We start from the raw sequence: 72,089 nt of genomic DNA, 5'->3' as shown, positions 1-72,089 counted from the left end.
GATTCTTCAGTTAAATTAACAGACTCGACCCTATCAAGTTTCCGCTTCTTGTTTAAAAGCTGTTTCATGAATTTCATATAAGCGGGAACTTCATTTACCAACTCAAGAAAAGGTACTTGCACATTAAGACTATGAATGACATTTTTAAATTTTTCAAAATATACCTCATCCTTCGTTGGCACCAGCCTCTCTGGATATGGGGCTTGCAAAAGTAACTTAGCCCTCTCCTCTAGGTCTCTCATACCGGCATCGGTGGACTTAGGCTGAAAATCCACTACTTTATCCTTGTTGTAACTCGAACCCTCTGCAGACCGTCTCAGGAATGAACCATTGACCGTCGTAGGGTCATACTTTGGAATCGGAACGGACCCATCAGCATCTGGATCTTGCCTCGATGATTTCGGAGCTGTAGTACCCCGAAATAAGTAGTCCCTCAAATTATCTGGCATTGGAGGACGAAATGGCTCATCATCAACTGCGTTTTCAGTCGATCGACCAGTGAGTTCGGTCGATCGACTGGCTTCCTCAGGACCAGAAACTGCACTGTTGCGCGGACTGGTCGATCGACTGGGTGATGTGGTCGATCGACCGTGATTACTGTTGATCGTCTTTTTCTCGCCCTTTTTCTTCTTCCCTTTTCAGCAGCTTTCTCAGGTCCATCAAGAGTAGACCCGCTCCTCAGCGTCATTGCATGTACGGTCTCAATACGCTGATTCAGAGAGTGAAATTGACTCGGTATCTGAGCTGCATTCTTATCTAATGTAGCAAATTGAGATTTCAGCTCCGCAATTGAGACCTCATTCGCCGCATTACTTTTCTGTACCTCTACCATAAGCAGCTGCACTAGACTTATCAACTCTGCAACTTCATTATTTGACTCTTGCTGTGACGGAGTGGATGGTGGTGGGGCTTCATAAGGAGGCACATATGGTTGATGCGGTGAAGTAGGAGCGTAATTATACGAATTGTCGAGCTGAAGTTGATGAAAAGCAAACATCTTCTCATTAGGGCTCCTGCATGCCTCGGATGTGTGTCCCGCTCCGCCGCATCTCCCACAAAATGGCACATGGTTCTCCTGAGAATGGAACATGGGTGCACCCTTCCGAAGTACTGTAGATAGGACCTGTAGGACCTAACAAAACAACACTAGAGGAAATGGTAAGAACTGCCTCAAGGTACTCAGTCTTCCCTTGAGGCGAAACACAGACTAAAATAAAAAACAACTAAAACTAGCGCTGCCTCCCCGGCAACGGCGCCAAAATTTGATGTCTGTCGTTGTGTGCACCAAAAATAATATTTATAAAACCAAACTACTACTAGCAAGCGGTAGTAAGGGTCGATCCGCAGGGAGGTAGGGATATAATAGTTGTTTCTAATTTTAGTCTAAGGGTAACAGTTGTGGGGGTTTGGATTGATTAATAACTAAACTAAATGCAAATAAAAATAAATAAGACAATAAAAATAAGCAATAAAAATAAGAGTTATTTCACAACAATAATCCATCCTATGTCCTCTCTTCTCATATTAATCTATCCTAACGTTTAACTGAGAATAATCTCATCTTTGACATTATTTAACTTGTATTAGACCAACCCCATTTTTGACCTGTTATTACAGGTTACTAAACAGGTGACCATGTAGGTCCTGTTGTTTCTTCTATTTTTTCTGTTTAATCTTCATAATGTCCATTAACATTTCTTCATCTTCATTTCTGCCATTTTTGTTTCTTCTTCTTCATTTCTTCAACTAATCAAATTTATCAACAACCTAGACACAACCACTAATCAAATAACCAAAACCTAAAATCGTTTAAAAGGAGTCTCATGACTTCCCCCAAATCAAGAACAAAACCCATAAATTACACTTACTAAAAACCCAGAAAAATCAAACCAAATAAACCCAGAAAGATGAAATAAGAATATCGTGGAAGGGCTTAAAAGCTAGGACTCCAGTTTCTTCATGGGATTTGACAAGAATCCTAGCCTAAAAAAACACGAGTTTCATCAACAATATTTAGAGTAAGAAAAGAGCCTTAAAAGGACTCCCATGACGCCGGAAAAAAAGAGTGCTCCCATGTCGACAAAACCAGGAACGAAAAAGACGATTCCCATGTCCTCCCAAACTTAGAGGGCTCCCAAATCTGTTTCCACAAGCCCACCGAAATTGGTCAGGCGTTTGGGTCGTCCGCCCCCTTACCCCTCCAAGATCTCGAGCAATCATCCCCCGTGTATGTGCGGTGGCATCCCCCGTTACGAATAAAACGATTAATTTTCTAATTTTTGGTTGATTTTGTCTTCATTTTGGTTGATTGATTCGATGCACAGTTGAATGAGAAAATCAATTTAGGGGAATTAATCTAGGATTTTTATTGATTAAGAAATTGAAAAGATTTGGGGATATAAAAGTTAGGTGTTAGTTTTGTTAATAAGTAAGGAATTCAATGGTTACAGGTTAAATATGAGAAAGGAGTTTAATGGTTAATCGGTTTTCTAGGTAGCATTTCCACTAGTTTAGTGTAAGTTAAATGACGTTAAAGATGGGATTATTATCAGTTAAACGTTAAGATAGATTAATATGAGAAGAGGGGGCATAGGATGGATTATTATTGTGAAATAACCCTAAAAATAAAGATGTGAACAAATAATGAAAAGGAGCTAGGATGATCGGGTCACTATAGCTACGATGGCACATAAGTCTAGGTAGGTCTCGAAATACAGTCGTGGGTGATGGGTATGACAAATCCTCTCGGTCCAAGTCAACTAATAGCCCCTCTCGGTCTATGCTATTAGTCCCTAGATGTCACTAATACTAACTTTCGTTCTTGACAAGTGATTCTAATGCCTAAATTACATTATCTTTCGATCTAGCAATTTAGCCGTCTTAATTCGTTAATTTAAGTCCTTCCCTATCTTTCGATCGACGGGTTGGTCAAAACTAAGCATCTAACAAGTCTCCGCTGGGTCTCATTGATAGATATTGCACTTAACGATTCAACGAAGCAAATCAGACACGAAGTCAGTCGATCGACCAACTACCCCAGTCGACCGACCAACCGACTCAGTCGACCGACCAGATAAGCCAGTCGGTCGACCAAGCCCTAATCCGAGGGTAGTTATTCTAATGTCATCTACGCTATAGATCCCCTACATCCTAGCAATGGTGATTTAGCTACTCATACTTGTGATAAAAACAGCAATAATATTATCAAATAAAGCTAACGGATTCATGCTTAGATTAAATGAACAATTAACATAAAACGATAATTGGCTTTGGGAATTCTAACCTAACAATTCTATACTACGAATGAATTAAAACAGCGAGTATTAAACGAAGGAACAGAAAATACCGTAGGGAGAATTGAAGAGGAAAGATCGAAACCAAATGTAAAGAAAGCTTTATTGACGGAAAATAATCTAAACTAATGACTATCGAATTATATATTAAGAACTTGATGATAAAAACTGGATGATTATTCTGAAAACTAAGGTTACGTTATATAGGAATAATCCTGCGTAACCTTTATTCTTAAACCTAATCACAATGGGCTTTGGAATTCTCGATCTTTTAACTTGCGCATCAGCTCGTGGGATGGTCGATCGACCACTTGGACCAGTTGATCGACCAAGAACGCTGTACAGAATTGCATTCTGATGATTCCTGCAGCGCGCACCGATCTTACAACAGCTGCCATTTCTTCATTACTTGGTCAAATCAGGCGTTCTACGCGGCGTTGGAAAGCTAAAAGGATAAGCTTTCACCTCCAATTAGAATAACTCAATTATCAGGTCTAGAACTATAGATATAGCCATATGAAGCAGGCTGCAATATCGTGAAGTGCTTCTTTGCTTGTTAAACTCGTACGCACCCATGCTTTTGTTATCTTTAGGCCTTGAAATGCGCACCAAGCTCATTCCTCGAGTCAATACTTCATGTCAAATCCTATGCTAAACACTCCGGGACAGATTTGGTCCATTTTCCGCCATATTCTTCACATTCCTACAAAATCACACGAAAAGGAAGAAATACACGAAACAAGGGAAATAGTAGCATAAACTACTCAATTGAGCTCTGAAATGCGTGTAAAATAAGGTGTAAAACATCATATTTAGGGCACGCATCAACTACCACCAAATCTCTCACATGAGACGGTCTCTTGTCTAGTCAACAAGTGAACAGTCTGTTGATCTCCCGCGCCCTGCAACTCTAACTTATCAAATCTGGCATTCATGGCTTCTAGTTGAGCCACAAGTGCACTACTCTCTCCAGGTACCGTTCTAATGCCACTCCTTGGGTTCCCATACTCAGCAATATGGGTGGCCATCGCCTCTATAATACTCCAACCTTTATCATCATCAATGTTCTTTTGGAATCTCCCATTGGCTGTAGCATCTAAAATAGCACGGTGGTTATCATACAACCCATTGTAAAACTGGGTACATAAAAACCACTGGCCAAACCCGTGATGTGGAACAGATCTAACCAATTTCTTGAACCTACCCCATGCTTCATACAGGTTCTCATCTGGAGTTTGTTTAAAATTCGTAATCTCCCTCTCAATGCATTAGTTCTTTGTGGAGGGTAGTACCTTTTGTGAAAGGCAAGAGCCAAGGTTTCCCAGTCGGTAATTCTGTTGCAGCTCTATCCAAATCAGTTAGCCACTCTCGGGCTCCATCAGTCAGAGAAAAAGGAAATAGGACTTCCTTAATCTTTTCTTGTGTTACTCCCTTAGTAGCGGAAATAGTAGAGCAATAATCTGTAAAGACCTCCATGTGCTTCCTCGGATCTTCACCGGCTGACCCCCTAAACATGTTTCTCTCCACCAGATTTATATAAGAAGGACGAATATCAAACCCCTCCTCATCCGTTGCAAGCTCGAAACCTTTGGGAATGGCATCAGCTGTCGGCTCAGAATGACTCGCGATATTAGGTATCTTCACATATTTAGCAAGTGTTGCAGAAATAGAAGTGTCTTCCTCTAAAGACTGATCTTCCGCAAATGTGAAATTTTCTAGAACAGGCTCAAGAGTACTCAAGGCTTCCTCTTGACGATTCTTTCTCAACAAGTTCTGCCTACGGCGAAAAGTCCGCTCCGGTTCAGGATCAGCTGATACTAATTCTGACCTGTTAGACCTGGGCATAAACAAAACTAGAGAAAATAAATAAGAACTATCTCAAGGAATTAGAAATCCTTTGAGACTGAGACAAACGAAAAATAGACAAGTAAACAGGCTAATTACCTCTCCGGCAACGGCGCCAAAATTTGACACGGTTGTCGCAACCCTATCAAAAATAAACCAACCGGCTCAACTAATATAGTAGAGGTAAGTCGGGTATCGTACTACACAGGGAGGCTATTATATCTACTTGTTCTTCTAGTCTGTCACGATAACAAATTGGGGTGTTTTGATTTGTTTTCTAAACTATTAAATGAGATTAAGACAGGGAGATAAGGAGCAATAAAAATAGTAAAATGAAACAAGTTGTGATCAAATAAAGAGAGAGATGCTAGGAAGTCAGTTCACCATGGTATCACACAATCCTGCAAATGGTAAGGTCAGTCGGTCTGATGTGAGAAGGGTAAAGGAAAGGTCCTCGGTCCGCTATCCGCCCTAAAATACTAATAACTTACCTCTCGCCCTCATTAGTATAGTTTACTGCTCATAATAGGTCTGTTCATTCCAATATCTCGATCTAGGTCTAAATTTAACCGAATTAACTAGTTTAGAAGCGTGCACTCAACCAAACGATTACAATTAAATTGCTATGAATCAGTTCTCACAATCAAAACCGTCTAAACTAATTATAACATTATTGCTTCACTACCATGGCTCCCCTAATCCTAGCATAAAAGGAATTAGGTACGCATATTTATAACGAAACTAACAATAATAATTGATGAAATAATAAGAGACATTATATAGATATGAAAAGGAAGAAATGACATAAACTGATAACAAGACTAATGAAGACAGAAATTAATAACAAAGATTAAAGATATGCAAAGAGAGAATTGAATTAAATAAAGAGAGTAAAGAGAGATTACAAGGTTTGATATCCGGAAATTGAGAACGAAGTAACGTCGAAAGAGAAAAATTGTCTACTAAGTAATTAAGAGTAAAGTATGCTGAATGAAAGCTAATTAAACTTAATCTCGTCTTCTCTTTATATATAGAAGATATTCTTATTAACCTAAAACAACTTAAGATAATAAATAAGTTCTCGCGAAATAAACTCTCGCGTATTAATAGAGAACCTCTGGATCAAGTAACTTCAATCTCCTCGATCGAGCAAATCCTTAGCATAACCTCTCGATCGAGTAAAGCATCTACTCGATCGAGGAACCTCAAAGTAGGACCTCTCGATCGAGCACAACAGGCTCTCGATCGAGGTCTTCTCACCACCCATGTCTACTCGATCGAACAGAAAGGCTAACAAAAGTCTTCGATCGAGTACACAGCCACTGAAACGGCTCCTTACTTCGTTAGTTTGGCTTCCAAGACCACTTCACGCTTCCCGAGGCAAAGGCAATTCCGCTTCAATTCTTCCATCTCCATAAATGCATGCTAAGGGACAGAAAAAGGCACGATTCTGCCACTTTCGGGTCCGTTCTTGCAAATAAAGCAAAGCGAACCAAGGTAGACTATTCAGAGCATTTTGTAGCTTAACACTACGTAAATTACTTAGAAATACATGCAATAAAGGCTCAAAAAGACTACATGAAATGCACGTATCAAGAAACATGATGAACAATAATAAAAGATGAATAACGATTGAATAATAATAATAACTGAGGAAAGATTAAAGAGTACCGTAATAATAAAACTAGGGTACGATTTTGGTATTTATAATAAAACATAACCGACTTAAGGAAAATTGCCGAAAATATAGAAATAGGGAGTTCCTCGATTGAGCCCCATTGTACTCGATCGAGTACATGCTTCCTTGATAGAGCCTACACAAAATTGATCGAGGCATCACTTGTTTCCGCTCTTTTCATCGAGTTTTCTTCTTAACTTCTCTTCCTTCATTCTTATGGATTCTCGTGCCATACTCCGTGTATTCCTCCATGTCTACTCCGTGATGCCCATTTCATTCTTTTGCTCCTCAAACGCATCATTCCTTCATTAAACATCAAATAGCGGAAGTATCGGCATTCTAACATAAAAGGCATATACATGATATAATCTGGCACGAAAAACGTATCAAAAGCAGCTAAGGGGAGGCATAAATATGTATATAATTACGACTCATCAAACTCCCCCAAACCATCTTTTTGCTTGTCCTCAAGCAAAACATCACACATTTACAAAAGGCATTCATACAAATGGCGAATAAACAACTCAGAGCTAATGTTGATGCACATACAAATCTCAAGCTATCCATATATGTAACAAAGCAATGACCAAAGTGTCCAATAAAACAAATTCAAAGGTACGGGAAATAGAAAACGTAGCTCAAGTCTCAAGTCACCATACTATAGACAAATGTCAAATACCTTCCGATCTTGCAAGACAAATTAGTCGGATTCTCACGGATTTCACTCATGCACTCATAAGTGGGTGAGTTATATATGAAGATAAAAAGAAGCATAAACACTCGCTCAACTTATGAAACATGCATGCGATCTAATGTGATAGAGATTTCCCAAACTAATATGCAATCACCAAATGTAGACAAAAGTACATGTATCAAGGACAATAAGGGTGTCAAATGGGTTAAAGGGATAGAAATGGTTTGTGCCAAAGCACGTTATGGATATGTGGTGCTAAGACGGTAGTTGCAGCGCTAAACCAAAACCAAATCTTATAATAATAAATGAACCCAACTTAGAGAAATAATCTCAACTTTACAACACATGAGAGCAAATGAAGTACTCTCCAAATATGCATTAGACTATATGGTTCATCGTTCTGATCCTTGACAAAACCAAATGAAGCAATCAATTTCTCTCTCTTTTTTTTTTCTTTTCAATTCTTTTTTTTTCGATTTTTTCTTTTTTTTTTTCTTTTTCTTTTTGCTTCATATATGTTTTTTTTTTCTTTTTCCAACACATGGATATAACACAATTGCTAAATAATTCTACTACACCCACAATTGACAATAATAGTCCCAATTCCAACCATAGTAGTAAAATAGAAATGTTAAAAAAGCAACTGCGACTGTCTCGATAAGGTAGGCAAATTCTTGGATTGTAGCTCAGAGGATGTAATTAAGATTGGTTATAAGGGTTCAAACGGGCTAACAAAAAGGAATGTATGACTTATTTGAACGGTAAGAACTGCCTATCCACATGTACTTAGTCAAATGAAAGCAATAAAAGTATTAAGAAATCAATGTCACACTTATGCAATTTGATATTACATATTCCACAAGGAGAAACCACACTCTAGCCTAATTGACAAATGAGACTAGTTTATTGATGTTCCTGGCCTAAGAAGCTCTATAGACCTCAGAATTTAAGTAGTTTACCAACATAATTTTGTCAAATCTAATTAGCATGAGGCATGTCAAATACGGTCAAGACTTGAATTATGAGCTTTGTTTCCATGAATAACGGGTCAAAACAATGTACATGAACAACTAAATGAGATTCAAATGCAAAAACAATGCAATTTAACATCATTGTTAACTAATTCACCAAGACTCGACCTAAAACAAAGGAAAAACATGTTTTTGTATTTTATAAACTTTTTAGTTTTTATGGAATTTTTTATTTAAATGCACACAACATAAATAAACTCCTCCCCCAAACCTACATGTCACAATGTCCTTATTGTGGCGCCTACAGCATAACAATCACACAAAAATTTCCAGCAACCTAAAGGACACATCTAACAAAAAGAATGGAAAAGAAATAGAGATAATACAATAAAAGTAGATACAAGGGAAGAAAATATCGGGTAAGAGCGTATGAGTTCCCCCAAACCAGCTGCAAAAATAGGGGTGAAATAATCAACCGCGCAATTCCTATCAACGTCGGGTTATGTTTCTGACCCAAAAAGCTTGGGTACTCGATCGAGCCTGCCAGTACTCGATCGAGTACTCATCTGGCGAGCACAAATTCTGCATTTAAAACAAATGCAAACACAAACCACAATCAATACAACCTAAAGCTCGTAACAATAAATCAAAAAGTAGTGCATGTGCTACACACGAGCATAAGTAGCACCAATAAATAGTCCAAGCAAAGAAAATAAATGACGAATTAAGTTCTTGCTCATCAAACTCAAAGTCTAATATAAAATATGAGCAATGTTCATCATTTTGCAAGTCATCATCACTTGGAAGGAGATGGGGAACTTCATCCGTCATAGGAGCTTCATCAAAAACTTTGATTGGCTCCTCTCTGAAAATCTTAGCTTCCAAAACATCCAACTCGGCTTCCAAGTCGACACTCTCATCATAGCTATAAACCATCTCAGGAGGAGGCTCATCTCCATATATCTTCTCTATTTCATCCACCTCTTTTCTCCATGGATATGACGCAACAGCAAGGGCGTCAGATGGATTCATGTCAAAACAATAAGCAAAGGAATCATGAATAGTAGGATAAAGAGAATTAATCATATGACAAGAAGCTTTTGAATCAGGAAGACGTGATGCTTTGTCAAGACCAAAAGTGATAGTATCATCTCCAATGTTGAACGTAAGACTCCCATGCCTAATATCTATAACTGCCCCTGCTTTATGCAAGAATGGTCGTCCTAGAATAATAGGAATAAGAGAATCTTCAGCTATATCTATCACTACAAAGTCGACTGGAATGAAAAATTTCCCCATTCGAACTGGCACATCTTCTAAGATACCCATAAGGTGCTTAATAGACCTGTCAGCCAATTGAATAGTCATGTTAGTACATTAAGCTTAGTCATGTTTAATTGATTGCAAATTTTATACGGCATGACACTGACGCTCGCTCATAAATCACATAGATCGGTCTTATTGTCAACCATAGATCGGGTCCTAGAGAACTCTTGTTATGACTAGGTCGTCCTACTAACACATGTTTAGTCTAATTCAATTCCGTGCCTCTCGACTTATAGAATGAATCAACAAACTTAATCAATGATTATGGCCAAAGATTAATCAAAATGATGCAAACATGTGATAGAAACAATTTATTGATATTATAGTATCCTAATTCTAACAATTACAAGAACTATTTATGCATGGCTTCCCTAATCCCTAGACATATGAAACTACTCACTCATGATGGAAATAAAACTAATAACAATGAATGAAATGATAAACATGATTATATTGGAAATATAACTAAACGAAATATTATAAATTATGATTAAACTAAATATTGATAATAAATGAAATAAGTAAAAATGTTAAAGATGAGTAATGTAATATATAAATGCTATGAAATAAACTAATATTGATAGTACTTGATAATAAAATGTAAAACAAACTAATAATGCTAATGCTAATGCTAATAATATAATGTATGTTATAAAATAACGATAATGAAGATTAAAATAACGAAATAAACAAGAAATATAAATACCGTAACAAGAGAACTTGGAGCTTGAATAATAATATCACAATATGAAACCCAAATTACTTGAATAAGAACTTGTATTATAAAGAACCAAATGTTTAATGTAAATTGTTTAACAAAAGGGAATGCTTAACAATATGTAAACTAATATGAAACTTAAGAGAATTTTGTGTTGCTAAGAGTATAATAGAGTGTAAAAAGATGGTAAAAAGATATCCCCTAATGACGGACTAAGGCCCCTATTTATAGTAAAATAGGGGCATAACGTAAAATTCATAGGGCAAGGCAGCCCCGATCGGGGACAGACTACCACGATCGGGGTCGTGAGTTTTCCAGTTTATCTCCTTAAACTCTTGATTAAATGCAAAGAGGATCCAAAATTTATGATTAATGCCCCTTAATTCACCCGGTTAATTGCATATTTGGGCATTCTAAGAGCATCACTAAGCTTGACTTTTCTATTTGCTTGGCTTGGACTTTTGCTTGGGCCAAATTCATTTCTTCATTTGTTCATCAACCCAAGCTCCATAATTTTTACTCGGGCTTGGAAATCACCAAAATACCCTTCTGAGGTCATGCTTAGTCTTTTCAGCCTCGTGAACTCGTGTGCTAGCTACTTTGACGGGACGAAGCTACTAAAAGCTTAATTTCCTACAAAACACAATGAAAACAAGCAAACACAACTAGAACACGGAATTAGTTCATTAAATCATTAACATTAGTGTAAATGACATGTAAAACAGAGCTAAAATAGGGGGTAAAATTATATATAAAATGGACATATCAATTCGAGTTTTATCTAAGTATAGGAAATTGCATCCTAAGAATAAGCCTTCCTATATCATCTTCGTTCTGTATGCATGCATGTAAATACAAGAAAGAATTTAGGGTTATTTCATAACAATAATCCATCTTATCGGTGGTCTGCAATAATCACTCTATCCTAATAATAATCTCAATTAAATCCAACCTAAACACCATACCTTCTAATAACGAACTAGCTAATATTTTGTGATGTTTATGTGTATCAAATAAACCAAGTTCTTGACTCATCACTTGAAAATATTACACATAAACTTCACATATACCAGCTAGGTTGTCCAAAAACTATCAAATATTCCAACATAAACTTCAAAAAATAATCAACTGGTTTGTTATTAGAAGGTATGGTGCTTAGGTTGGATGTAATAGGGATTATTGATAGGATAGAGTGATTATTGCAAACCACCAATATGATGGATTATTGTTATGAAATAATCCAAGAATGAAATGGCAATGACATGTATACTTATCTTCGATTGGTGAATGGGCGCTTTGCTAGTTCATTATTCTTCCTAGATTTCGAAGAACCCTGTAAGTGTAAATATTGGTTTGTTTCGTTGAGTTAAGATCATTTTTTGGGCCGAGTCATTTTTTTGGGGGGGCGGTTCAGGTGAACCGGTAAAAGGGCGGCCCCGAGTTACTGATCATCCCTGGTCAGCTTAAATGAAGCAGATTGTTGTCGATTATTTTGTCGATCATACTTCTATTTATGCCGAGTTAAATTTCAAACCAATTGTAAAAGGTTGTTTCAAATTGGATATAATTTGGTCAATTCTACCTAATTGGCCAACTTCAAACCCATATAAATCCGACCATTATAAATCTGAAATAGACCCAACGCGTATTTCCTCCGATCTCAAAATGATTGAACCTATAACACGCCGCCTGACCCGTTTGACAAGTCCAGTTCTACTTTATAATACAAAATAAGTAATCATTAGTTGACCGGTAAAAGACTAAAAGGCCAAATGGCCCAACAGGTCCCAAATCGCCTGAATATGTGGGGCCGGATGGCAAATGAATGTTAAGTACATCATCCGTTCAACTCCACTCTATCACTTTCTATTTTCTACACTATTTATAAATGAACATTTAGTTTCGATTTTTTCTCAATACATAACTGAAAATATATTCAAGTGTGATCTTGTTTGATTCATCTTTACGAGTACATTAAAAATATTTAACTTTTATAATTTTGGCAAATACGTAGCTAACAATAATTACCGCATAAAATATGCGTTGGCAAACATGAAAAAATAAAGTGGTAGAGTGTTATTAAATGGAGGGAATATATTATTCTAACCAACTAGTTTTATACTCGTGCAAAAAATGCACGGATCGTAATAGCAAGCGCTATCATTAAATACATGGACATATAATTGAGCGTGATTAAGTATTCAATACCGTCACAAGATAAATAGTCCATATTTGCAAATTCGAATATTTGATAAATATTAGATTTGAATATCAGATAATATACAACCGTATTTTATTAAAATTGTATTAAAGGTATTTGACATGTTAGACTCGTTGAATATAACTAAATTGCAACATTTTATGTAAATTGTGACATTTTAACTTATGTTTTTTAAATCAATACATATATATAAAGCAGGAACTTTTCGAGCGATATTAGAGAGTCCAACTTTTTTAGAAATCCTAATAAGTGTAGATCTAGCTTTTTTCCTATTAAAAATTTATGAGAAAATTATCCTAATCAAAATAGATCTAATAATTTATAAGAAAGTAATCCTAATAGAAGTAAATCTAATAATTTATGACAAAAATAATACTAATAGAAGTGAATCTAATAATTTATCGATTATTCTTTACTCAAAATAATAATAGAAAAATGATTTTATAAAGAATATTTATTTTAGAAACTTTTATAACGCAAAAAAAAAAAAATTCATATAATAAACGTATAAAAGTGTTAAAATTATATATTTTATGAACATATAATTAATCTTTGTGAGGAAAAAAAAGAGATCCTAATTTCTTACAAATATAAAATATTGTCAAAAATTTAAGTTGTTCGATTTCAACTACTTCGTAAAACTCATGTAGTAACAAAGATAATGTTATTTAAAAAATTTTTTGAATATTAAAAGATTTACACGAGTTGTTAATTATAACCAAACCCGTAATTGTGTTACAAAAACCTTAGGAAAAAACTGATTTTTATTTTTTTTAAAAATATTTTAGGAAAAAGTAACATGTCATAATAGAAAAAAAAAAGTAAAGATTAACATTTACTTAGCATTTGGCAGAGAAAAATTCTATAATGACAATATTAGAAATAAACAACTTCAACAATGACATGAAATAGTTTTAACTCTAATTTTCTATAACGTATCAAATGTGTATGATTAGATTACCAATAATATTCACATAAGAATAAAAATTTTGAGCTACGATTTAAAAATATTAAATAAGTCTCATATCAATTTTGTCAAATGAGCCAAAAAATTAAATACAAATGACAAAGTCAAGAACTATGATTTTATGTGGGATTAATAATCCAAGAACCAGATAACTACGAATAAATCAGTGCACGATAAATATATAGAAAAATTGTGAGAACTATATATAATCTACTATTATATCACCGAATTTTTTCTTCAAACTGGTTTCAAATTCATATCAAATCCATAATAGACGTTAAAAATGTATTGAACTGCCAAATATACAAAATTATGCGGTTACATCAATTATTACTTTCTAAATTATATTCCAATTCATCTGTGTGTTTTTATTCACTTAATTATTTACCGCGGTTTGCATATGGCTGGTTATTAGACTTATTTCTTTGTAATGCACTGATTTTATATTTAAAAGTGCAATAGTTTTTACAGTAGCTTTTCATAGTTTTTTTTTTTTTGGAAAATTTTCATTTTGGTCCCTGAGGTTCGGGTTAATTCCACTTTAGTGCCCTGAGATTTGCATAATTCCACTTTGGTGTCCTGAGGTTTCGACTACTTCCCACTTTGGTAACCTGAGTTTTGAATAAAATTTTATTTTGGTGACCTAAAAAATTCAATAGTTAACTTTATCTTAATTACATTTTCAGTAAAATAAATTGCAAAATTGGATATTAAACTGCATACAAAACAGTATAATCAACATAATATTGCAAAAAAAAATGACTTTATGTTCAAAATATTTTTTTAATACTCCCTCCATTCATCTTTTATCTTCCCATTTCAATAAAATACTCCCCACCCCACATATATTAGAGAAGTGGGAAGATAAAAGATGAATGGAGGGAGTATAAAATACTAAGAATGTTATGAATAGGCCAGTCATTAAAGTGAAAAGTAGTCAAAATTTCAAGGCACTAAAGTGGAATTATGCAAATCTCGGGGGACTAAAGTGAAATTTGGCTAAGCCTCATGGCATCAAAGTGGAAATAGTCCTTTTTTTGTTAATGATTAACTATGAGGTATTCCATATGAGTTTAGTTGAATATGAAGTACTCCTTAGTGTAATAAATTAGGTCAAACTCATATATATTGGTTAAGAAATGAAACGATTGTACATATATATTTAGTAATTTGAAGCCATTTCTTAAAATTGGAACTCTTTTTTGAAATTTTGTTCATTTTGTTATTATAAATAAAGAGTAGAATAAAATGTAAGATAATGAGACTTGATTTTGTTAATAGATATCATTTCAAATAAACAAAAATGAGTTATAATTTTAATAGAATTAATCTAAAACTAATCGAGTTTAAGAGTAGTATCCTAATATCCTGCTCCCTCCAATCCACACAAAACTCCTGATTTGTTTTTTGGAGGTCAAACTTTGAAAAGTTTGACCGTTAATTCACTCAAAAATATATCTCACATCTTGAAAAATAGATTTCATATTATATATTTCACATAAAGTTCATAGGGAACAATCATTCTTAATGGTAGATAGTCAAAAGTAATTTTTTATTGTTTAGAGATCTAACAAAAATCCTCCAAACATGCTACCTATATAATTGAGATACATGTTGTTTTGCGTACCACCATTCAACATTTACACTATCGTATGCTTAATAAATGGAATATTGGTAAATGTTGTAACTAATTTGTGAATCTTATAAAACCAATCTCAGTTATCACATGTTCATTTTATGAAATTAAACCACATTTTTGGGAATGATGATTTAAATTAACTAAAATCGGTGGTGCATACAACAATAAAAATAGGTAATTACATAATACAACTGTGTCTTCGGATGCTATGCAACTGTTATGATTAATACCAAAACAAAAATAGCTTTTATGTTAAAGGGACTGATGATCCATCAACAATCAACCCAAAAGTTTTCTGTATTCCGATTTTCAACATAGTTGGACTTTTTTTTTTTTATCAACTTAGTTAACTTCTACTACCAAACCATGACAATGTAAACCAACATTTGAATTCTTAGAATATTCAACATGCATATTGTTAAACATGATCCTAAGGGGAGTCTCATGCATTCTATGTAGAATCACATATATTTTTGTACTGTTATTTAGAGACTATTAAATTTATTAGAATTCAGTATGGATTTGATTTTACGAGAAATATATAAAAAGCAAAATATTCTCTTAATTGTAGATAGTCAAGGTAAACTTATGCTATAGGAGATCTAATATTTTCTCAAAACACACTAAATATAGATAATTATGATACATGTTGCTTTACATAACACCATTTAGTTTTACGTAGTTGTTATAGGTTAAAATAATTTGCAAATCTCATAATGGCATGTCTCAGTTATTAAGGATGGTTCATTTGGTGAGCTGCACTATGTTTATGGAGATAACTATTATATTTAATTAAAATCAATGATACCTATAACAATTATGGAAAAACTAATTACATACTACTTTTACCATGTTACTTGATGTTTCACAACTGTAATGATAACTACTAAATGACTTCTATGATAAAAGCACTAATAGTTCATTGATGATCAACTACACTGTCTACACCAACCACGAACTTTTGTTTATCAATGATTTAAACATAATTGAAACTCTTTTATCAACTATAGAATATATTTATACAGATGATCCTAATGAGAGCCCCGTGCATCGCACGGGTTTTTCAACTAGTAAAAATAACTAAAATATGAATAAGAGATAGAAATAAGAACTAGGTTGATGAAAGAGGGTAATTAAATAGTACTATGAGAGACATATAAGGGCCCACATATAGAAACTTAACGGTCAATCAAAAACCAAGAAAAAACTTGGATTTTATACTATGTAAATTACGAGAGAAGATGATTAATATCAATTCTTATTAATCAAATCAAAACACAAGTAAACAACACCACTAATCCCAACACCTAATTATTGATAAATGTTGAAAAATCATTAATCAGCTTAGTTGTTGCAGGATCTTGAGGTTTCAATATATGAAAGACATGCTCTTGACCTTGGGCTTCAATCAATTGGGCCTGGCCCTTCCATCCACTTGCTTTAACTTGTTCATAGTACCACCGTCCACGCCCTCTAAGTTCATCAATCTCGGCCGTATAAACCAACAACTTCTTACACCCGAGGCGGCTCAAAGAAACCGCCTTAGGCGCGAACGGGTTAATGTACCTATTATCCACCCCACCTTTACACTTATTGCAGACATATGACCAAACCTTATAGTTAGTTGAGTATTTGATATTCGCGGGCTCTAATGGGACCAGCTTTGACCCGAGAAAATACGGCATTGCCAAAAATAGGCCCGTTATACCGATTGGGCCAGGTGTGGCCCGGATCACTAAGTTGTGAGCTATGTTACCTCCAGCACTATCTCCCCCAACAAAAACCCGGCTCAAGTCCCCGTACTGGGCCAACCACGGGTCCAAGTTCGCACCTAAACCCGATTTATGGGTCGCTATCCAATTGAGAGCGGCCCATGCATCGTCGTATGGGACTGGAATCCGATGCTCCGGGTAAAGACGGTAATCTAATGAAATACCCAACACATTGGCCTCAGCCGAGACCCGGGCCAGATACGTGGTGTCCAGCAACCCAAAAGCTGACCCAATGCAAAAGGCTCCCCCGTGAAAGTATAAGAGGACGGGGATTTTTCGGGCTGGATCGGGCCGGGCTGGCATGATGATTCGGGCCCGGAGCTGGTATCCCAGATTGGAGACTATGGTTATGTCTCTAGATTGGACTCGAGAATTATTTGGAGGCGGTGAGTAGGAAGGCGTGGCAGTTGGGTCACGGATTATGGTACCGTTACCATAATCTATGATGTATGGTGCGAGCTTTACAATTTGAGTTGGAGTACGTTTACGTTGATCATGGTGAGACGAAAATGTTTGAGGAACTAAGAGCATCTCCAATGGTTAAGCAAAAGGACTTGCTTGCAAATAAAAAAGTTTTCAAGCTACTTGCTTAACCATTGGAGCACTTTACATGTACTAGCTTAAATTGAGCTAGTAGCTCCATGGAGCTAGTAGCTCAAATGGGCCTACAAGAAAAAATCTACCAATTAAAACAACACTAAATATTTTTAGTTTTTATTTTCTAGGTAAAATAAGTAAATATATTAATTAAAAAAGTGTTGTGGAAGGTAGTTGACATATGGTGCATTTAAGCCACAATACTAAGTTAGTAGCTTACCATTGTAGTAGTTTGTAGCTTAGAAATATTGTAGCTTGAAAATCTTATGTGGCAAAGGTAAGCTAGTAGCAACTAGTTTACCATTGTGGATGCTCTAATAGTGTCAAGGTAAAAATGATGAAAAATATTAGAGTAAATTATCAATTACACCCACGTCAAATACACATTTTTACATTTACTCCCACGTCAAATTTTTTTATTAAATTACACCCAAGTTAATAGCTCAGTTTACAAATTGCACCCAATATCGGAATCCGGCCAAATTTCCGTCAATTTTCAAAGTTTCTGGGATAAAACATATTTTTAGGACGATTTTACCCTCCTGCTTTCTTTATTGACTTTGTGCTTGTTTGATGTTTAACATCTCATTCATTCCCTTCCCTACCTTCTTCATCATTCTCTCTTATATTTCCCCTAATTTGATTTCCTTCATTGTGTTACTAATCCTCAAGGTAATTCATTCCCCATTGTTTTGTTTTTGTTCAATGTGTTCAATTTTATTAATTTGTATTCAATGAGCTTGAAAAGTATAAGGTTGCGATGGAGCGGTTACGGAATGAAGTTGGTTCGAGGGTTGATAGCCTTAGTCAGGAATGATTGACTCGAAAATCCGACGGTGCATTCATCTCCAAGGACGAGTTCCGACTTGTAGACTCGTCAAGATACGGAACAGACGCGCCATAAAGCACGCATTTGGCGTACCTTACGAGGCCAACAAGTGCGGCAACCTCGGACCTCGACTTATCATCACCCTGACACTGAAACTCCTCCTGTAACAACCTAATCTCCTTACGGCAACTCGCTGAGTCACTCAGTCCGAGTCGAGCAAATACCTCCCGGAGTTCACCGTGATCGGGGACCACCTCTCTCTTAATCGAATCAAGCATCGACATAACCCTAATTCTCAATTGATCATCGTTAAGGTCAACCAACGTCGTATCGTTTCGGCACTGTGCGATCAAGAATTCGCGCAATTCATCGACATCTTCGCTCAATTCAAGCTCCTTCAACGGTAATATTTCAAGCAAAGTGCATAAATCACGAGTCAACTCATGCAAATTACTCGAAATCAATTCAATTTGCATAATTTAATTGGGATTTATACGAAAATTTGAAAGGGGAAGATTTTGGGGGAAAAATTGGGATGAAATTAGTGTAAAAACTGAAATGGGGAAATGAAATGAAGAGTCACAGGTTATTCAGAGTTAGAAACACCCGGGGGTAATTTTGTCATTTCACATAGTTTTTCGCCTGAAAATGGGTTGGGGTGCAATTTCTAACCTGAGCTATTAACTTGGGTGTAAATTAAAAAAAAAATTTGACGTGGGAGTAAATGTAAAAAAGTGCATTTGACGTGGGTGTAATTGATAATTTACTCAAAATATTATGGAGATTTGGTTATTTTTCTTAGCCATGAAATTTTTTTAGATGCATAAAATGATGAAAATTAGGAGAATTGGAGAGACTATTGATAGTAGAAAAATCAATGGACACCATGAATATATGGTATATGTATGGACAGTAGAAGTAAGAGACAAATGAAGAGTGTAGGGATGGCATCATGCCACACAGACTATAGATTTTCTATCAAGTTAGTAACAAAATCGATGAACAAAATCGGACGTATATGGTAGTGTGATTAGTGAAGTGCGTATGGACTCGAGTCGCCATCAAGTCGGACGTATATGGTAGTGAACTAAAGTGAAGTGTGCCATTACCGTAGTCTTTGATGTATAGCGGGACCATTATTATTTGATTATCACATGTTTATGGCTAGCATGCTGGTGAGCCAAAGTCGTATGCTCCCAAAAATAAGTAATAAAGTCCTATTACCTTAACTATATAGTAGAGGTAAGTCGGGTGTCGAATCCATAGGGAAGGCGATGTAATTAATGTGTAAAAAGTAAAGAGTACAATACAAGTAACAATAATAGGGGGTTTTGTTGATTGAATAAGCTAATAACTAATATGACAAAATAATAAAGAAAATAAGATGAATTCGGGTCTTGGGTCAACAAACATCCACTATCAACAAACTAATTGGTCTTCGATTGTCTTTAATTCAATTACTCTCAAGTACTCTATTGTGGAAATCCAAGTTTCTTTCTTCCTCTTAAGTAATTAATTGGAAGATAGCTTCAATTTATCGATCCAAGAAAGGGAGGATTAGTTCCTCATAATTTTCATACAAAAGTAATTAGGGTTCAAGAGAGTTTTTTCCAAAATTACAACTTGAATGAATAATCATATGAATCGTTAACTAATAATAATAATAAAAAAAAAAGGAAATAACTGAAATTTAGAAACCACGTAAACAAGTTACAAAAGTGACACGGGCGACCCGCGCATATCCATCCGCGACTCGCGTGAGTTGTTGCTCGTGCTTTTCGTTTTTGATCTTTGCATTCCAACAATTGTTGGTCCGAGTGTGGACAAACCCATGTGCACATGTTGGTTGCTTGTTTCTTTTGATTTCTGTAGCCCATTAATCAATTCACCAGTCCAAGTTAGAATCCAATCTCTAATCTTTTATCATCTCGTTATTTCGACCTTGTTGAGCCCAAAGGATCAAGCTAGTATCATATTGTGGAATTGATCCAAAATTACTAACCAAATCCATAATTTCACCAATGAATCCCAAAATACAAGCCAAGTTATAAAATGATAATTTGTTCTCTTAGACCTCCAATAATCAACGCATTCTACCAATCATTCACATAAATCGACACTTATATAACGTAATAAACCCGTCTTATCAACTTCCCCACAAGTAGATCTGTACTCGTCCTGGAGTAAACTCAAAGGACTTATAAGTAGCTCATACCAATACCAATCCACAGAAGCACAAGGAAGCTAGCAAGACTTACAATGAAACTCTTAGGACGGTCTCGAACACAAATAATGGATCAAAATAACAACGGAAATTTTTTTCCTAAGTCTCTCATTTTGCCTAGAGTGCCCCCGCCCTTGCGGGTTTTCACTCCGTCCTCGGCCACATCCCAATCTTGCCTAGGCGCCCTTTCGGGTTTTCACCTAGCCGAGATACTTTTTCTTTCTTTTTCATTTTTTTTTTCATTTTTCATTTTTTTTTCCTTTTTTTTATTTTGCTGAAATAAATAACCGAAATAAACATACCACACAAGTACAAATGACTGCAAATCGGAACGATTCTCCCTCCCCACACTTGAATGAAGAAAACGCCAGACGACTCAATAGACATGTCAAGCTTCAACACCGCGTGGAATAGAGCAATCCACGCACCACACTTCCTCCCCACATTTGGCCATTAGCATATTCCATAAAACACAATCACACAAGGCTAACACAAGATAAGAGTAAGCAAAGAAGACTAACGCCCCTTATTACTCTGATCCTAACAGATGACCAAGTAGCTCTAATAACATATGTGCCAGCAACAGATTGCACATAAATAAAACACTTCCACAACTCCGAGCTTAGATGGTCAATCCTAATCTTCTCTACGCCAAAACAACAAACCATCCAACCGCATTAGCAAGGTGCCCACAACAACACACCGCGGTTTCTCCACACCTTAGCCTCTATCCTACCCATCCGGCCTTCTATGTCTCCCTTCTTATGTCGCAAAACACCATAAATCAAGGCAATTTTGTCTTTTTTTCTTTTAAGATTGCACACACAAATCTATGGGTTGCCTCCCAGAAGCGCTGTTGTTTTACGTCGCTGGCTCGACATCTCGCGGAGTGGTAAACCACTCGACTTAAGTAACAGTTTAGAAATGTACCTTTTAAGAATCTTCTTCAACTCAATGGTTTGCCAATTGCGGAACAACTCAATGCCTCGAGTAGTTTATCAAACATATGCTCGCAAACAAGTTAGATGAATGATGATAACAACAAAGTATAAGTTGCAATAATCCATGAACAAAATAGATATAAGCATATGAGTGATTTTCCAAACCTCTATATTGTTCAAAGATAGCTTCATTGTCACGATATGGTTCCTTGAAAGATAACCTTGGTCTAAGGAAAACCAAATAACGGGAATATAAGATACAAGGACCTTTAGAAACTAACTCAGGTGGCTCCTTAAGATGAGCCGTGAATGACTCCTCTTTTTGAGGGGAGAACTCAATTAACTCGTCCACTTTTACTTCATTGATGCTCTACTTGAAACCTGCAATTATTATATCATTCCCTAAAGGTATAGGTTCTCTAACAGATAATATATCTCCCAAATTATCAATCATGGAATGATCATCTCCAGCAAAACATAGAACCTCAAATTCTACCTCATCCACTTCAGTCTACTCATCCATAACTCTCTCTTGCTCATCCTCAACATTCACACTTGAAGAATCAACAAAGCTCAAGACATCATTCAAGTCATTATGAATTAAGGAATCATCAATAGAAAGTGTCATTTCAATAATAGTACAAGAGGAGTCAACATGCATACAAATAGAGGGAGGGGGTGATGAATGTGTCAAATTATAACCATCCTCCTTATCATCTTCATCCCAAAAACCATCATCATCAGTATCATCATCAGACTCTTTAAAAGAGTGGTGCACTTCAGGTTCAAGGGGTAGGGGGTCATAAAACTTATCAACATGCTTAGCTTCCCACTTAATATAATGAGAATCAAGTTCTTCTTGTGTCACACACATATTAAGTGATTAGTCACTTGTCCAACTCGGTCCTCTAAATCTTGACTAACTAGGTTAGTCTCACATTTGGAGGGAGTAACATTAACACAAGAATAATTCACATCAGTCACATAAGCAAGTATCAAATCCTCGGTAGACAAAGGTGAGTTGTCATGACAGTTCAAAGTATTAGAATAAAGGGATTGGGGTTGTATAGGAAGTGAATTATATCTCTCCCATTCTTCAGTGTCATAAGCCAAATATTGAAAAAGCTCCCACTTTTCCTCATAGCTCAACCCATTAATGAACTTTCCCCCACTTAAAGAATGAACATTCTTCATAGTGTCATTATTTAACATATTATAAACTACATGACAAAGTTCTCATGTTTTGATACGGGTAACGACATCTAGAGACTTACTCACCCAATCTATTAAAATACTTATAAAATAATTCATTCTTATATTGAGGACAATTCAATCGAGCAGCCATCAAACAAGGAATAAAGACTCAATATAGACACTTGAAAAATATTAGAACTAACTAAAACTCTCTACACTATGACACATAAATTAAACAATTGTCTTCCCCGGCAACGGCGCCAAAATTTAGTGAGCCAAAGTCGTATGCCCCCAAAAATAAGTAATAAAGTCCTATTACCTTAACTATATAGTAGAAGTAAGTCAGGTGTCGAATCCACATGAAAGGTGATGTAATTAATGTGTAAAAAGTAAAGAGTACAAGTAACAATAATATGGGGGTTTTGTTGATTGAATAAGCTAATAACTAATATGACAAAGTAATAAAGAAAATAAGATGAATTCAGGTCTTGGGTCAACAAACATCCACTATCAACAAACTAATTGGTCTTCGATTGTCTTTAATTCAATTACTCTCAAGTACTCTATTGTGAAAATCCAAGTTTCCTTCTTCCTCTTAAATATAGTCAACTAACTCGAAACGCGATATTAGAAGACCCTAATTATTGAACAATCTAATCCACGCGTCTAGATTTAATCCAACAATAGCATTAACGATCAAAGGAAGCAATGAAGATAACGATCTTTAACACACGCGGTTAACGATTCGAATTATATGTTTAGTCTCTACTTCGTCCTAATAACGATGAAACCCATACAAATTATCAGGGTAAAATTTGCTACTTTAGTCTAGATTAATTGAACAATTACTGATTCAATTTCTAAACATGCAATAGATTAAAGTAAACAATTACTAATTGATCAGATTAGCAAGAGAAACAATAATCATAAAATATGAGCAAGAGACATAAACAATATTTGAGAAATAAAGAAAGAAACAACAATCTCACAATTAATTGGAAGATAGCTTCAATATATCGATCCAAGAAAGGGAGGATTAGTTCCTCATAATTTTCATACAAAAGTAATTAGGGTGCAAAGGAGTTTTTTCCAAAATTACAACCTGAATGAATAATCATCAGATGAATCCTTAACTAATAATAATAATAATAAAAAAGGAAATAACTAAAATTTGGAAACCACGTAAACAAGGTACAAAAGTTATACGGGCGACCCGCGCATAGCCATCCGCGACTCGCGTGAGTTGCTGCTCATGCTTTTCGTTTTTGATCTTTGCATTCCGATAATTTGTATGTTGGTCCAAGTGGGGACAAACCCATGTGCACATGTTGGTTGCTTGTTTCTTTTGATTTCTTTAGCCCATTAATCAACCTGGCTGCTAAAGGTCGTCGACAAATTACTAAATATCGTCGACAATTTTAATGAACTTCCTAATTTGCCCCTCCCTCACACTCCCCCTAATATTTTCCTTTTTATTCAAAAACTACCTATCACATTCCAATTTTTGAAAAAAAACAACCCGAGTCAGATTTTGAAAAAAAAAACCCGACACAAACGTATCGACCGCATCATTTCCGTCACGAATTCAAACATTCAACAAGGTATGTGATTCGGGATTAAATTTTTTTTGTAGTATTTTGCTTAGTTTGTAAATGTGTGACGGAATTAGGATAGATGCCAAATTAGTGACGGAATTAGGATAGATGCTTTGAATTCAATCGGATGTAGTCGTGTTACGCGAAAATCAAACGGAATAATCGAAAAAAAAAAAAGAACACGAAAACTGGGCTGAGACGTGGGGGTTCTTCGTCCCAGACCCAGGCCAGACGAAGCATGGGCTCGTCTCTTGTGGACTTTGGACGAAGGATTCCTTCGTCTGGGCTTGGTGTTGGACGAAGGAATTCTTCGTCTGGCCCAAATGTTGTTTTTTTTTTTTTTCTTTTTGTTTTAGAGTTTCTCGTTACCTTTTTTTTTTTTCTAAAAAATAATAATTCTCGTCCGTGCCGAAGGCGTTGTAAATATATATTATTAATTATTTTGTTGTAAATATAATTTTGTTGCGTCTCGTTTAGTTTACGTAAAATATTAATTAATTATTATTAATAAACCCCGTTCCGGGTTATTTTTTTTTTTTTTTTTAATTTTTAATTTACTTAAACTTATATTTATAAATTCTTTGTTTTATTTTTTGGAATAGATGGCCGGTGGAGGAAATGACCGTCACGTTCGAGCTCGAAAGGGGCTCCAGTTTGAGTCTGAGGTTGGAGATGGTAGTACCGATTCGTGGACTGATGAGCGGGTGGAGGAGGAGCTGGTTCGGTCTGGTGATGTGATAGGTGAGGAGGAGGCGGGTATTGAGCGAGTGCGTAGGGTGCCACGTAGACGGAATGAGGAGGGGCGTTTCCAGCGGAGGTCGGATGGTAGTTCTAGTAGTGTGGTGGCTCCGAAGAAGAAGTCGGGTAAGGATGTCTCTTGGTTGATCGATCATCGTGTTCTGGTGGTCCGACTTTCCCCACGTGATTCCTAGCTTTGGGGGCCACATTGCGAACACCTTATGGTCGACTCCTAATGAGGTCGGTCGACCGGTTTTTGACGGGTTACCACCGGTTTGGTAAGACGAGGTTGTTGAGTTGTTGGCAACTCCCTCCAGCCGTTAAGACTATTTATGACCAGTCTTGGTCTTTCTCACCTATTAGATTCCATGGCCGAGAATTATAACATGCCCCTTATTTCTGCTTTTGTTGAGAGATGGCAACCCGACACCAACAGTTTTCACATGCCTTTTGGGGAGATGTCCATACTCCTTCACGATGTTGCGCAGATCTTAGGCGTTCGGGTTGATGGTAACTGTTGTAAGGTGGAGAATAATGACGGGACGTTGGCGGATCCCCTTATGTATGTTTGTGGCTTTTTTGGGATTTCATCAGAGCAGTTGAGGTTGCCGTTAAACTCTAAGAAGAAGGGCCTTCAGTTTCCGTAGTACCCACAGATATTTCTCCTCGGACTCATGCGTCACAAGAGCATACGCGATGACAAAGCTCTTCCCGACGGGTGTGACTCCAACCATCTCAACAAGCGGAAGACGGTATTCATTTGTCTTGTACGTGGAATCGATCTGTACCACATAATAGTATGATCGAAACATCTTAACGGCTTCTGGATGAGCCATGAACACGTGGGTTAGCTCATCGGTCTCCTGATCAGTGACCCAATAATGAACGTACTTATGCTGAACCGCAAGTGCTAACATCTGTTGTGCCGGGTTTCTCCCATCTCTTTCCTCGGCCCTTACTTTCTGAGAACGATTGTAGATTTGTCGCCGATTAGGTCTTGACTTTTCCGGATTTCGCTGATGCAAACCCGCACTAATAATTGCCGGCCTAACGTGAGCTCTAACTTGGGCATCGATAAAAGCCAACTCCTCGTCATCAAGCTTTGCAAAGTATCTGTCGCCGTCACAATACAACGTTAAACCATGATTATGAAACCCGGATCTCATCACAAGCTGCCACTTATTCTCTTCTAATTCAACAACTTTCATTGAAAATTTGCAATTGCACCACGCGGTAGCGGTGTTACCCCTCATTAAAGAATCGGCATCCTTATTTACGGGACCTTTTCCACCCATCCGACAAACAAAATAACGTTGTCTCAAATTCGTGTTACGACCAACTTTCTTGTTGCTTGCTTTTTTATACCAAACCCGAGTCGGAGCCCGATCTCATATGCCCAATTAAACGCTTCAATACTAGATGCAAAAAATCTGGTGGTCGTAAAATGATCTGAGTAATCAATACCGTCTCCATCGTTAATCACCTGCGCACGCATTTCAATAAATTAGTTATTAATTAATTATTTGCTTCGGAAAGAGTCGGAGTAAATAAAAAATATTAATGAAAAAAATGAGTCAGAAATATTAATGAAAAAAATATAATATAAAGACGGTCGTTAATTATTTGAATTGTCGGAAAAAATAAAAAATTAAAATAATATAATACAAAGACGGGAATTAATTATTTTAATTGTTTTATACAAAACGAGCCAGAAAAAAAAAATAAAAAAAAAATAAAAAACACACGAATTGGGCCTTGGACGAAAGAATTTTTCGTCCAAAATTAAACAGACGAAAAATTCTTTCGTCAACATGGGCTTGGACGAAAGAATTTTTCGTCTGGGCACTGGTTTTGGACGAAAAATTCTTTCGTCAAGGCCCATGTTGGACGAAAGAATTTTTCGTCAAGACCGTGTCTGGACGAAAATTCTCTTCGTCCAGGCCCAGTTCGTGTAATTTTTTTTTTTTTTTTTTTAATTGCTTTTTCAAATAAATCCGTCACAAATTCTATCATAATTCCGTCTACATTCATGGCATCTATCCTAATTCGGGATTCAAACGATAATAAAACATAAATTTTTAACAAAACTAAATCGTAAACTAACCTCGTTACTAGCTTCATTGTTGGAATCGTTGTTAAAATCGTTCCCGTTCATGTTGTTAATTACAAAACCCGACTTCTTTTTTTGTTTGAAATATTTTAGTGAGACGGTGACTTGTGTTTTAGTGAGACGGAAATTGCATTTGTGTTTTGAGACGGAAATTGCATTTTGGTGAGACGGATATGGAGTTATGATATGGAGGGCAAACTTGGAAATTTACGTTAATTGTCGACGATATTTAGTAATTTGTCGACGACGTATAGCAGGACCCTTAATCAATTCACCAGTCCAAGTTAGAATCCAATCTCTAATCTTTTATCATCTCCTTATTTCGTCCTTGTTAAGCCCAAAGGATCAAGCTTGTATCATATTGTGGAATTGATCCAAAATTACTAACCAAATCCATAATTTCACCAATGAATCCCAAAATACAAGCCAAGTTATAAAAAGATAATTTGTTCTCTTATACCTCCAATAATCCACGCATTCTACCAATCATTTACATAAATCGACACTTATATAACGTAATTGATGGGGCATATTCTGCACCGCTGACCAAGTCAACATATTGAGCAAGGTCAAAGATATCCACAGCAAGTCAACGACTTATGCAGCCTAGCCGATGCAGCCCATCGGCTGTCGACTGGTCTCGGCATGGCAACCTGCCAGCCGGGACACATACCCGCGTACTCACATCCAAGACCCCTCGGCGGTGAGTCAACAGGGCCCGCCGGCCTGCCATAGGTCCCTCGGCCGAGGGGTAGATCAGTCTTTCCACCTGCTAGCCACTTGGCCACTTGGCCACTACGTGACAAAAGGTGAAAGTCTATAAATACTCCTCAACCTTCATTGAGGAAAGGATCCACAACTTAACCTAAGAAACACTATTCATCTGGTATAATCTTCCCTCTCTCTCTACAATATACATTTAGCCAAAGAACAACTTATCCCCTAAGTTACTGACTTGAGCGTCGGAGTGAGTACGCTTGGCACAAAGCCAAGCCCTCAGTTCGTTCATTGTTGCAGGAGAGGCCGAGAGGAACGATAAAGACAAGAAGGATTCAACCAAAGACATCATTCTACAAGCAACGGGTGGTAACGAATATCTGCTCTGGAATTACACCCGGAACAATTGGCGCCGTCTGTGGGAAAGCGCTACTAGAAGCTAGTCACATTCATTCCCAAACAAAAAAAAAAAAACAACAAAAACCCACCCAAAAAGCTAAGAAGATGTCGAAACAACAAGACGCAGTCGTGACCGACGAAACCCCATTCTACCAAGATGATACCTTCAACAATTCTGGAGTCGTGCAGCCCTCCACCGGCGGAGTAATCCAACCGGAGTTCGGGATGCCAATAATACCGGACACGCCGCTGCCAGCCAACCAGGTCACCATCATGGGACATGTGGTTGACATAGCAAAACTGAAAATGGTCCTGGACCTAATTAGTAATGCGCCTGCTCACACTGTCACGCCGACAAGAGCGGCGGAAACCGTCCAGGAGACCAGGGCCCAAAATGTGACTCCGAGAAATTTGAACGGAGCACTAGGAGAAGCTGGCCCAGTCAAGTCGCCGGGGGAGCCCAAAGTGGGCGTGGTAGACCTAAGTCCTTCCCGCGCTCATGGGAGGACAGCGTCCCCGCAGCACGAACGAGGCTTACCCCAAAGGAGCCAGAGGAGTCCGACTCAGCAGAGTTGGAGAAGAAGTCCGAGTCGAAGAAGAAGTCCTTCCCGCTACGAGGAGAGGAACCGGATTAGGAATGCGAGGAGCCGATCGCCGCGTGTCGTTCGACACGTGGTCGGGCGACCCCTCAACGCCTACGTCCTAGAAGTCCAGGTGCCAACTAAGCTCAAGTTTCCACCCCTATCATACAAAGGAGATAGTGATCCAGCCGACCACGCTGAGGCTTTCGAGTCTTACATGTCGGTATGGGAGCAGCCCGATGAGGTGCAGTGCCGAGTTTTCCCAACAACTTTGCATGGGATGGCTCAAAGTTGGTACAAAGGGCTTCCCGACGGCTCGGTATACTATTACGCCGACCTAAGAGACGCCTTTCTAGCCCAGTACTCTTGCAACAAGAGAAGGGCCGTGGAGACATCGGACCTCCTAACTATCAAACAGGAGGGAGGCGAGTCTCTACGAAGCTATGTGAAGAGGTTCGACGGAAAGGTCCAGCAGATTTGAGAAATTAATCCCGAAGCGGCGGCCTTGCGCGATGAAGGGCCTCCCAAGGGGAGACTTAAAAATGAGCTCATCAAGTGCGGAGGCCCGAGCTTGGATGCCGCGGGAGGATGGCCGACCAGGCCATCAAGGTAGAAGACTATCACAAGACATGGGTAGGCCCCAGCGAGGCCGAGCCCTCCGAAAAGAAGAGCCATCGGGAGGACAACCCGGATGAAAGGCGCCGTGACAACAACGGGTCACGGTCCGATGAAAGACGTCGTGAGAATAATAGGTCACGGTCGGACAAGTCTGCCAGGAAACAGGACTCGACAGGCGCCGGGTGGAGTTCGGGAACGTACCACCAGAGGCGGTATAGTGATAAAACCCCTCTCGTCGTATCGGCCGCCGAGGTCTTCGCCCGAGCAAAACGAGGGCCGAAGTGGGAGAGACCCCCAAGCCAAAAAGTGACGGTGACACGAGCCGATCTTGTGAGTACCAAGGCCACACCGGCCATTTAACCAACGACTGCCGGCATCTGAAGAATGCCATTGAAAGAGCGATCGGAAGGGGAGCCTCGGCAAGTACGTAGCCAAAGGTCAAAAGACGACGCGCGACGGATTCGGTAAGAAATCCGTCTTGAACGGATAGGAGTGATCCATGTTGTCATCGGGGCAACGAGAACGGAGGGTCCGCCCATGGGCACAAACGGCACCTGAACGAGCTATATCAGGCCATCAACTTTGTGCCCAACACGGCGATCCCTGCTTCCAACATCCCCGATATAACCATTGGAAGGAAGGACTACGAAGGAGTCATCGCTCCTCAATGCGACCCACTTGTAGTCAATTTGGACATATCCAACCACCTAGTCAAGAGGTGCACGATTGACACGGCGCGTACACGAACATCATGTTCGGGAGTGCTTCCTCGGCCTCGGCACGAAAGTCAAGGACTTGAGCCCCTGCACCAACCCACTATACTGACTTCTGCGGGGCCGGTCTGGTACCACGGGATCAATCGGACTCCGGTGACATTCGGCGAAAAGAATGCGGCTAAAAATGTCCTAGCTGAGTTCGTGGTCATCGACGGCTCGTCCGCCTACAACGTTCTCATAGGCCGAGTCACCCTGAGTGAGGCTGACGCAGTGATGTCCATCCGGGCCCTAACACTGATGTATGTCTCGGACCGGGGGGAAGCGCATAAGCTCGTCTCCAAAGACGAGAATGACGAGGTGGTCAACGTCCAGATAGCCGCCAGAGGATGCAACATGCAATCCCTCAAAGTGGCAAAGAAATCAGAGAAAGGGAAAAGCCTATCCTTACAACAGGAGGGCGACCTCATGGATGTAACTAACGGCTGACTAGGATGGTGTGCCTTTGATAGGCCATTAGGACGCAGGTAATCTCGGGAATACTCTATGTAGCGGCGGAGGTGTCCAAAACAGCTGTGGGCACCCCGACGCATGTTTTTACCTAATGAAAAATCGTCCAAGTCTTCCATCAAAATGTTCATTTTCCCCCTAGTCACTAGGAAGCAGCAGACTTGACTCACCTTTGTCATACCGACAAGAGCGGTAGTATTTATCGAAGCAGATGTCGGCTCACACTGTCATACCGACAAGAGCGGCAGTCTCCATGAAGAAATAGGCGCCGTCGCAGTCACCCCAAGTAGTAGACGCCACGGCAGTCACCCCAAGAGGTTTGACGCCGTCGCAGTCACTCCAAGTGGTAGACGCCACGGCAGTCTCCATGAAGAAATAGGCGCCGTCGCAGTCACCCCAAGTAGTAGACGCCACGGCAGTCACCCCAAGAGGTTTGACGCCGTCGCAGTCACTCCAAGTGGTAGACGCCACGGCAGTCTCCATGAAGAAATAGGCGCCGTCGCAGTCACCCCAAGTAGTAGACGCCACGACAGTCACCCCAAGAGGTTTGACGCCGTCGCAGTCACTCCAAGTGGTAGACGCCACGGCAGTCACCCCAAGAGGTTTGACGCCGTCGCAGTCACTCCAAGTGGTAGACGCCACGGCAGTCTCCATGAAGAAATAGGCGCCGTCGCAGTCACCCCAAGTAGTAGACGCCACGGCAGTCACCCCAAGAGGTTTGACGCCGTCGCAGTCACTCCAAGTGGTAGACGCCACGGCAGTCAATAACAAGAAGCAGATGCTGGCTCACACGGTCACACACCGACAAGAGCGGCAATCACCACCAGGAAGCAGACACCTCGATGGCAACGACCAGCGCAGGTGATACTCGCAAAGCGTTCAAAATGCCTCAGAAGCGTTAACACAATTGAGATACGCACTCTAGACCGCCTCGGCCAAGCCGAGGTGGAAACAAAAGAGACACTCAGTTAATAACGTAAGGAGACAACCGGACGAAGACATAGACGCTAAAGTACAATTGAGACGCTCAAATACTAGCGCAAGAAAAAGAAGTGAGGTGAAAACCTCGGCCAGGCCGGAGGCAGAAGAAACGAACTCTTATTAAAAATGTTCAACGAATTACAAGAAATTACAAGGATAAGCCAAAAGACAAAAGGTTACAGATATCATCTCCCTATGTCTGTTGTTGCTCGCCATCAGCAGCGGTAGCAGCACCTTCTTCGATGAGTAACCAAATAGCGCCAGTTCCCTTAGCGGCCTCGGCTTGCCCCTGACCTTAGCCTCGGCGAGCTCAATCGCCCTTGCCCAATCGGCTTCCTCCTTGGCCGCTTTAGCCTTCTCGGCGATAGCTGCTGCCTCCTCGGCCGCCTCTTGCTCTATCTTCACCCTCACCGCCTCCTTGACCTTCTCCTCCCTGACCTTCTCCTTAGCTTCGAGCTTGTCGTCAAACGGCTCGTCGAATTTGCTCCACGGAAAGGAACCTTCAAGAGGGAAAAGCTCCTCAATTGTTTCCCTGGCGGCAGCGCCGGTCGGATCCCGAATTCGGAGCACATGTCGGGGAGCATTTTGGTTTGGAGCATCTCAATGTCGTCCTCCTTTTGCCCGATGATGGCCTCCTTGCTCCGAATCACCTTCCCCGGATCTCAAACCGTCCCCTCGAATTCATTCCTCTGCTTTGGAAATAGAGGTCGGCGTGCCTACGAACGAGGTCACACTTCGCGGCAGACTTTTCAACTTCGGCCGCAGCAGCCTCGGCCTTGGCTCTCTCAAAGAAGAGGACCTCCTTTTCGGCGTCCTCCCGAGTTTTCTCTCGCCCAAGAGCGCCTCCTCGGCCTCCCCTAAGCCTCTGCTCATTGAGAAGATCCAGCTTCGCCTTCGCGGCCACCTTCTTAGTGGCATTAAGCTCAAAAGCGGACTGAGCCACGGCCTTCTCCTGCTCCATGATACGAGCACCGGTCAGCTCGTTCCACCTCGCCAGTCTCTTGATCAACCTCGCGCTTTCCGCTACAAGTCGTGAGGGGGAAACCTTCGGGATGAAGAGTCACCGGCGACGTTATGATCACCGACTGCGGTCGGGAAAGGGAAACCTTCGGGATTAAGAGTCGATGGCGACGTTATGATCACTGACTGCGCGGGTTTCTCCTCCACTTGCTGCTCGACAAGAGCGGCGGCCGACAGCGGCTGATCTACAAAATTTAAAGTAAGCATCAGTATCAACATACATAGACATGCCGGAAAGCTTTGTCACACGGCAGCGCTAATGAACCGGCTAAGTCGAGCCACGGGATAGATCAATACCGTGCTTGGCCTTCTTGGCCGAAGGGCGCATTTCCTCGTCGCCAGCGAAGCAACGGCGGCGGTAAAGGCTGTCGCTTTTTTTTTACGGACAAGGGGAGACCCCTCCTCCTCATCGGAGTCATCCCCATTGGAGATGTAAACGATCTCCACCGTCTCCTTTCGAACGGGGGGGATGGAAGGCGGAGCCGATGTCGATGTCATCACCGCCGAAGGTTTTGTTTTTCGCGTATGGCGCGGCATGTTACTAACAACCTTCGCACGGGCCTCCACCGCATTCAAGCTTTTCACCTGGTCCATAAGATCATTCGGCGACGTCCTACGGTCATGGGTCAGAGCCTTGGGATGCAAGTTAGCAACGGTTTTGTCTTTGTGCAGCCCCATTCTCCGGAGGATATCCTCAGACAAATCCCGTCCAAAGTGGTCTGCGAAAGAAATAAAAGCAAGAAATAAGTAGAAGAAATAAATCGAAGTTCGAAAAACAGGAACATTAAGAGCGGTGATGGGCCTCATACCGACCCCACTCACCCTGTGCTAGGGCCGGTATGAGGCCGACATGGCAGAGCGGCTCATCCGAAGAATGATCGCGTTGGGGGAATCCATTTTTCGGCACCCCACCCTTGTCCGCCTCAAAAAGCCTCATCGCGACTTCTCATCCTCTTTAAGAAGGACCTTGCTGGCATCCATCTTGAGCTTCTTCCGGGTGACCCATCTGTCATGCTCCGCCTTAGTCTCACACCGCAAATTCACTTGGTCTTTGAAAGGAGAGGGGCGGCGGATAGTCATCCGGCACCTTAACATACACCCACCGATCTCTCCAGTCTTTGCAAGAAGTAAGTTTGTCAACAGAGACATAACCTTTCTCCGTGTGCACACTGTACCAACCGACGCGCCGAGAGATTGACGGTGGAGATAATGAAGCGGCGGAATAAATTCACCGTCGGGGCCTCCCCTTGAAGAGACAAAGCCACACAAAGCCGACTATCGTCCTCATGGCCAACGGATGCGGTTGGGCCACAGCGACGTTCATAGCTTTAATGATGGCCATGACGTACTCATTCAGCGGAAACCGGAGCCCGTACTCCAAGTGTCGCATGTATACGCCGGAATGGCCCGGCGGAGGGCAACAGACGGCCTGGCCCTCCTCAGGGATAACAATCTTGTATCCCCTGCCAAAGAAGAAATGGCCCTCGAAAAATTTCTCACGAACAACGGCCAACTTATGGGTCCAAGCTCGGTCAACGCGTACCTTGCGAGGACGTCACCGTGATCCATAACGCATCTTGCCTCACCTCTTTGGGGACGAGCCTCTTGACATCATCACCGAAATCGTCTGCGTCATCATCAACATCGAGTCATCCTCCCATTCCTCCAAAATTCGAGGATCGACTTCGGGAGAAGGAGACCTAGGGCCCCCGTGCCTTATCGGGAGGGCGTCCAATTTCTCCTCCTCATCAAGACGCGACGCCCCCCCCCCGCGTCGGTTTGCTAGGCCCGGCATCGCAGAAGACATGTTTACAATAATAACTTACGAGTTAAGAAATTGGAAAGTTTGTTTGTTTACCTTGAAGAAAAACACTCACGGAGTAACAACTCGAGAAATAGAAGACAAAGAAGCCTTTGAAAGTTTAGAGAGCAAAAAATTTTGGAGAATGAAATTGGTGACCAATTTCACGGGATAATCGCCCTATTTATAGGGAAAATCCCATGAAGAAGGACCAATCGAGAGAACACCCATGAAGCGTCAACCAATCAAAGCATGCGGACACGTGTCGGACATGCAACCACGGATGTCAATCGTTGCAACAGTCGAACGTCAATCAATGCAACGTGTGACCAAGCGTCTTCAACACGCCCATTCGTATCTCTCCGCCTATTCACCTTCCTCAACAAATTCCCAAGCATTTGTTCTCCGCCGGCCACATGATCAACCAAGCTAAGTAGCGCCGGCCGGGGGGCAATCAAAAACAACCTAAGCACTCTCAACCCTGGTCTCGGCCGGCGTCACTTTCTTTTCCACATCGGATGCCCTTTACGCATCCATGCGGAGGGGGATATGGTACGGCCTAAGAAAAGACCAGGCCGAGGTAAAAGAAGCCGCCGCAGAAGAAGCCGATCTGTAAATTTTTTTACAAAATACTTGCGCAGAATATACGCTCAAACGTACATCGAAGCCCATACCACGGCATAGACTACGCTGGGGGCAAATTGATGGGGCATATTCTGCACCGCTGACCAAGTCAACATATTGAGCAAGGTCAAAGATATCCACAGCAAGTCAACGACTTATGCAGCCTAGCCGATGCAGCCCATCGGCTGTCACTGGTCTCGGCATGGCAACCGCCGGTAGGGACACATACCCGCGTACTCACATCCAAGACCCCTCGGCGGTGAGTCAACAGGGCCCGCCGGCTTGCCATAGGTCCCTCGGCCGAGGGGTAGATCAGTCTTTCCACCTGCTAGCCACTTGGCCACTTGGCCACTACGTGACAAAAGGTGAAAGTCTATAAATACTCCTCAACCTTCATTGAGGAAAGGATCCACAACTTAACCTAAGAAACACTATTCATCTGGTATAATCTTCCCTCTCTCTCTACAATATACATTTAGCCAAAGAACAACTTATCCCTAAGTTCCGACTTGAGCGTCGGAGTGAGTACGCTTGGCACAAAGCCAAGCCCTCAGTTCGTTCATTGTTGCAGGAGAGGCCGAGAGGAACGATAAAGACAAGAAGGATTCAACCAAAGACATCATTCTACAAGCAACGGGTGGTAACGAATATCTGCTCTGGAATTACACCCGGAACAGTAATAAACCCGTCTTATCACATGCTGGAAAAATTCACAAAAAAAAAAAAAAAAAAAAAAACAAGAAAGCATGCTGGAGAAACAAGTAGTGCCGTGACAACTGACAAGGTTAAACGAAAGATGAATATCATGGAAAATGGATTAGTTTTTTTTTTTTGAGGAGTTTTTTTTTTAGGCGAATGGATTTTTTTTGTTAGCCATTAAATTGTACTCCCTTCGATTTAGATAGATGGCAATACTTACCTAAAATGGATGAACCACACCAATAGTAACATACTATATTTCGCATGGAAAATGACTAAATTACCCTTACATTCACTATCTATTTACAACTTAGCATCTACTCACTCACCAACTACTTATTTAATCCACCTAAATCCATGTGGCCCCAATCAAACTTTACTACTTTACCCCTTACTTTTCCACCTTTTATTAAATAACCACTTTTTTCCTACGTTTACGTTACCATTTGTAGGGATCGGAGGGAGTACAAATATGAAATCATCGCACAAATGATAAATCTTCTGAAGAATAAACAGAGTACACGAAAATGGTTACGAGGTACATGGGTACATGGATGGCGAATAACACCAAGAGAAGGACCTACTTAACTATTACTTTTATTCCAGTTAAGGACTTAAACTATAAAAATTTCAGTTAAGGACCTCAAACATATAACAGTTAACCTTCCGTTAACTTTTAGTTAGTATAACATCCGTAAAAATTCACAGGGTTGTTTAAATTTTTTGAAATTTAAGTTTTTATTTACTAAATTTGTGAAATTAATATGATACGATAAATTTGGTTCTCGGACCCCTTTGGTTTTATTGTTTTACTTTAGCTACCTATACTGATATCATTGTAACTTTTGTTACTCGCATTGCTGATTTTTTATATTCATTTCCTACACTAAAAAATGACTTGATTTCAAAGATTAATCTTGTGTAAGGTGGTTTTACGAAGATATTAATGTTAAAATCACTTAATTCTCACAGGGTTAATTAACCGTTTGTAATACTGTTATTAACGTCAAATTCACGCAGTTGTTTTCAATTTTTAGACATTAAGTTTATTTACTAAATTTTTGAAATGAATGTGATACGGTGAATCTAATCAAATTAAATATATACTTAATACGTCGATGTATATACAGTATAATTTTGGTTCCCCGATCTATTTTTGTATTTCTACGCTAACCTTTTAAACATTATTTTGTATGAAATACAGTTGAGTTGACTAATTATGTTATTACAAAGGATCTCATTTTGGGACAAAAAAATTTGTGAGTAAGAACTCTATTGGTACACAAATTCTTGTTTCAGACGGATATTTTTGATCTTATTTGTCAGACGGATAAAATGTTGCCATTTTTTAAGAAAATGTAACCAATTAATTCACAAAATGTTATGACTAGAGGTGTCATTTTTTACCCTGAAAATGATGTGAACAATAATGGTAACATGTTATCAGAAAATAACAACATTTTATTGTAAAATGATGATATGTTACCCGTCTTATTTCAGACCAAAAGCAATGGTCTTAAGAAAAACGGACCGCTATTGGTATATTGCTCCTCAATTATCTTCTTTCGTAAGCTTGCTTTTTGATACTTGACTCAAAGCTATTGTGGTTCGCGTAGGTATTGTCTTAATTTATTTCGCCAGAATTTCTTCAATCGTCAACTTGTGGTCATCTTTATAAGGAGCCAAGGTTCTCTCCATTTCTTAAAAGAAATGGATGATCCATTTCTTTTTAACGGACCGGATCGTATTCTAGCTTCATCCAAAGGCTCCAATTTTATGCATGAAAATAAAGAGAAAATGGGTGTAGAATAAAACCTATTATTATATGAATCTTAGAGAGGAAATGGAGAGAAAGGAAATGGAGATGATCCTCATGCCTTTATAAGATGGATATAGAAATTGAATTATTAGTGATAACATTGAGAGGTTTAATTTTTTATTAATTTTTGTTTTTAAAAAAAAGGTATAATACTTGGTTATTTTTGTTATATTTATCTTATTCAAATGATAATGCTTCAAAAAAAATAGAAAAATTTTAAATGATAAAAAACGTCTTGCAAAATTACTCTTAGAATTGAGCGAGGATCCTCTCAATTTCTTTGTAACGGAGATTCCATTTCACTCTCACAACACAATGTAATATATTATGTTTTCATTCCACTAACTTACTTTTATTTATCATGTAAAAATCGGATCCGTTAGATAGATGCAAGATAAAATATAGACCGTTTATAGGAAATGGACCCTCTATTTCTTTTAGGAAATGGAGAGAATCCTAATTGTATACTATCTCTGTCCTGGTCAATTGTTGCCCTTTGTTTTTTGTCGGATCCCTGGGCAGACAACTTCTCTTCTTTTAGCCCCCCAAAATTCGCAAGGATCGTGTTGGGGATGCAAGGATCCTTTCATCATTGCCCATTTCACTTTATTATCTACTTAGGCCTCTAGTGTTGGTCTTCTCTTTGATACTTGGTCATTAGGTGCGATCAATTTAGCTCCATTTCGCCTCATAAATGCACGGTTAGCAATCCTTTCCTACCAAGGACACAAAACTTCAAAGAATATACAAAATGGGAACTAAAGATAGTAAATGACCCAATTATGTGCTATAAACACTAGTAGAAAAAACCTCTATTGTGACGCCTTTATCGTGGCGGTTCTAATAGAAACGCCGCAAAAAGCCCAAAAAATTGGCTGGAAAGACATTTTTATTTATGTAGAAGGTCTATTGTGGCGGTTTAAATAAGAACCGACGTGATAATATAAGGTTTTTATGGTGGTTTTAAATAGAAAACGCCACCAAAAGTCAATTGTGGCGGTTGTATTAACAACCGACGTTAAAAATGACGCTAAAACTTAATAATAAGTGACAATATATTTAATAAAAAACCGCCATGATACATATTTGTGGCGGTTTTAATCCCAACCGACGCAAAAAAAATAACTCGTAAACCCTTTAGAATTCACAAATTAACTGAACCCTTTACATTTCCTTCGTCTTCTTCATCTCATCTCCAAACCACCAAATTAAACCCTCAATCTCCCCAATCTTCCTTGTCAATGAAGCACCACCACCACCACCACCTCGACACCTCGTGACGCCACCATCACCACAATCACAGGCGACAACACTTCCCTTTCTCCCTCCTTCCGACGCCACCATTGTTCGCAACGCAACCACCGCCACTGTGTCTCGTCCGACGCCGCCGTTGTCCGCCACCATTTCCTCTTTCTGGTAAGTTTAAAAACCCAATTTAGTTTTCGAATTTTCGTTTTTGCCCAATTTCCTAAACCCTAATTCTATTGATTATATTTGTAAATCTTTTTTCAAGAATTAGTGCACGTGTTCGTTTTTGAATAATTAGTGCCACTGATGTGTTTATTATAATTTGCTTTTGTTGATTTTAATATAAATTAAGCATCTTGTTAATATCTTTTTAGTTTTCGATTGATTTTTAGAATTTGCAGGTGTTGTCATTTGTGAACTTGATTCCAATGCTATATAAAACATGTTTTTTGCATATACACTGATATATCAAGTTATGAATTCGGTTTTATTGATTTGTTGTTGGTCGTCTGTTAATGTTTGATGAAATTCCTGAACGACAATATATAGCTAGGACAATATAGCTACTTGATCGGTGTATATAATCGATAACTACCCTTGCTTGAGTTCTAGATTGGGAATTCCATAGTGATTTCCAAGCACCGTAGTCGATGGTGGACGATGAAGTAGTTAACATTTCACCGCTTAGTATGTTTACCATTTAGTTGTCTTTGCCAACTTTGTCAAAAGCATCACTCGTATCCGTGTATGCACTATATGGACATACTTGGATTGGAAATGCGTTTTGGTGAAGGTGGAGTAGATGGGTATATTTGGTGCGCATTTAGTTTGACTTTTCGGTATACTTTAAGCCTTTGAAGGGTTTTGATCTCATTGTATCACACACATCCGCACATGTAGAGAGCTAAGTTGAACTCTAGTGGCAAGGGTTACGTATTTGTGTCGTTGTTGGTGTAACTGTCAAAACGTGCTCTCGGTTTTCCTTAGTTTGAACTGTTTTTTGCCTAGCTAATCTATTAAGGAGTAAAGTAGTGAACAATATTGGATGAAAAGAGTTTGCTTTACCTTTGATTTGAGATTATGTATTACTTATTCCGTTCCATTTGTTTCTTTACATATTCCTTTTTAGTCTGTTTCATTTGATTCTTTACCTTTCTTTATATGGACATCACTTAATCAATTAAATGACCATCCTATCATTCTAAAATTTATAAGGTCTACAAACATGAGGATATAATAGTAATCCAATATATAAAAACATTACATACCCCACTTGTTTCCACTTTTTTAATCGTTGTGCAAAAAGCAAACGTAATGAAACAAATGGAATGGAGAAAGTATGATAGAACTGGAAAATACCGGATAGTGTGTGGTTGATTGCATCCATATTTTGAAATGAGGTCGATCTCGACATTGTTGGTTCATGAATTTTATTTCTTTCAATTTTGTTTGTTTGTTGTGCTTCCTCCATTCAACGCATTTGCTTATTAGGTTGTTTTATTAGATGAATGTTGCACTAGTAGAAAAAAAACTTATTGTGGCGGTGTTACCCTAACTAGTCCTCTCCTTCACCAGGCCATTTGACGACGACCCTGCCCCAGGCGACTCTTCCTTCAACACCAACAGGTATAATGTTTTTTTTTTTTTAAAAAAAATTCACTTCCTTCAACACCAAAAAGGCCTGCATTGGTGATATGGGTCATGGGTCATGCATAATAATGTGAGATTTTTTTTTACTAAGACCATATCTTGATATTTGACTTTTGCGGTGGCATCGAGGTGTTCGTGCCTCGGTTTGAAGTTATACATATCTTCCATATTGTTTGTTGTCCGTGTTGTTTATTTTTTACTCATAATCCATACTTGGATTCATCCATAATACTGAACTGTTTGGTTCATGGTTTGTATATATTTGATTCTTTGAGAGTGCCACTATCTGCAGGTAAGCTATCATCAATGTATTTCTTGGTAAATTTTCTTCCAGAAATGCTATAAGGAAAACAACGACTCCTTAGGTATGATCTCCCTATTTAAGTGGAATTTAAGTGGAATTAACATAATGGAATTAACTTCCAAACTCATGTCGTTTTGAAATTTTTTTGTATACATAAATAACTTGTATTTTGCTCTTTTAATTTCCTCGTTTCATTTTTCATAGAAATGTAAATATTAGGAGTATGCCCTATTTACGTGACATTAGCAAAATACTAATGGTGACAAAGATTTATTCTTGCATATTTTGACCGGAGTTTTTGTTCTCGCTGAATTTGAATTACTCTTTTTCCTTCCGTTTTAATATATAATTTTACCAAGTGAGCATCCTTCGGTTAATTGTTCTAATTTGTCTATTTTTTTTTTCAGATTGTTGAGTTCATTCATTGTTCTAGTGAAATTAGTGAAAGCCGGAAACCAAGCTACAACAAGGAATTCATTTTTCATTTTATTCTGACATGAAATATATGTGGTATAAGGTGCTATAATTCAAACTTTTGAGCTTTTTATCTTGTTTTTTCTTTATATATATATTTATTTATATAGGTACCCTTTTTTTCATTGTTTGATTTTTAGTAACGCTAGACGTTGATTTAATAATGCTTAGATTGATTTTCTTACTATGGGTTTTGTTTATTGTATCATTGCAGATTTAAGAGTAAGAGTGTCAATTGACGAGATAAAGAATGTAAAAGAGGTGTAGTCTACCAAATGTATATGTAAATGTTGATTAGTCTATTAAATAAGATGTGTATGTCATTATTTATACACTTCGATGTAAAATTTTTGAACATGGACTTATTGTTCTGCCGGATGATATGGAAGTTTTTGGGTAGTTGGTTGCATTCTTGTGTATGTATTGTTTGTTCAATTCAATATTGGATTGTTAAATTTATGGGAGGTTGCTACAGAAATTTAGGTAGCAATTTTTTTTAAAAAAAAATACCTATCTATGGCGGCGGTTCTATGTTAGAAACGCCACGAGCTATAGTGACGGTTTTCAAGTAAAACCGCCACTATAGATAATCAATGGTGGCGGTTCTTAAGTTAAAGACCGCCACTATAGATAATTAAAGTGTGTATTGAAATACCTATGGTGCCGGTTTTCTTACAATAACCGCCACTATAGATGAGTTACAGTGGCGGTTCTTGTCTAACAACCGTCGTATTATATAAGTCTATAATGGCGGTTTTGTATAAGAACCGCCACTATAGGAGAGCTATAATGGCGGTTGTACAACCACCTATAACCGCCGTAAAGTTTATACGACGCCGCGATAAACGACGCACCCTAAATCTCTAAAAACCGCCACAAAAGGTCATTTATAACCGCCACCGTAGGGGGTTTTTCTACTAGTGAAAGCATGGGAACGAGGTTAATCCGGGGACTAAATGTGCTCAAATATGAGTCACATCACTTGTGACGTATACTCAAGTTATTCATTGTAATTTATTTATTGTAATTTATTCATTGCAATTTCATATTGCTCTTGTATGATTTATTTTCTTGGCATATTCATATGTAATCAATATAATTTCCAACTTCGACCCGTCTAATTACTAAATTACTTGTCAACCTACTTAGTCCAATGTTCACATGCTAGGATTAAAACGTTGGATGTTGCATTGCATGCATATAACTGACGAAATATCAAAAATAAACGACTTCCTTGATCATTAGTATAGGTCGCTATAGAGGCGGGTCGGATTAGGTGCTCAAATAAACGAGTTTTATAATACGTACCCTCACCCCTTACTCAAGATCTCTGTGAACATCCATGTTTATTGGCATCATGAGAATCATTCTAGACATATATAGAATGCTAAGGGTAACGAATTTCTTAGTGTTCATGTCAGTACTTTGTATCTTGACATGACGCGCAGTATTCGAACGGTTTCAATTTTCCATAAAAATTGGTGGCGACTCCACAAATGCAAGCTTGTGAAACCTTTCACCGGTTTTAATTCCTAACAAATCAGTAACGGCCTATGACGTGCGGGTGGCTTTGTCCATAGTGTGCTCTGAGTTGGATGCTGACAGTGTTGTTTTTGGTGCTGGAGTTTGTTGGCCTAAATTCTATAAAAGTGATGAGCTGAACGCATTTTCAAACATAAGCGTTACTCAAATAATCTGCATTCTAAAAACATTACGCGACTTTAATAGTCTCTCTCTTTTGACTCTCTCTCTAAAAAAACACACAAAAAACACAAAAATCCTAACCCTATCTGATCCGCCGCCTCCTTTGTCAACACACGCCGCCCTTCTTCCCCTACGCGATCGCCGGCGATGGGTCCATCCCAAGGCCCTTCTCCGGCGATCCTTCTCATCTCCTCCACTTTATGACCCATTTTTTGACCTCACCCCTTTGTACTTTGGCTTTTCTGACGGATCTCGGGCCTGATTATGTGATGTGTCGGGATGATCGGTTGTTGTCACTGCTTCCTTGAGGTTCCTGCCCATTCCGATTCCTTGTCCTGTCATCGGTGACCTTGCATGCTCCCCAGGGGTGATCCCCTTTTAACCCCCACCCCTGGTAAGTCTCTAGTTTCCGATTGTTTATCGGATTCTATTTCATATAATTAAAAATAAAAAATAAACTGTTTGTCGGGTTCTTCTGCTGTTGCTTCTCGACTCGGCCCACAGTCTGGTTTTGATGGGCCTTGCGTTTGTTGTCGGTTTTTCCAACGCGTTGTTTCGGTCAGTTATGTGCCGGTGGTGTTGGGGTGATTTCGTGTTGTGTTGTCGGGTCGGCTAGGGACCGAGTGGTGATCCCCCCATTTCCCCCACCATTTGGTCCTTAGTCCTTGTGTGTTGGTCTATGAGCATAGCTCATCGGGTCTCTCTGGGACCTATAGGTGATCCCCCCATTTCCCCCACCTATCGGTCCTCTTTCATGTGTGTCTCTTGTGTCTTCATAGGTTGGTCTTTTCATGTAAGGCGGTGGTCCTGGGAGGAGTCGCTTGGTGAAATAGGTCTCCTTTTTGGTCTTTTTGGTGCTTGCTGATTTGTCACCTTTCTACAGTTGTGTTCGTTGAGTCCGTTGTTTTTTAGGTTGGGTGAGGTCATGGTGAATGGGTCTTCCTTTTGAGATGTGCTAGGGGAAGAATTGGGATTTTGGCTGTGTTGTTGGTCAGGTCGGATGCGGTGGTTTCCACTACTTATTGATGCTTGTTCTTGGTTCACCTTATTTTCTGTTTTTCCAAATAAAAATGGTCTGTACTTTTATCTTCCTAGCTTTAGTTGCGTCAGTCTGTTTCATATTTAGCTACGGGTTAATAAGGTTTTTAGTTTCTTTACATCCGGTGTGTGCTGTTTTCATCTCCCTCCTCCGCCTTGGTGAGTTGGATTTTAGCAGTGATGTTCAGAGTGGTTTCGCCAGAAGACGTTCTCTGGTTTCTTTTGTCTGGGTTTTGGTTAATGGACTGCTTTGGGACTTTCTTATGTGCATGGAGGATTTCGTGATGTGTTGGTCCTATGGTCAAAGGGTTCGATTTCTAAGGTGTAGGAGTTTTATCTCCGCCGATGGCAGACTTCGTCGTCTCGCTCATCTCTTTTTCTTTCTTCGTTCTTTTCGCAAGAGCGGAAGTGCACCTTGTCATTGTCACTCTGCGGCTTTTTGGCATCGATATCTTCTGGATGTCAAGTGTGCTTTTGAAGATGGTTCGGTTGTTCGTGCCCATTCCTCCGCCCTCCTTCATCCTATGGTCGCGGATGTAGCTTATCTTAATGTGGTAGTAGCTTATCTTAATGTGGTAGTCTTAGCTTTACATAATATTTATGCTTTGATTAGGTATGACTTTGTAGTGCTAGATTTAACTGTCGAATTTCTGGTGCTACCTAGTCGAGTAGCTTACGTTGTTGCTACTAGAACATTGTAAGTTATTCTCCTGATATTGTCAAAAAAGAAAAAAAGAAAAAAAAAATCTGCATTATGGATACTACAGACCTTTGTGAGGAAGGGGGCGCAAATCTACCTATTCCAGTGCTTGAAATTGTGGTGCTTCTCTCTGTTTCTGATCATCCAAAAACTCAGATAAGAGAGATAGATGATGTAACGGTCTCATTCCCTACTATACACCTCAGCGAATCCTAAGAGCAGTAAATTTGCCAGTTAGTCCTATTAAAAAGGCCTTAATATATATGATCGCAGTAAATGATTGACATACTTCATGTAGTAAGTTTTCACTCATAGCATTTACTTAAAATGGTAAGGGTTGTTTATTACATTAAAAACCGGAGAAGTGGTGATTGACCCCCATAACTTTGTGCAATTGTGAAATTAACCCCCAATAACTTTCAATTGGACTGATTAGGCCCCATAACTTATATAATAAGTGAAATTAAACCCTTTTTGTCAAAATCTCACGAGAAATTCAATTTATCATATCACAAAATTAAATATAGTTATGTTTTTAATGAAAAATACAAAATAAAAGTAAAAAACATTAATAAAAAAATAGCATATATATTAGATAAAAAAATAAATATTTTACGAAAACAAACAATTTATTATATTTATATAAAGTACATTTTTTAAATTTGTTACCGTAAAATTTATGAAAAAAAAAATTAATTGCAAAATATTTTGTTAAATACGAGTAGTTGTGTTAAAATCAGAAGTCAGAATAAAAGATTTTCATGACAAAAAATATATAAAAAAAATAATAAAAGGGTACAAAAATATTCGAATATTTTTATTTTTCATCATTTAAAAATAATTTACATAAAACAATTATTTTTTTAACCTCGTACCGAATTACATACATATGTAAAAAAAATTGTTTGTTTTCATAAAATATTTTAGTTTTTTTTATCTAATATATATTTTAATTTTTTTTTGACTGGCTTATGTATAACGCGGCCAAGATTTTGAAATTAGGGCGCCTACTCACCCAAAATCTAACATCAGCTGGGGCTCCAATACACATACACCGGGTTCATTTTATTAGACTCACTACGTTCATTAGGCTCATTTGTTACAGGTTCCAAAATCGTTGCTCTGATACCACTTTGTAACACCCCCATATACCAAGGAGCCTTAACAAGACCTTCCCTAGCATATAAGGGCATTACCATCTCGGTTGCCCGAGGATAGTAATCATCAAATGTCGATAAAATAAATATTAAGATTTATTACACGCGATTAAACCAAAACTAAAGGTGTACAAAAGATACAACTCAACCCACTATCAGTTATGTGAACTACTTCTGTCGTGACTCGTGAAAGACTCATCCCGCCAAGCGTCCTGCTATCTTCCAATACATCACCTGCTAAGACTGACTACTCACCATAAGGGATCACGACAGACAAAACAGAAACAAACAAGAAGACAAAACCACACAAGGTCGGTAACTGAGGTAAACATTCCAACATCTGCCGACATAATCTAAATACAACACAACACACACAAGCCACATCACTGCCAATCCATCACCATCACCAACTGTCCACTGGACCAGCCCTGCCAGTGGGGGACCGCAGTCATTCCCACCTAAGCCCCACTCCTTAAATCGAACGATAGACCCATGTCCATTAATGTACACATCCCTTCTGTGGCGGGTTCCACAAAAGGCGAATCAAGGGCGTGAAGTCACTCCCGCAAGTGACCCCACTCAGCCAGGGACGCACCCCGAAAATCACAGACAGATATACGATACTCACAATCAGTTGCACCACAACTATGTTAAACGAAACAACACATCACCAACCACTTATCATAATCTATCAATTCACGCCGACACGATATCAACCAATTCATATTAAGACACACTAGACATCCAACAGTATTGAGTAAGCGAACCTACCTTTAGCCAAACGCAGTGATTCCACGTTCGATCACATGATACCAAATCAACCAAGCAATACACCTATACAAACAGCACAAATACCTATCACTATTACCGCAACCTTAACTGAAAACACAACGACAACGATGATGATGATGACATACCTACTCATATCATTCCGGCATCAAGACCGCTACCCGACTCAAGCAACCCATCCCTACGGCACAAGAATCCTCAAAGGCTTCCATGGAAGGAATTATGGTGAAGGGAAGGAGGAGAGACGATATTTAGGTTTTTGGGAAGAGGCGGAAATGATTTGCGATTTCACCAAAACATGATTATAAATCCCTGCTGTACTCGATCGAGTGCCCAACCCACTCGATCGAGTAGACTCGACTAGATCGAGTACCACACTCGCAAAGACTAAGATGTCATAAGATATCCCTCTTGGTGTGTCCCAAGGTCTAGATCAACGTCCTAAGGTCGGTCAATGTCGGTCAACGGGTCCCTAAAAGGACGGGTATTACATTTCCTTTGAGAAGCGATAGAGAAATTGCAGTTTGAAAATCGCGGTTCAGATTTACAAAATACGTGTTCATTGTTTCAATCTTCGTCAACGACGGCCCCTCGAAATAATATTTACGATCGATTATGACCCAAGACGGTGTCAACGATACATGTAGGTTGAGGGTGCATCATATCCTCATTCTCTCCCTTTTATTTCATTATTTTTTATGTTTTTTTTTAGTTTTTTATATATTGTTTATTATTATTTATCGTCTAACATATTAACATCGAAATTAGTTTAGTCCGAGTATGAGTAAAAGTACCACCATGAACACCTGCGTCGACTGGATTTTAAAAGGGCTTACTACTCAGTGGCGGTTGTCCTCGCTCGTTTACATATCCTTGTGTTCAGGGTAGTGCATTAATAAAGCGAACAATGACATTGGTCCGCGCGTTTACCGTTTGCACGTTAACTCGACTTCTGATTGTTAACTCATAATTCAACTCGATGACATTAGATCGATTTAATAACCTAATTAGACATTTTAGGTGGCTTTGACAGTGCATATAAAATCGATCACAATTCTATAACCTAATTGAATGCATCTTCCTTTTCACTTAATTTGTCGCTAGCATAGGAGTGCGTGATTAGCAGCTTCCTATAAATACTCGACGAGTAAGTGTTAATATTGTAATATATTGACCTTATATGACCCTTTAGGCTATCTAGAATACACACCCATGTGACACCTTCTTACATCGATCAACATCGTTTTCTAACTTGCATCCTAACTCGTTTTCTAATTCATTTTGCAATCGATCTAATCTAATGAATCTAACCTAGGAGATAAGAAGTTCTCGATATGTCTAAGGACGTGTGCTTGGTCGGGTCTCTTGTTGTTTTTGCTTCGTTTTTTATGTCATTTATTCATCGTTGTTTTGTAGCTTGTAATTTATAGTTTGTTTATCGAGTTATAATTTTTAAGTTTGTTTTACTTTTTATCTAGTCAAAAATTCTTGAAAAACCTTAGTTTGTTTGGTTAGATGGTTGTGCTCCAATTTCATGTGAGAGCGTAGTAAATCGCATGTTGTTTAAAGCAACATGGTCCGATTTCTCTTAATTCATGATTTGATGTGTGACCTAATATCTAATTCGATGAGATTAAGCGAAAGCACGCACTACGAGGAGTGACCCAAGCCCGTGAGTCATGTAAGCCGTGGGCCACTCTCTTGTTCATGATTCCTAGGCCAAATTGACTGTGTATAGTGTCGTGTATGGTGTTGCGTATAACGTTGTATTATTGTGACACCCCCATATAACAAGGAGCCTTAACAAGACCTTCCCTAGCATATAAGGACATCAACATCTCGGTTGCCCGAGAAAAGTAATCATCAAAAGTCGATAAAAGAACATTTATAATTATTTTACAAGTGATTAAACCAAAACTACTGATACAAACGATACCCCTCATCAATACTGTGTAAACTACTCCTGACATGACTCATGAAGACTCATCCCGCCAAGACTCCAGCTACAATCCAAGACATCACCTACTAAGAATGGCTGCTCACCATAAGGGATCACGACAGACACAACAGAACAAACAAGAAACAGCCACACAAGGTCAGTACTGAGGCGGAAGATCAACAACCGCAGACACTACACAAGTACACAAAACATATATACACCACATCTCCGATCAATCACCGTCACCGACTGTCCACTGGACCAGCCCTGCCAGTGGGGGACCGCAGCTGTTCCCACCTAAGCCTCGCTCATCATACTGACCGATAACCCTGTCCCATTAATGTGCATATCCCCTCCCGTGGCGGGTTCCACAGAGGGCGAAATTAGGGCGTGAAGCCACTCCCGCAAGTGACTCCACTCAGCCGAAGATGCACCTCGAGAACCATAGACAATCAATCACAATCAGCTGCACCACAACAACAACCAATGAAACAGCACAACACCAACCGATTACTATACTCAATAAACCACACTGACACTAAAATAAATACAACAACCGACACACTAACAACCAACAGAAACTGAGTAGGCAAACCTACCTTTACCAACCGCAACGATTCCTTGTTCAATCACATGACATCAACCAAGCAAGCAAAACCCCTATACAAACAGTACAAACACCTATTACTATTGCTACCACCATACAAGAAACAACAACGACAAAGATGATGATGATGAAATACCTACGCATCGCATCGGCGTCAAGACCGCTACCCGACTCAAGCAACCTATCCCCAAGGCACAAGCATCCTCAAAGGCTCCCATGGAAGGAATTATGGTGAAGGAAAAGAGGTAAGGCGGCATCTAGGTCTGAAGGAAGGAGGCAGAAATGATTTGCGATTCTATGAAAACACGATTATAAACCCTCGCTGTAAAGACGCTACTCGATCGAGTAACCAACCTACTCGATCGAGTGGCCCGTACTCGATCGAGTACCCAAGCTACTCGATCGAGTAGCCTCGACTAGATCGAGTACCACTCATCCCAAGGTGTATCACGACACGAGACATCTATTGCACGAATTTCCAAAGGCTATCACATGCCCCCAAGGTCGGTCAACGTTGGTCAACGGATCCCTAAAAGGACGGGTATTACAGTCTTCCCCCTTTAAAAAGAACTTCGTCCCCGAAGTTCGACTCATCCTCCCCAAAACCACACGATAAAACCCAAGGTCACACCACCACTTACCCGACACAGGTCAACAACTCTCTAGAAGTATTATCCGACTACTGTCCATCAAACAACATCATCGTCAATTGTCCAACACACACTACACGCTCAAGTATCGAAGAACCACTAATTGAATTTCCGAAAACACAACATGCACCAACTCGACCATCGCTTATACTACTACACTGAGTTATGCAGACATACATGAACGCAACTACGAGACTATACTTTTACTGGCCGCAATTACCAACACAAAACATGCAACACAACTGTCATATCCCAGATTCATCGCAATGTATGATTCATAGTCGCACAACGCAAAACCACTGTTGAAACCCAACTACTGTTCATGACATCATATACTCATGATAACATAACGAATGATTACTGAAAATAAGATATGACGACATGTCATCTTGTTCGACCATTACTCACTCTCACTCAAATATACAATTTCCACAACAAAACTATTAAAAACAATTATAAACGCGTATTTGGAATGTGACAGAGATAAGTGTGAACACTGAACATAATGAAATACTCACATTTTTTTTTCAGATTATTGTCTCTAACATTTTTTTTGCATATTGTCTATGAAAACGAAAAGAAGATCAGAAGTATGATATCATGAAGAACTAGAAAAAAAATCCTACATTTACAGGGTGAAATTTTTAATAAGACTTTGAATACTATGGATTATATATGGAGTATGAATATGATATGTTATGGATACAATGGATGTGTTGAAAAATATGGATACTACGTATTAAACATAACCACTACTTTTATGTGAGCATGCATGCATCTATGCTGGGAAATACAATCTTATCTTTATAAATAGAAAAACATTTAATCAATTGTGGTTAAACCACGTCATCTTTAAAGCAACATATTCAAAGTACAATTTCTTTTCTTTGAAAAAGTAACCGCCTGAATTGTTTGGGTAAAAGTAACATGCTATAGAAATTAGAAAAAAGTTCAACAAAACAATTTGAATCCAACTCCCATTATTCAACCATTATATAGTTGACATGATTTTTTCTATTTTTTTAAACTAAAAAAAAACGCACTATAATTTGTTTAAACTAAAAAAATCCACTAAATTAATTTTGTAGACTCATAGCTTATATAATTTGTTTAATACAAAATTTTAAAATAGTGGATTTTCCCCCTCATTTTAAAGTTTTGTCAAACTAAATTTTAGACTCATATCTATATATTTCTTTTTTTTTTTCTTTTTTTAAATCGTCATACCTACAAAATTTAAAAATAGTCGATTTTTTTTAGTTTAAACAAATTTAAAAGGTAGTAATATATTTATTTTTTAAAGGAAAAAGAAAGAAAGGTATAGCTTATAGAAGACGAAGTAAGAAGTAATTTATTTCTAGATGAAAACAAATAACTATATATTTTTAAATTTGCATGGCTAAGCCGGGAGGGAAAATAAGAAGAACTTGGTTGTAACATGGTTGATCCTCGGCATGGAGACGGAAAACAAATTTAACTATATAAAAAATAACATTGAGCTTAAAACAAGCTTTTAAAGCGTAGATAGAAATAAAAGAGGTAGTTTGAGGATGAAAGGTGACGGACAAGAATATGTAGTTAGGATTCCTATGAAAATGTATTTCATATTAGAACATTTATTTATTTCATCTAACACATTTATATATCATTATTTTTTTGTAGTATTTGTATATTTCAAACTTTATATTATGTATAAGTTACATTTAAATAAGTAGCACTATATAAACCAAGTGGTGTTAGTCCAGTGGTAGCCGGGTTAAACCTTGAAACTTGCAGAAATGCAAGAGTTGAGAGGTCTCGGGTTTGACTCCCTGCTGGGGCGATGATCACTTGACCACTGCAGCCCCCAAAGGGGGTGGCTTACATGGTCCATGTGGTGGTGCGGGAATTCATGGGCTCGGGGGGGACACAATCCCCTCGTCATAAAAAAAAAACAAAAACAAAAAAGTAGCACTATATAACATAGAGTTTACTATGCGAATTTCTATTTCATTTTATTATATCAACATCTTAAAAAACAGAACCATGCATATTTGCACTTGCTGAAAACTAGTTATGATTATCTGCGCATAACTTAAATGGTTTAATATAATTTAATAAATACCGTAATATTTATTGATATATAATTAAAACTTTGCTGAGATTTATACCAAATTTATTTTGCTCATATTTAATAATTAGCTGTAATTAATACTGTAATTAAGGCTGAATACGCAACGTGGCGCATCCACAGCGTTTCAACCCAGATTTTATACTATATATATATATATATATATATATATATATATATATATATATATATATATATATATATATATATATATATATATAGAGAGAGAGAGAGAGAGAGAGAGAGAGAGAGAGAGAGAGAGAGAGAAAGAGAGAGAGAGAGAGAGAGAGAGAGAGAGGTAGGATCCAGTGAGAACAATCATTCAGTGAGAACGGTGAGAACACACTTTAATTAATTATCCATACTCTATTTACATAGTCCGTAAAAGCAAATCTCAAAAAAAAACCCAGCCCAAACCTCGATCTCCTTTTCCTGTCTCAAATCGCAATACACAACCACATACATTTGTTGGCCACCACCGTCAATCGGACGACCGGCCACCGCCCGAGCAAACGCCATCGAACACTACCACCATCAATCTCTACCGTTAATTTCGCCTGAGTATCTCAAACCCATTTCATTAACACTCATCCCTTACTCTCCTCACATTTGGCTATCGTCGGCGAGCAACGATTATGACGAATCTTCCGTCGCCGGAGTTGCGCCAGCATCTGGTCTGGTTGTCAGTTATGCGCCGCCGACGCATGACAAAAGTGGTATTTGGAGTCTATTTGGTTCCTGTCCGCGAATAACACTTCTCATTTTCATTATAAATCAATACAAAGTTTGAGTGAAATGCAATTACTGTATTTGGTTTCTAATTAAATTGATGTATTTCAAACCCTTTTTATTGTATCTACTAACTATTTTACTGTATCTACTAACTAATTTTGTGTATCAATGGTAGATACACTAAAATAATGGTTAGATACACAAAATTAATTTCTAGGTACACCAAAATCGGTTTGAGATACATCAATATAGAACCCAAATACACTAATTTCATGTAGCTCCGACGACGGTCACTTCCCATCTCAGGCGTCACTCCTGCGTACTTTCAATGTCTGGTTGACGGAATCTGAATTGGAAGTGGAATTTTTGCAAATTAGAACATTCAACATCAAATTAGTTGAGCATTAATTGGTGTATTGAGGTTTTTGAGAATCGATTTTATTTCTTCAATTTTGGTTGTGGTTGTGGTGGTAGAGGGTATTAGTTGTTTGGATGAAGATAAAAGATATGGGTTGAGTTGTGTGATGCTTTAATCTCACTCTCATCAAGACAGGTGACTATCATTTCCGATCAGTCACACTAATAATATCACGAAGATATAGATGGGGAAAATGGCTTCAATCAATCCGAAGATCCAAGGCCGAAAAGTAGGGCCTGGATAAACGAAATAGAGGTCATAAGAAGAGAGTGAAAGCTGGATTGTAGACATGAGGCTTCGCTGGCATTTTCTAGATAGTTTTCCGGCAGGGGTACATCGGTGGTGCGGCAGTCTGACGTCGTCAGAGCTCCGACAGCAAGATATTTGGAATGCGGAATGAGGGCACATGGGATGCGCAGTAGAAGCGACGCCGGTGGACTTCTCAACGGCGGTGTGTGACGGAGTCGATGTCGGCGATGGGTGTGGTGGCCGCCGGATTCTGATGGTGGGATGAATGAGATTTGGGTTTGGGTTTTGGGGTAGTGTGTTTGTATGGGTTGGTAGTGTCGTGATATTATTAGTGGGTTGGTAGTGTCATTGTTAATAATTGGCTGATTAGTTCGTTCTCACCGTTCTCACCGGATCCTAAATCTATATATATATATATATATATATATATATATATATATATATATATATATATATATATATATATATATATATATAAGATACTCCGTATAAGATACGTGAATATTTAGAAGAAATAATTAATTATGACTCATGACCTAAATTTATTTGTAATTAGGCCTTGACCCGTGCATTATACGGATTATTCGTTTGAACTAGTGTATATATATATACAACCCAACCATCATTATTGTCGACACATTCTCTCAAACCCGAGAAACCTAATACCTACTTTATCTCTGTCATAATGTTCTTCCCTCTCTTCTCTCTACCGGTTGACTACACATCTTGATTATCTTTCTCTCGAAAATTCATCTTCAACCCCAAACCACCCTTATCTCACCATAAAAATCAATTCTTTATATTAACATCTGTCTAAAAATCTTTTTTCATTCAATTGAATTATGACTTTACCTTTAGATCCCTCAAAGTTTTGGCAAAAAATGATTTTTATACCAAATCTCTTTGAAGACATATTTCAAAATTTGGGAAAACCTGATTTTTATACCAAATCTCTCTAAAGGCATGTTTTAGGAGATCTTTAAGCCAAATGAATAAAGAGTTGAATGTTTCAGAGGGATTTGTGGTAGAAAGATTTGAAGTTTTTCGCGATGTTCTAAAAGGATTGATGGAGGTTTTCTGGATCTCTATCTTATATTTAAAGATATCTTGTTGACGGATATTTTGAGGAAAAATGCAAGCTTTTATGTTTTTATATATCACATCGATGAAGATGGGTGTACTACGTTTTGATCATGTAAGAGGTCTCTTCACATCTGGATTGTCTTTCTCTGGAAACTTCATCTTCAACCCCAAACCACCCTTATCTCACCATAAAAATCAATTCTTTACATTAACATCTGTCTAAAAATCTTTTTTCATTGAATTGAATTATGTCTTTACCTTTAGATCCCTCAAAATTTGGCAAAAAATGATTTTTATACCAAATCTCTCCGAAGACATATTTCAAAATTTGGGAAAACCTGAATTTTATACCAAATTTCTCTAAAGGCATGTTTTGGGAGATATTTAAGCCAAATGAATAAAAAGTTGAATGTTTCCGAGGGATTTGTGGTAGAAAGATTTGAAGTTTTTCACGATGTTCAAAAAGGATTGATGGAGGTTTTCTGGATCTTTATCTTACATTTAAGGATATCTTGTTGACGGATCTTTTGAGGAAAAATGCAAGCTTTCATGTTTTTATATATCACATCGATGAAGATGGGTGTTGTTCAGTTATAAATTACCGCAAGTGAACGGTGTCTGTTGTAGCACTTACGGGTCGATCTCAGGGAAGTGAAGGTTGAGTACTAGTCGATTTAAGATTTGATTTATCTATGTCAAAATAATATTTGTGTATGTGCAAGGTATGACAGAATAAAAATAACATATAATAATTGGATAATAAAATTAATTCAATAATAAAAAGCTCTAGGACAACGATATCACCATTAACATAGATTGATCAATATAGACTATTGGAAGGAACAACATATTTAATTGTGTACTTAGGTGAGACTAATTTTCTGGTTTTAATTCTGAAAACTAAAACCAATACTTATTCTCTCTCGAGATATAAGAAGCCTTCCTATAGTGAAATAATCCTATTCTCATGGGTCTTATAACTCATATAGGAGCTTTAAGGATCAAAATTAAAATGTCTCAAGTATAACTCTCACCATTCTCATAGGAGAGGTCTAATTTTGACTTGGGTTCTCTAAGTGGAAATTCAACTCTCATTGCAATCTACACTAAGTAATTATTAATTATATTTAAATCACAATATATATGCTAACTCGAAAGGACTAAACTCAACTCTCATTGTAGTATTAATCAAGAGCTACGTATATAGATTATGACCAATAAATTAATACTTTAACACAACCCTATCAAACCTAAGTACAATCATTAAATAATGTTTAGAAAATTATAACATTGACCAATCCATATTAAGGCTCCACCGAGCCCTAGACAAAAGACTACTCACGATCCATAATTATAACTAAAATACAATTTTAATAATAGAAGATAACATATTTAAATAAATAAATAAAACAAATATAAAAGAGATAAATAAGGGAGATAAATATAGCATTAACTATGGCAATGACAAGTTGAGAACCTTGAGCTTGTCGTCAAATAATAGCATGAAAGTGTAAAAATATGAATAAGATAATTGATGTGAATAATGAGAGAATAAATAGAATTTAATATGAAACTAATTATTTTATTGCTTATTGTTGTGTTCTCCCTCCCCCCTCTCAAATGCAAATCACCTTCTTTATATTGGTGATCATGTGAGTTTTTAAATTAAATAATACACGTACGTTTACATCACTAATTAATGTAAATACATTACATGTAAAATTATTCCTACAGTTTATGCTATTAATGCTTGAAGTTCCTTCAAAATATGAATGTTTCATGAATTAAATAATTAATTTGAGATGTTTCATGTTGTATTTATCAGAATAACTCTTCACCCATGTAAATGTTAGCATGCGTTTTCCTCTTAAAAATCCTTCAATGTAACATCATCAAATTGAATGCTTCAAGACTTGATGTTTCAATGCACCAACTTCTACGAATATGCTTCTTTATTTCATCATTTGTAAATGACGGCCTTGTCAACATTTTATTCAATTCATGGATTTTCATTTTATTTTGGACTGCTTTGTCTTTATTGTGTGGACTTGGAGGTTTTGAATCTAAGCTTGAAGTCCTTATTTATTTTGTCATCTTTTATTCATCGCCTCGCTTAGCTGTGTAGCTAATATCAGCATCAAAATAACTCCTTCCTACAAATAATTATATAAATCGCAGTAAGATGTTCTAGGAAGTAATTTATTATTAAAATGAAATATAATGCTGAAAATATAAGTAAATTTATGGGAAATAAGTATATAAAATATAGTAAATTATGCGCTTAACAAATTCCCCCATGCTAGACCTTTACTCGTCCTCGAGTAAACTCCAGAGGCATAAATAACTAATACTCAACAAAAGGTCAAATGTGGCAAAAGTCAAGGGATAAAATAATAATTCAACCAAGGTTTTCGAAAAGAAATTAAACATAAGTTCAAAATCATTTTAATTTCGAAATAGAGTTTAAGATCATTTATTAACTCGCAAGAACAATCACCCTAACAAATCCAACAAAATATTATGTAATGTGCCCAAGTGACCTTTCAATCTTACCACCAACCATCTAGACAAGTGACAAACCAGTGGACCCTCACTTTAGGGAATGTAAACGCGGAAAATCACTACTCTCATGTGTCCGAGTTGTAAGGACACGGGTTACACATATAAAACTAAGCCTAAACTTGCCGGCTAATACATGTCAGGAGGACTTTTATGGGTTGTAACGGGGCTAGGGGTTAAAGGTGTGGATTTTTCTGGAAATGTGGTGTTAAGAGTAAGAGTTAGTGAAGAACTTGTCAAATCTCGGTCGGAAGTATGGATACAAAAACCTCCAACAACTACTCTTCGTATGAAATATAGAACAAACACCAATTTTATTACCAAATTCCATGATTTAGAACATACACCTTTATAAATATTAAAACTCGAACCCCATTTATTAATAATTAGAACTATAACCTTTTTTTTCAGATTTTTCTTTTTCTCTTTTTTTTGGTCTTTTTCAATTATTTTTTTTTCAAACAACCATCAACCCATTTCATATATCAGTGTTTACCAAATTACCATCAGTTACTTCCCCATGCTTCGCTTGTATCATAGCCTTACTCAAACCGAGAAAAACAAACACTTCACTAACCCTTACTAAGGTAGGATAATGTACGGAAACGACTTGTAATGTTGGGTTAACAAAGAAATAAGGCTAAAGGCTCAAAGGGGTTGCAAATAGGAAATATTAAATTCGGGACGGCTTTTTGGCTCATGTAGCTTATAAACAAATGAATGTCTCTATCATTCATGCAATCCTAATGGCAAGTACTAATCCTAAACCACTCATGAAAGAATTAGATTGGCATGGATGTCCCAATCTTATTTGGCTATGTGATCTCACGGCTTTTGGTCACATGGTTATATTGTCATAAGTCTAGTCAAACCATCTTACCACTTTCAGTGTCACAAGAAAAACACAAAACAAAAACTCTATCGGATTTTCAAGAGCGAAGTTGTCTTGCTTGCCTAATGTGATCAAAATTGAAAAATTATTGAAAATTTGAAGATAATAACTTGATCAAATTATGTTCAGCATCCACAAGACTAGCCACAAATCAATTGCATTTTGAGTGTTTTTTTTTTCAATTTTATACTCCCTCCAATTTCATTTATTGTTCTCCTTTATTTTTGGCATAAGAAATAAGGGAATCAATTAGGATCACACAATACACGTGACCCCACATCAAATTGATTTTGGACCACACAAAGTTGTTCAAAAAAGGAAAGAGGGAACAATAAGGAAAATGGATGGAAAGGGAAAGAGGAACAACAAATGAAATTGGAGGGAGTATTTTTTTTGTGTTTTTTATGAAATATAAATCAAAGAAATGTAAGTTAATTTAAAAACTTAATCAATACAATTACCCTCCCCATGCTTAAACCAAGCATTGTCCTCAATGTATGAAATTAAAGAACATCAAATGATTAGGGAAAGGAAACGAGCTCACCAGGCATTGTCGCATGAAATTTGAACACGAGCATGACCTGTACAATTTAGCCTGTACTGATTAGTTCTTTTTATTTATAATTTTTTTTGTTTTTATTTTCAATAAAGATTCATGGGTTGCCTCCCATGCAGTGCTTGTTTAACGTCACGAGCCTGACTCCTTTGTAGATTAATTCACAGGCTGAATGATAGAAAGCGTGAAGATTACTTTCTCATGAATAGGTTCACCAGTAATATAGTGCTTAAGGCGCTGACCATTGACCTTGAAGCAGCCTTTAGCTTCATCAGATAATTCAACTGCTCCATATGGAAATACCTTAGTGACACGGAATGGCCCAGACCACCGAGAACGAAGCTTACCCGGAAATATTTTCAACCTAGAATTAAAAAGAAGAACTAAATCCCCTTTATGGAATTCTCGCCATAAAATGCGCTTGTGTGCAATCTTTTAGTCTTCTCTTTATAAATACGAGCATTCTTGTAAGATTCAAGTCGAATCTCATCAAGCTCATTTAATTGCAAAAGACGACGCTCTCCAGCACTTTTATAGTCATAGTTAAGGGCTTTGATGGCCCAATATGCTCTATGTTCTAACTCAACTAGTAAATGACATGCTTTACCATACACCAATCGAAATGGGGAGGTTCCAATTGGTGTTTTAAAAGCAGTACGATAAGCCCATAGTGCATCATCTAGCTTGATAGACCAATCTTTTAGAGAACTAACAACTGTCTTCTCTAGGATAGATTTTATCTCCCGGTTGGAAATTTCAACTTGTCCACTAGTTTGAGGATGGTAGCCAAGTCCTTGTCGGTGTTGAACCCCATATTTCTTTAAAAGAGCTTCAAATTTCTTCTCAATAAAATGGCTCCCACCATCACTAATAAGAACTCTAGGGACACCAAAACGGGGGAAGATAACCTTCTTAAGGAATTTAGATACAACTCCAGCATCATTTGTAGGGGAGGCGATAGCTTCGACCCATTTTGATACATAATCCACAGCTACTAGAATGTATTTGTTTCCGAAGGAGGACGGGAACGGACCTTGAAAATCAATGCCCCATACATCAAATATCTCAACCTCAAGAATAAAGTTTAGAGGCATTTCATTCCTCCTAGAAATGTTTCCTGTCCGTTGACATCTATCACACCCCTCCACATATGTTGCAACATCCTTGAATAAGGTTGGCCAATAGAAGCCACATTGAAGGACTTTAACTGCAGTTTTGGTGGTACTAGAATGACCACCACATGGCAAATCATGACAATGGAAGATAATGGAATTAGCCTCTTCATTTGGCACACATCGTCGGATAATACCATCAACACAAGACTTGTAGAGAAAGGGGTCATCCCAATAATAATGCTTGACATCACTAAAGAATTTCTTCCTTTGGTGGGAATCATACCCATGGGGTGTAACTCCTGATGCCAAATAATTCACAATGTCAGCAAACAATGGAGTATTAACAATAGCAATAGCGAATAACTGATCGTCAGGAAATGAATCATCAATAGGAAGGCCATCAGAAGGGCCTTCTTGAACCAGACGAGATAGGTGATCAGCTACTAAATTATCAGCACCCTTTTTGTCTTTAATCTCCATATCAAATTCTTGTAGTAAAAGAATCCAGCGAATCAGTCTGGGTTTAGCATCTTTCTTGCTCAAAAGATACTTGAGTGCTACGTGATCAGTGTGCACAATAACTTTAGATCCTACTAAATAAGATCGGAACTTCTCAATAGAAAATACCACAGCCAACAACTCCTTCTCTATGGTGCTGTAATTAGTCTGCGCTGCATCAAGAGTCTTGCTCGCATAATAGATGGCATGTAGCTTACCATCATGTCTTTGCCCCAGTACCGCTCCTACTGCATGATCACTCGCATCACACATTAGCTCGAATGGTAAGCTCCAATCTCGTGGCTGAATAATCGGGGCGCTAATTAAAGCTTTTTTCAACCTGTTAAAAGCTTCAAGACAAACATCAGTGAACAAAAATGGGGTATCTTTAGCTAAAAGCTCGGTCAAAGGACGAGCAATCTTAGAGAAATCTTTGATAAAGCGGCAATAAAATCCTGCATGTCCAAGAAAACTCCTTACTCCTTTCACATTGAGAGGAGGTGGTAGATTCTCAATCACCTCAATTTTTGCTTTATCTACCTCAATACCACGATTAGACACAATATGTCCTAAGATGACCCCCTCTTGTACCATAAAATGGCACTTCTCCCAATTTAGCACAAGATGAGCTTCTCGGCACCGATTCAATATTTTTTCAAGGTTTATCAAACAATCGTCAAAAGTAGCGCCAACCATCGAGAAGTCATCCATAAACACCTCCATAATTTGCTCCACATAATCAGAAAAAATAGCCATCATACATCTTTGAAAAGTGGCGGGAGCATTACATAATACAAATGGCATCCGACGATAAGCATAAGTGCCAAATGGACATGTAAATGTCATCTTCTCTTGATCACTTGTATGAATTAGGATTTGGAAAAATCCGGAATACCCATCCAAGTAACAAAAGTAGGAGTGTTTTGCTAGTCTTTCAAGCATTTGGTCTATAAATGGAAGGGGGAAATGATCCTTCCGGGTGGCTTTATTCAATCGGCGATAGTCAATGCACATTCGCCACCCGGTAACAGTTCTTGTAGAAATTAGTTCATCCTTATCGTTTTTTACGACAGTCATCCCCCCTTTCTTTGGAACGACATGAACCAGGCTCACCCATTTATTATCAGAGATAGGATAGATTATTCCCGCGTCAAGTAACTTCAAGACCTCCTTTCTGACAACCTCCTTCATATTAGGATTGAGGCGTCGTTGAGGCTCAATGGAGGATGCATTATCGTCCTCGAGAAGGATTCTATGTGTACAAAAATATGGACTGATTCCCTTAAGATCGTCAATTGCGTACCCAATAACACTTTTATATTTTCGAAGAACAATCAATAATTTAGAAATTTGGCTGTCATTGAGTGCACTATTGACGATAACTGGGTAAGTTGAATTTTCTCCTAAAAACACATGTTTTAAAGAAGATGGAAGTGGTTTTAATTCTACCTCGAGAGGCTTAGAACTCTCCCCTAGCTTACCCGTTACCTGCAACGCCTCTACCGGAGGCTCAGTTAAATGAGATGGAGAGGAATCAAGCATAGGCTAACAACTCTGCATCCTCAGAATCAGTGTTGGTGAGACAATCTTGTAGTTTATCAGACGATGTACACTCTAAAGAGGGCTCAGACAAGTACTCCTCTAAAACATCAACTCGGTAGCAACTATCACTCATAGAAGGACCGCCCATAGTTTTGCTAAGCTCAAATTCTACCTTGTCTTCACCAACTTGCAATGAGAGCTTTCCATTCCTCACATCAATCATAGCTCCAGCAGTGGCTAAACATGGACGTCCCAAGATAATGGGTGCTTGAGTGTCCTCAGGAATGTCCATGACAAAGAAATCACATGGAATAACAAGTTTCCCAATAGCTAAGGGAACATCTTCAACGACCCCAAGTGGAAATTTGACTGACCGATCAGCCAATTGTAGTGAAACTCTAGTCGGTTTTAGATCCATCTTTTGCAACCTCTTAAAAATCGACAGAGGCATAAGGCTAACACTAGCCCCCAAATCACACAAGGCACGTTGAATATAAATACCTCCAATAGAACAAGGGATTGAAAAACCGCCGGGATCGTCAAGCTTTTGAGGAAGCTTGTTAAGGAGTATGGCACTACACTCACAAGTTATTAGTCGTCTTTGGCTCCAAGTTTTTTTTGTTAGAAAGCGGCTCCTTGAGAAACTTTCCATAAGATGGGATTTGTAAATAGCCTCCAAAAAGGGAATATTAATGTGCATTCCTTTTAGGATATCTAGAAATTTTCCGTACTTTTGCTCCAATTTTGCCTTGGCTAACCTTTGAGGAAAAGGTACAAAGGCACATATACTCTAGGTGGAGTTAACGAAGCTTCCTTCTCATAAGCTTGCTTCTTTTCAACTACAATTTCCTCCATCGCCTTGCCCTCATCCTCGATCACAATAGCTTCATCTTCAACAAACATGCTCTTAGGATTAGTAGTCTCTTCAAGTACCTTCCCGTTCCTTAAGGTAAAAGCATTCATCTGACCTTTTGGATTAGCTTCGGTGTTTCCCGGGAACTGACCTTGAGATTTCACAGACTGACTTACTTGTTGGGCTATTTGAGCAAGTTGAGTTTCTACCATTTTATGTGAGGGTTTGAGTTGAGAAATTTATGTAGAAAACTCTTCATTTTTTTAGTTTTGGTCCCGCATATATTGAGATTGTTGGGACAAAACTTGCTCTAACATCACCTCCACATTGGATTTTTGCGGAGCGTGAGGTTGTTGAAATTGTTGTTGTTGTTGCTGAAATGGGGGACGAGATTGCATAGGGGAATGATGATAAGACGGTCTTGGTTGAAAACCCGGCGGTTGCTGAAAAGTCTGCTTAACTTGATGTTGGGGATTCTGAATGTTACTGGTATTTCCATATCCGTGCTTAGGATTATGAGCCCATCCTGGATTGTAAGTATTAGAATAAGGGTCCCATTGTTGCTTCCCATTAAGAGCATTAACTTGCTCAAGTATAGAAGCATTCCCACACCCAGAAGAGTCATGCCCATTAACCCCACAAAGTTGACATATGGGCGATGAAGAACTAGAACCATTACTCAATTTAAGATGAGCCACTTGTTGAGATAGATCATCAATTTTGGCTTGCATCACATTAACAAAGTCTTTTGTAGTCTTGCTCCCTCGAACATGACGGTCACTGCCCCAATGATAAGTGCTTATTGCTAGATCCTCTATGAGAGCCTTGGCCTTGTCCCAAGAAATCCCGTCTAACCGCCCTCCAACAGCGGCATTAAGGCTCATTTGCAGCTCCGGTTTTAAGGAATTGTAGAAAGTAAGAATTAATACACATGATGGGATCCCGTGATGAGGACATTGCCGCTGAAGTTCCTTGTACCTTTCCCAAGCTTCATAGAGAGACTCGTCTGCATGTTGGACGAATCCTGTAATGTCATTTCTAAATTTGGCAGTCTTCCCTGGTGGAAAGTATTTTTGGAGAAAAGCCGTAGAAAGCTTATCCCAAGTATCGAACGAGTCAGGATCACAATTATTCAACCATTCACGTGCACTCCCTCGAAGAGAATAAGGGAATAATCTCAACCGAATGGCGTCATCAGAGACTCCATTAATCTTGATGTCATCCTTATCAAGGAATGTATTCAGGTGCTCGTTGGGGTTTTCAGTTGGTGATCCACTGAATTGATCGGTTTGAACAAACTGGATCAAAGAAGTCTTCAACACAAAATTGTTTGCATCAATTTTAGGCTTTGAGATACTTAAATTGAAACTCGGCTTTGGAGCACTTTCATCTCACATAGAAGTCATGATAATTGGTGTATCAAACTCTATAAAAGACTCAATAGTATCGAGTTCAGGCTCCTTTCTCTTCTTCTTTCTTTGAGCGTTTCGTCTCCTAGCTGTAGCTTCAATCTCAGGGTCAAATAGCAATTCACCACCAGAATGTCGCGTGTGCATATAAAACTAACAACAAAACTAAAAAGGAAGAATTAGTAACAAATAAGGCGTACTTGCGTACGCTAAAAAACGTAGTCTAAAATAATCTAAAATTAACTAATATCAAACGTTACTTACTTCCCAAGAACGGCGCCAAAAACTTGTTCAGTTATAAATTACCGCAAGTGAACGGTGTCTGTTGTAGCACTTACGGGTCGATCTCAGGGAAGTGAAGGTTGACTGGTTGAGTACTAGTCGATTTAAGATTTGATTTATCTACGTCAAAATAATATTTGTGTATGTGCGAGGTATGACAGAATAAAAATAACATATAATAATTGGATAATAAAATTAATTCAATAATAAAAAGTTCTAGGACAACGGTATCACCATTAACATAGATTGATCAATATAGACTATTGGAAGGAACAGCATATTTAATTGTGTACTTAGGTGAGACTAATTTTCTGGTTTTAATTCTGAAAACTAAAACCAATACTTGTTATTCTCTCTCGAGATATAAGAAGCCTTCCTATAGTGAAATAATCCTATTCTCATGGGTCTTATAACTCATATAAGAGCTTTAAGGATCAAAATTAAAATGTCTCAACTATAACTCTCATCATTCTCATAGGAGAGGTCTAATTTTTACTCGGGTTCTCAAAGTTGAAATTCAACTCTCATTGCAATCTACACTAAGTAATTATTAATTATATTTAAATCATAATATATATGCTAACTCGAAAGGACTAAACTCAACTCTCATTGTAGTATTAATCAAGAGCTACGTATATAGATTATGACCAATAAATTAATACTTTAACACAACCCTATCAAACCTAAGTACAATCATTAAATAATGTTTAGAAAATTATAACATTGACCAATCCATATTAAGGCTCCACCGAGCCCTAGACAAAAGACTACTCACGATCCATAATTATAACTAAAATAACAATTTTAATAATAGAAGATAACATATTTAGATAAATAAATAAAACAAATATAAAAGAGATAAATAAGGGAGATAAATATAGTATTAACTATGGCAATGACAAGTTGAGAACTTTGAGCTTGTCGTCAAATAATAGCATGAAAGTGTAAAAATATGAACAAGATAATTGATGTGAATAATGAGAGAATAAATAGAATTTAATATGAAACTAATTATTTTATTGCTTATTGTTGTGTTCTCCCTTCCCCCCTCTCAAATGCAAATCACCTTCTTTATATAGGTGATCATGTGAGTTTCTAAATTAAATAATACACGTACGTTTACATCACAAATTAATGTAAATACATCACATGTAAAATTATTCCTACAGTTTATGCTATTAGTGCTTGAAGTTCCTTCAAAATATGAATGTTTCATGAATTAAATAATTAATTTGAGATGTTTCATGTTGTATTTATCAGAATAACTCTTCACCCATGTAAATGTTAGCATGCGCTTTTCTCTTAAAAATCCTTCAATGTAACATCATCAAATTGAATGCTTCAAGACTTGATGTTTCAATGCACCAACTTCTACGAATATGCTTTTTTATTTCATCATTTGTAAATGACGGCCTTGTCAACATTTTATTCAATTCATGGATTTTCATTTTATTTTGGACTGCTTTGTCTTTATTGTGTGGACTTGGAGGTTTTGGATCTAAGCTTGAAGTCCTTATTTATTTTGTCGTCTTTTATTCATCGCCTCGCTTAGCTGTTTAGCTAATATCAGCATCAAAATAACTCCTTCCTACAAATAATTATATAAATCGCAGTAAGATGTTCTAGGAAGTAATTTATTATTAAAATGAAATATAATGCTGAAAATATAAGTAAAATTATGGGAAATAAGTATATAAAATATAGTAAATTTTGCGCTTAACAGGTGTACTACGCTTTGATCCTGTAAGTGGTCTTTTCTCGTTAATTTTTTGTAGTTTTTTTATATTTTGTTTAATGTTAATCCGTTTGTCAAACGGATTTTGTACATTGATGTCGGCCAAATGGGTCGGTTAAATGGGTCGGTCAAATGGGTCGGTCAAATGTTTTTATATGGACTTACCTTAATAATTTTCCTCGATTTCGGCCCAATGTTTTTATATGGACTTACCTTAATAATTTCCCTCGATTTCAGCCCAATTATTTCTATGTACTTACCTTAATAATTTTCCTCGATTTCGGCCCAATGTTTTTGTATGTACTTACCTTAATAATTTTCCTCGATTTCGGCCCAATGTTTTTGTATGTACTTACCTTTATAATTTACCTCGATTTCGGCCCAATGTTTTTATATGTACTTACCTTTATAATTTACCTCGATTTTGGACCAATTGGGCCGAAATCGAGGTAAATAATAAAGGTAAGTACATACAAAAACATTGGGCCGAAATCGAGGTAAATTATAAAGGTAAGTACATACAAAAACATTGGGCCGAAATCGAGGAAAATTATTAAGGTAAGTACATAGAAAAACATTGGGCCGAAATCGAGGAAAATTATTAAGATAAGTCCATATAAAAACATTTGACCGGCCCATTTGACCGACCCATTTGGCCGACATCAATGTACAAAATCCGTTTGACAAACGGATTAACATTAAACAAAATATAAAAAAAACTACAAAAAATTAACGAGAAAAGGCCACTTACAAGATCAAAGCGTAGTACACCCATCTTCATCGATGTGATATATAAAAACATGAAAGCTTGCATTTTTCCTCAAAAGATCCGTCAACAAGATATCCTTAAATGTAAGATAAAGATCCAGCAAACCTCCATCAATCCTTTTTTAACATCGTGAAAAACTTCAAATCTTTCTACCACAAATCCCTCAGAAACATTCAACTCTTTATTCATTTGGCTTAAAAATCTCCCAAAACATGCCTTTAGAGAAATTTGGTATAAATTTGTTTTCCTAACTACATATTCATGTCTGTCACCTTTCATCCTCAAACTACCTCTTTTATTTCCATCTACGCTTTAAAAGCTTATTTTAAGCTCAATGTTATTTTTTATATAGTTAAATTTGTTTTCCGTCTCCATGCCGAGGATCAACTATATTACAACCAAGTTCTTCTTATTTTCTTTTCCCGGCTTAGCCATGCAAATTTAAAAATATATAGTTATTTGTTTTCATCTAGAAATAAATTACTTCTTACTTCGTCTTCTATAAGCTATACCTTTCTTTCTTTTTCCTTTAAAAATAAATATATTACTACCTTTTAAATTTGTTTAAACTAAAAAAAATCGACTATTTTAAAATTTTGTAGGTATGACGATTTTTTTAAAAAAAGAAATATATAGATATGAGTCTAAAATTTAGTTTGACAGAACTTTAAAATGAGGGGGAAAAATCCACTATTTTAAAATTTTGTATTAAACAAATTATATAAGCTACGAGTCTACAAAATTAATTTAGTGGATTTTTTTAGTTTAAACAAATTATAGTGCGTTTTTTTTTAGTTTAAACAAATAGAAAAAATCGTGTCAACTATATAATGGTTGAATAATGGGAGTTGGATTCAAATTGTTTTGTTACTTTTACCCAAACATTTCAGGCGGTTATTTTTTCAAAGGAAAGAAGTTGTACTTTGAATATGTTGCTTTAAAGATGACGTGGTTTAACCACAATTGAGTAATTGTTTTTCTATTTATAAAGATAAGATTGTACGGAGTATTTTTCCAGCATAGATGCATGCATGCTTGCATAAAAGTAGTGGTTATGTTTAATACGTAGTATCCATTTTTTTCAACACATCCATTGTATCCATAACATATCATATTCATACTCCATAGTATTCGAAGTCTTATTAAAAATTTCACCCTGTAAATATAGGATTTTTTTTCTAGCTCTTCATGATAACATACTTCTGACCTTCTTTTCGTTTTCATAGACAATATGCAAAAAAAATGTTAGAGACAATAATCGGCAAAAAAAAATGTGAGTATTTCATTATGTTCACTGTTCACACTTCACATCTATGATACATTGATATCGTGGCTATGTTGAAGTTAAACCCATAAAGATAACTGGAGGGTTAAATCCTAAAGTATCAAATATTTTTATTTCATTATATCGATGTAAATTAAGTACAAATTAATAAAGATATATTTATGCTAGCAATTCAAGTAGCAAATATTGACATTTGAACTCCATTCTATATTTGTATGTACAACATTCTCTTATCTCTTATCTTCTTTTTTATGCATCTTGCAGAATATGGAGTACTTTGAAAACACGCACTTTCCTCTAATAATTATTGAGCAACCGGTAAACGTCAGAGGAGAGGCAGTCAATGTGGTTGTGGGCCAATGTGATGAGCAACCTCCATGATTTGGAAGGAATTATGATAGAGCGTGTGCGTAAATTGAGCGAGGCGACATAGAGAATGATGTAATGGCAAGAATTATGAAAAGGCAAGAGAGTTGATTTTTGAGGCTTTTCGAGTTTTCCTAAAACAGAGATGGGGTAGGAGTAGGATAGATCATTAATTATCAAAATGCATAAGTTTGTCATGGGATTAGAATTAGTTTAGACAAGATTTGTGCATAATTCACAAGAGACTGGAATTGTTTGGTAAACCCCACGAGAAGTTGACAAATAATAAGGAGTATTTTAGTATGGCATAAAATATTAACATTTGTTAGATTAAATTCATGAAATTAGTTTTTGAATAAAAACAAATTAGTTTTCGAAAAGAAACAGTAGGTATAAATGCTAGAAAATATATTTATTTATTGTCTTCAAAAGACAGCCTGGAATTAAATTAATGAAATAATTCATCATAAAGTGGTTAAGACGGGGTATTGTGGACAATAGGTCCCAGGTTCGAATCCCCTTTCCCCTCTATCGCATAATGCGATCAAGTGAGCTTTGTTAGATAAAAAAAAGGCAAGTTTAAATATATCTATATGTTATGGTTATTATTAATTAACTGATGACTGTAAATAAAAATTAAAGGGAACATAATAATAAAAAAAAGGGTTATTCTACGCGGTAACCCTGTGTTTTTTTGAATTTTAGCGGGTAACCCTTCATTTTTCAACCACCCCCATGGTAACCCTAAACTTATCAAAAAAAAGTTTTTCGTGACCCCCAACTTTTATTCTGTTAAAAAACACCGTTAGTTTGCATGTTTATTGAGACGTGGGCTTGTTTTTTAGAGTTCAGATGCTTAAATGGCCAACTAACTATGGTCTTCTCAACTCAATTAAATAAATATACCCCAAATTTTCCTAACAAATAATTATATTCTAGGTGTGGTAAGACTTAAGAGTATAATTCATAATCTTTTTATTATCATTATTATTATTATCATTATCATCATTTTTATTGCTTAACAAAGAATATTAAAGTAGTAAAAATACCGATCCACTTCTTACCTTTGTCTTTTTTATAAAAATAATAATAATAATATAATATCAACTATAATCTAATCTAATTTATAACAAAAACAAATATGTGTTTCAATATATTTACTACTGTAATATTCTTTGTTAAGCAATAAAAATGATGATAAGAATAAAAATGATAATAAAAAGGTTATGAATTATACTCTTACCACACCTATAATATAATTATTTGTTAGCAAAATTCGTGGTTTATTTATTTTAATTGAGTTGAGAAAACCATAGTTACTTGGTCATTTAAGCATTTGAAGTGTAAAAGACAAGCCCAAGTCTCAATAAACATTCAAAGTAACGGAGTTTTTTAACGGAATAAAAGTTGAGGGTCATGGAGAACCTTTTTTCATAAATTCAGGGTTACCATATGGGTAGTTGAAAAACGAAGGGTTAGCATCTAGAATTCAAAAAAACACAGGGTTACTACGTAGAATAACCCTAAAAAAAAGAGTGCGTATTGTATAATGCAAAATAATAATTAACTGACTCCCTCCGTTCTAATCATTTGTTTATGTTTTGATTAAATTTCTCCCCAGAAAAGTAAACAAACGAATGAGCCGAAGAGAGTATATATCAAGAGCAATTCCGAGTATCCAGTCACTCTTCTAATTAAATTTTAGTGTTTTACTAACTAAATATTAAAGCTAGCCGTGCAAAGCACGAGATTCTACATAGTATATATATATATATATATATATATATATATATATATATATATATATATATATATATATATATATATAATCTGGGTTGAAACGCTATCGATGCGCCACGTGTCATATACAGCCTTAATGACAAGCATTAATTACAGCTTCATTTAATATGAACATAATAAATGTTGTATAAATCTCAACAAAATATTAATAATTATAGCTTAATAAATTTTATTATATATTAGAATAAATAATTACGGTGATTTGATTCTAAATTTATTAAAAAATTATTTTGATAAAAATTCTATAATGTAAAATATTATGTTCATTGCGAAAAATGCTTTCAATTGAATATAATTTTCATTATATTTATTGAAATATTTTCATATGTAGAAATGATTAAACTGAGTGTCTTACATCGTTTTACATTTACGTAAAAGACATTTTGAGAAAGTTATAAAACTTGGACCATTAAATCCATTTAAAAAAAATATTGGAAAAAGTCGTTGTATCTATTAAAAACAGAACTTAACAGAACTATTAAGAGATAAATTTTATAGTGTGGGAATGAAAAAAAATTATATTGCGAGAAAATTGAAAATATATGAGATTAGATAGGTTTAAATAGTGTGATAACGAGTATGTATGTACATAGTGATCGCGAGTGCATTCGAATAATCAAAACAAAAGTAATGATTATTAAGTAATATAGTATTATAAACGACATGAAAAGGTACAAAACACGTTATATTTTTTTTAAAATATTTTCAACTAAATATGTATACGTATAAAATATTGATTATGACTAATGAAATATTACTTTTGGTTAAATATTTTATATGTTATTGATCAAATACTTTGAAGTTAAACTTCAAAAAATAATACTCCCTCCAATTCACAATAAACCTCCCTATTTCCTTTTTCGGTTATTCACAATAACCTCCCTATTTTCTTTTATGGTAAGTGTTTGTGTGATCTAAATTTAATTGTATGGTGGGGTAGTATATTTGTGTGGTCCAAATTTAATTATATGGTGGGGGTAGTGTGTTTCCTTAATTTTTGTGCCAAAATAAAATGGAAGGTTTATTGTGAATTGGAGGGAGTATGTTGATACATAAATATCACGGGTCATACATAAAAAATTTAAAATAAGTTGAGTATAGACCCATATATGTTTGATACATACATATCACACACCATACATAAAAAAATTAAAATTACATAAAATTATATTTACATAATTTTGAACAAATATTAATTTATTTTGAACATAACGTATCGTAAAATGATATAATTTGAGAACTTAATGTTGATTGTTGCATTATTTGAATAAATTTTATTTTCATTAATATGACATTTAATCAGTCACAAATTTATTTACAAAAGGTTGATCATGCATAATTAATTATTATTTATTAGTTTTAATTAAAATTGTATGTATTTTATTTTAAAACATTGAAGTTAAACCTAAAAAAATTAAATTTGAAAAAACTTATTTTATTTTTATTTATAAGCAAAATATTAAAGGTCATATATGAACTATATTATTTTTCTTAAATTAAAATAATAAAATTTTAAAACAGCCCGCGCTTCGCGCGGGATACTACTTAGTAACCATTATTGCCATCTTTCCAACCGTTATATCCCTTATACGCCTTGAATACCGCACATTAACCACGGTCAATCAATTTATGAATCTAAGAAATTTCACGAGTCACAAGACATTACCTAATTAACTTTATTTTTTAGGGAAAACTCCTGAGCATCTCTAATGGTTTGGTTTAAAGATTTGCTTGCAATTTCA

The 72,089-nt window shown here is 37.4% G+C and overlaps 1 protein-coding gene and 1 non-coding gene across 2 annotated transcripts; one reads left to right on the top strand and one right to left on the bottom strand.

Annotated features, from left to right (window-relative positions):
- Positions 1 to 16,515: 16,515 nt before the first annotated feature.
- LOC141612286 (2-hydroxyisoflavanone dehydratase-like) lies at positions 16,516 to 19,426 on the bottom strand. Its single transcript, XM_074431026.1, has 2 exons — positions 19,318 to 19,426; positions 16,516 to 17,677 (listed from the first exon to the last, which is right to left on the bottom strand). The coding sequence occupies exon 2, from the start codon at positions 17,653 to 17,655 to the stop codon at positions 16,660 to 16,662; it is 996 nt and encodes a 331-aa protein (XP_074287127.1). The 5' UTR covers positions 17,656 to 17,677; positions 19,318 to 19,426; the 3' UTR covers positions 16,516 to 16,659.
- A 44,214-nt stretch (positions 19,427 to 63,640) lies between these two features.
- LOC141615728 (small nucleolar RNA R71) lies at positions 63,641 to 63,747 on the top strand. Its single transcript, XR_012530131.1, has one exon. It is a non-coding gene; the product is annotated as a small nucleolar RNA R71 (small nucleolar RNA).
- The last annotated feature ends 8,342 nt before the right edge of the window (positions 63,748 to 72,089 follow it).

The sequence above is a fragment of the Silene latifolia genome, chromosome 11, assembly GCF_048544455.1.
Source record: "Silene latifolia isolate original U9 population chromosome 11, ASM4854445v1, whole genome shotgun sequence".
In the NCBI taxonomy this organism is placed as follows: domain Eukaryota; kingdom Viridiplantae; phylum Streptophyta; class Magnoliopsida; order Caryophyllales; family Caryophyllaceae; genus Silene; species Silene latifolia.
Note: the sequence above shows the minus strand (reverse complement) of the source record. Positions and strands in the feature narration are given on the sequence as shown.

Bases quoted from the DNA above. Each gene is read 5' to 3' on its own strand.
- LOC141612286 (XM_074431026.1), bottom strand. From the start codon at position 17,655: ATGCTCTTAGTTCCTCAAACATTTTCGTCTCACCATGATCAACGTAAA.